Here is a 70782-nt window from a genome sequence, read left to right as displayed (position 1 = left end):
ACTTTACTACCAAATTAGAACTTTTCGATGATAATCTAAATTATTTAGACCCTAATAAACGAATACCGAACACCGAGAAAACAAAAACAATTACTAAAGAACCAATAACTATATGTATGGATAATCTAGATGTATATATATAGAGAATGAAATTAAATAACAAGAATCATCACAAAAGGGATTAATTAAAGCCTAATTACAACTTAGCAAGAGTTTCCTCCAACCACATTCTTGAAATGTCCATTAAATCAGGACTTAAACGTACCATTAATACACAAAACTCCATTTCATTCAAACAACCATCACCATCCAAATCACCTTCACTCAACATGCACATCACCTCATCATCACTCATATTGTCCTTTAATCCCAACAACTCTGAATTCTTCTTCAAGCTCTCAAATGTTATGACTTCCTTCTCCTCATCCATTAGAACCCTAAATCCATTGCTTAGCTCCTTCAAGAATCCCTCAGCTCCAAGTTTCTCCACCATAGAAGGGAAAAAATCCTCAAACACCACGTCGTGCCCCAATGCATGAGCCATTGATATCAGATCAGACTAGTGGTGGAGTCAGAAATTTTGTCAAAATGTCACCCCTAGGATGTGAACACGAGGCTCTCTTTCACTAGTATAATTTTTCAACGAAAGATATTCAATTGAATAAATCCCCTTCTTGCCCTTTAACAAGTATTATATTGATATTGGACTAGAAATTAGGAATTTTAACTGGGGATTTCGAAAAAAAATGTAACAATGCAAGTTGCAACCACTAGGATTTGAACTTGATACCTTCTTTACACGATATAATTTTTCAACGAAAGGCATTCAGTTGAACCACTTTCTGCCCCTATTGAAGCAATAAGTATTATTGGATAGATGTAGTACACTCAAGATGGATGAATTATGATGAGTTCAAAGGGATATTTATATATATAGATAAGAGAGGAATGTAGAGGAAGTTTTGGTGGAAAGAGTCCAAGAAAATGCAAATTGCAAAGGAAGGAAGCTGAGGGAGAATGAGGTTAGAATTATGGTTGATGGCAAATAACATTTCCTGGAAGTTGCATGGAAGGGTACCACCACACTAAATTTTTTAAATTTTTTTGGGAGGATCTATATGTCATGGAGAGCATTTTCCTTAAAGAAATAAATAAAGTTTTAGATAATGAAAGGGAGTTTCCTATATATGTGTAGGTAAGTACTCATTTGGTATTTATTTATTTTTTCTAAAAAAAAGAAGGGGAGTAGGGGATGGGGAAATGAAGTGCGGCGATAAAGTTGGGAAATCGAATCATCACCATTAAGATTAAAGTTCAGATAGTCAATTGAGATAAAAAGATTCATCACTCATTTGGTATGGTCACCACCCATTGCCAAATATTCTTATTTGTTTTATTTGAGCAGAATACTTTGAGGCCTATATTTGAACTATTTTTTAGCCTAATACTAGAGCTAATGTTTCAAATCCACATATAATTAAATAATATTTGTGAGATTGTGCAAAACTACTAGACTTTTCTCACTTTTGTTGTCCTTATATTTTTTCTTATATATATATACCATGAAAAAATCTACTAATTATGAATCAACAAGAAATGCCAGCTAATGAAAATTCTTCACTATAATTAAATAGCTAGCTAATGATTAGCCTTAATTAGTATAGTATTCTTTTTTATTCCGTTTCAACTAATCTCATAAAATCTCGAATCTTAATGTTGTTTAGTGGCCTGCTGATATTTCAAATCAATTTCAAATATATATATATATATATATATATATATATATATATATGATATAATTCCATAAGTTTAAGGGTTGAACGATTGTTTGTACGCAAATTTTACCTCTATCTTAGAAGGTAAAGAGAGGCTATTTCGGATAAATCCTCGACTCAAGGATAAGTATATCAAAACAGTTTGAGAAAAGAATGACAGAAGTGAAGAAACCAAGATAGAGAATAACATAAATCAAAGAACAAGAAAATACGAAAGACCAATAGTATTACGACTATTAGTATGAAAGGATAAGCTGTGAGATAATGTTCAACTATTACTAGCCTTCGATCATAACATATGTCCTCTATAGTCTCCTATCTAAGGTCATGTCATTGATAAACTGATCTTTTGTCTAATCACCTCTCCTCAATACTTCGTTATCCTACCTCTATCTCTCTTGAAACCATCCATACCCAAACTTTCACTCCTCAACATTGACCGATGATCAAGACATCCGTACATCTCTTCACATGTCAAAACCATCTCAGTGTCATTTTTCGCATCTTATCGTGGCCATTCCCAACAAAATAATATATATATATTCCTTTTTAGATGAATTTTCTTTGTCATGATTGATCATTTTAAATGGATATTAAGACATTTCTTCCGCTTCTTATATTGCCAATCACCAGGAAACTTACAATTACGAAGTCAAAAGGTTAACATTCTAAGAAAAAGTATTTTTTAAACCATATATTGGACTTTGATATATTTATAATTAAAAGGAAGATCAAATAATGATGTGATGCACAACATATTCATAAACAAGATTATATTTTAAGATTTCAAGCGTTTTTTTTAAGTATGTTAGTTCACTAACTTAGTTGTCCCGACTCTATTGGCTAACCCGAGCCTCACAGGCCTGGAGACTAGTACTCGTTATATTTTCATTAATGACATTTCTTTTTTCAGTTTTTCGATGTCACAAAATAGGAATTTAAGATTTTAAGTACTAGTTCATTGATTTTGCAGAAATTAGGAGACCAACTCTGCTTGTCCCCAAACTTGGCTAGGCTCGGCCTGGTTACCAATACTCGTTGCATTTTTATTATTGGTGTCTCTTTTAGCGTTTCAGTGTTATGAAATAAAAATTTAAAATTTTAAGGGTTTTGATGTGTGTTAGTCAACTGATTTTTTGAAAACTAGTTAACCGACTCGGTTGACCCCCAAACTTATCCAAGCCGGTCCTCACAGTTTTTGTGATCGATCAGTATTCATTGCATTTTCACTGACGATATTTTTTCCAGTGTTTTGATATCACGAAATAGGAATTCAAAATTCTAAATAATTTTCGTGTGTGTTAATCCATTAATTTTCTAGAAATCTGTCATCCGACTCTGTTAACCCCCAAACTTGGCAAGACCAGTCCTTACAAGTTTGGTGACCAGTTCTCTTTGCATATTCATTAATATCGTGTCTTTCTTTTTTCCAATGTCACGAAATAAGAATTCAAGATCTTAAACATTTTTTAAGTGTGTTAGTCCACCAATTTGGCAGAAATTAATCAACTGACTCCGTTGGCCCCCAAACTTAGCCAAGGTAGGACTCATAATCCTAGTGGCCAGTACTCATTATATTTTCTATAATGACATTTCTATTTTCAGCGTTTCTGTGTCACATAATAAGGATATAACATTTATATTAAAGATATATTTTTATGTATATATATGTATCATATATTATATACAAAAAAAATATTTACTGGATATTATTAAGATATAATATTTATATTAAAAATATATTTTAATGTATATCATATAAAAATAATATACAAAAGAAAAATTACTAGATATTATTTTAGTGGACCACTCTAATATGTATGTAAGTTTTGAAGAATTAACCTAATACCCGCCGACCCTACGAATTTAAACTAAAATACCCCCTCAAATGTATAAAATGTGTATGCACATGTATAATAAATGTATATACGGTTAGAGAAAGTATATATTTACATTTCAATCTCTGTTTAATTGTAATTTGGAGAGAAAAAGTATAATATGTTGTTGCATTCTTTTGTTTTTGAGGCCCAATTAATTCTTGAAAGATTGAATCTTTGCATTTTAGATGGTGTGAGATCAGCATTGATTAACAACCAACCATCAAGTTGGGTTTTTTCGATCGATAATTAGAGATGTCGGGTTCAAATCATGAGAAAAGAGAATCTTTCAGTGGGGACACTTTACCCTTTGGAGTGGGATACTTGTAGTGAATATAGATTAGTTGAGCGGTGGGTTTTGGGTACCAAGATATATAGTTAAGCTGGAGAAACACCCTTAATTAGAAATGTCTAATTCGAACCGTGAGGATAAAGAATCTTCCAGTGGGGACATTTTACCCTTTAAGTGGGATATTGGTGTGAATTTGGATTAGTCGATCGTGGGTTTTGGTGTTAAATGATTAAATAAGAAAAACACCCTTAATTAGAAATGTTGGGTTCGAACAGTGAAAATTAAGAATCTTTCAGTTGGGACACTTTACCCTTTGGAGTGGGATACATTGTGCGAATCTGGATTAGTCTAAGCGGTGTGTTTTGGGTACCAGATGGTTAAGTTGGAGAAACACCCTTAATCAGAAATGTTGGGTTTGATCACTGAAAATTAAGAATCTTTCAGTGGGGGCACTTTCCCCCCGAGCAGGCATATATGGTGCGAATTTGGATTAGTCAAGGATTTTTAGTACTGTATGTTAAACACCCTTAATCAGAAATGTTAGGTTCGAGCAATGAGAATAGATAATCTTTTAGTAGGGGACTTTACCCCCTGAGTGGCCATACCTGGTGCGAATCCAGATCAGTCGAATAGTGTATTTTGAGTACCAGAAGGTTAAACGGGAGAAAATAAAAAGCTTTAACGAATGGTATGCTCTCTACTTTGCGATTAAATTAGTAGATAATCAAATTCAGTTGACTTTGATATTTAATATGATAGTGCCTTTGTGATTGAGCCACATATAAATTGTTTGTTTCTTTTAGCTTAGAATAATGTCTGATGTGACCCCATGCATTTGGATAGTTTTTAATATCTTTCTTCATGTCCTGGAAGTGAGCTTATTGGTTCAGGTTGTCATGGAACATGTTGTCTTGTGTTATTATTTACCCTCATATAAAACACTAGCTAGAGCGTTTAAAGTCAAGTGAAATATGTCATTTTTATTAGTATCCTGAATCAATAATAATGAAGTGAATGATAAATAAGCACCAAGGCTAAGAATTCATGTTATAAGCAACAAGTTCTCTGATCAAAAAAGAAATGAAAATGGCATGGCCAAGATGGGATTTTTTTTTTGTTTCTGATGTTTAGAATTAGGCTTTTACCACTAGTCTGTGCTGAAAATGATACCTTAACTCAATCGCAACAATTGTCGCTAGGCTTTTTTAGTCCAAGTAACTCGAGCAGACTATATCTCGGTATATGGTTCAAGGATATTCCTGGTCAGAGAATTATGCTGTCGAGTCTAGTAGTACAATTGCCGTGCTTACAGATGAAGGGCAATTCATTCTTAAAGATAATGTCTCGGGATCATCTTTATGGGATAGTTTTAACTATCCTTGTGATACCTTGTTATCGGGATTGGTTATTGGATACAATACCAGGACTGGGGTGAAACTTGCCTTATCATCCTGGCAGGCTGAAGATGACCCGTCGCGTGGGAAGTTTATTGCTGGACTTTCAGTAGATATGCCACCTCAAGGCATTATTTGGACTAGTTACTCAAGGCCTTACTGGAGAGGTGGACCATGGGATGGTGGGAGTTTCACAGGCATACGTGATCCCGACAAGGGGTATGCTAGTGGTATAAATATAGTATCAGATAAGCATCAGGGATCTGCCATTCTCAGTTTCAATACATTCAACAATTCCTATGTTACAATTGTGGTACTAAAACCATCAGGGCTATTGCAGATTATGTATTGGGAAGAGGAACTGAATGTGTGGAAAGTCACTTGGGAGGACTGGATAATCCATGCGATGTTTATGGAACTTGTGGTCCATACAGTGTTTGCGACAAGAATAACTCTCCAGTTTGTGATTGCTTGAGAGGATTTGTACCAAAGTCAACTGATGAATGGATCAGAGGAAATTGGACTGGTGGCTACGTGAGGCGAACTAAGTTTCTATGTGAAATCAGTACAAGAGACAAAACCCCAAAGGGATCGAAAAATGACAAGTTCTTGCAACTGAGTGAGTGGAAAGCTTCTATGTGAAATCAAAATATCATTTGGGCATCCTTGGATGCATTTTCTGCAAGTGGAAAGCAAATAAAAAAGGTAAACCATTCTCCTGATTTGAAGATTCTATTGCAAATAAAGTAATTATATATACCAGTAGTCTCGAGCTTCAAAATTACATTTTTTACTTTTCTATTCTCCAAATCTTTAGTCAAGTATTTCAACACAAATGTGGAAATACTCTATGATTCATGAATGAATTTCACAAGTAATGAAGCTTGGAATCGGCATGATCTTGTAGTTTCACATTAATTTACATATTTTGGATTTCTTCTATGAATGACCTTATCATTTTGCTAGTTTTTCCACATGACATATCTGGGACTTGTTAATATATGTTTGACTCTCTTAATGTATACATATATGTGTGAAGATAAGCCTAATATTATCATTGACAATAGGAAGTGAATCTTCAGACTATTTGTGGGAAGAACAAGCATTGCTAAAAGATTCATCAGAACTACACCTTGACTTTTCAAAATTGGCAGTTGCAACTGATAACTTCAATGAAATAAATAAAATTGGAGCAGGAGGATTTGGCCCAGTCTACAAGGTAATGCCAGTCTCTGAAGTGATTCACACACAGAAAATAACCCTGCTAATGCGAAAACTCTTGCTATGATACAGGGAAAACTAGAAGATGGACAAGTGATAGCTGTCAAAATAATTATCTAGTTTCTCTGGACAAGGAATTGAAGAGTTCAAGAATGAAGTCTTGCTGATCTCCAAAGGAATCTCGTCAGAATCTTGGCCTATTGCGTTCACAGGAAAGAGAAGTTACTGGTTTATGAGTACATGGCTAACAGAAGCTTAGACGCTTTGCTTTTTGGTAAGTGATTCCAACTATAGTCTCTGCAATGGCGTATTTCTTGATCAACACAATTCACTTTAAGTAACATTTAATACTTAAACACCAATGTATATATATTATGCTGCGAAGCTTCATTGTTTTCTTCAATTGTATAACTATCTTTGATGTGTTGTTAATCACACTGTTAGATCCAAAAAAAAGTCATCAGCTTCCTTGGCCAAAACATTTCTACATGATTCATGGCATTGCTAGAGGGCTTCTTTACCTTCACCGTGATTCTTGTTTAAGGGTCATTCACAGGTATCTGAAGGCAAGCAATGTTCTCTTGGATGGTGATATGAATCCGAAAATATCAGATTTTGGCTTGGCCAGAACCTTTCAAGTGACTCAAGAGCTAGCAAACACTCATCGGATAGTGGGAACATTGTAAATACCTCTACTTTTGCAAGCAAAATATTTTCTTTGATTTCAAAGTAGCAAGTCTGACTCATTCTTATACAAATACATTGCAGCGGCTACATGTCGCCTGAGTATGCAATGGGTGGACTGTTCTCTGATCTGATGTCTACAGCTTCATCGTGTAAACTTTTCCCAACATCAAAGTTTCCAAGAAATTATGATGGTGTACACTGCAATCAACCTAAATTTTTAGTCAAATCTCCTTGAAAAGATATGAGTTGGAATAACATTTGAGGCTCCAAGTAATACCTTGAAGGATTAAATGGAGTGATCAGCAGTGACAACACAATGATGAGTAGATAAACAAATTATGTTGACTTTGATATTTAAATACAACTATGCTTTTCTAATTGAGACACATACAAGATGTGTGCTTATTTAGTTCAGAATTACCCTACCTGAATAGTTTTAAATCTCATAATTTACTCTTTGCAAGCGAACTTATTGGTTACTGTAACATGTTGTGTTGTTTTGGTGTTTACTCTGAGAAGGAAAAGTACTTTTTTTTAATCTGCAGATAATATACTATAGAGTGAAGTCAAGGGAAAAAAATGTCCCTTTCATTAAAGAATCTTGAATAGACAATAATGAAGTAAAAAATTGATGGGAGGTTCTGTGACAACTGAAACAAGGACAATGTCAAAAAACTAGTTGGTATACTGTTAAACAGAAATACTAAACTATTTCCCACAATAGAATTTGTCAAAGTATTCATCCTCCTGAATAAAAATAAAGGGAGTGAAATCCCTAAAGGGTTGTTCAGAGGGATGCTTTTGGAAAGTTTTAATTGTTTGAATTTCTAGAGTAGCTCAGGCTGGGAATGAACAAAAACGGAAAGAAAATGGCATGGCCAAGATGGGATTTTTTTCTGTTTCTGATGCTCGGAAGGATGTTTTTAGCGCAAGTCTCTGCTGCAAGTGATACCTTAACTCAATCCCAACAACTGTCACTAAATCAGACACTTGTCTCTGCTGGAAAAATATGTGAGCTGGGCTTCTTCAGTCCACATAGCTCGAGGAGTCTATGTCTCGGAATTTGGTTCAAGAATATTCCTCGTCAGAGGATATTATGGGTAGCAAATAGAGAAAATCCACTCCCAGCTTCTGACTCAACTGCAATCTTGAAGATTGGAGGTGATGGGAACCTCATAATTATGGATGGCAATCAAAATATCATTTGGTCAACAAATATCTCTGTTCAGTCTAATAAGACAACTGCTGTACTTACAGACAAAGGGGAATTCATTCTTAAAGACGATGTCACGGGATCATCTTTATGGGATAGTTTTAACTATCCTTGTGATACTTTGTTATCAGGAATGAATATTGGATACAACACCAGTTCTGGGGTAAAACTTGTTTTATCGTCCTGGCAGGCTGAAAATGATCCATCTCCTGGAAAGTTTACTGCCGGACTATCGGTGGAGATGCCACTTCAAGGCTTCACTTGGACTAATTACTCAAAGCCTTACTGGAGAGGTGGACCATGGGACGGAGCGAACTTCATAGGCATACCTGCTGTTGACAAGGGGTATGCAAGTAATATAAATGTAATAGTAAACAAGCAACAGGAATCTGCCTTTCTCAGTTTCAATGATTTCAACAATTCTGATGTTATAATCATGGTCCTAAAACCATCAGGGCTATTGCAGATGATTGTATGGGTGGGAGAACTGAATGCATGGCAAGTCACATGGGAGGCACCAGGCAATCCATGTGATGTTTATGGAACTTGTGGTCCTTACAGTGTTTGTGACATGGGTAAGTCTCCAGTCTGTGATTGCTTGAGAGGATTTGTACCAAGGTCGACTGATGAATGGATCAGAGGAAATTGGACTGGTGGCTGTGTGAGGCGAACTAAACTTCTATGTGAAATCAGTACAAGTGGCAATGCTACAAAGGGATCCGAAAGTGACAACTTCTTGCAGCTGACAGAGATGAAACTGCCAGATCACTACACATATTTTTATGTCTATGATGCTCAGAGCTGCAAAGAGTGGTGCCTGAATAACTGTTCCTGTGCAGCATATGCATATCCAGATAGAATTAACTGTATGGTTTGGACTTCAGAACTTGTTGATGTTCAGCAGTTTCCATATGATGGTGTGGATTTGTTTCTTCGTCTTGCGTATTCTGAACTAGGTAAATTCAATTCTCATCATTATGCTTAGAGGATTAAAAAATTGTTTTATGTTGTTACCTTTCTGCATTATAACAGATCATAGTTTAGATGAAGATAAAAGGAAGAAAAAACTTTTCATCGGCTTCACAACCGTTTCAAGCATTCTCGTATTGGGCATCTTCGGATACATCTTCTGTTGGTGGAAAACAAATCAAAGAGGTAAACTATTCTCTTGATATCAATATTTTATAGCCAACATAGTAATTATTTACACTAGTTTTGTCGAGCTTCACCATAATATTCTTTTCATTGTTATAACTGGAAATGCCTTTTTCCTTGCTTTTCTTCTATGAAGTGAGTTTGTCATTAACCGTTCAACCTTCATGGCCATTCTCTAATTTTGATGCTGAGTTTGTATTTCAAAACATGGTGTGACTTGTTCACATCTCTCTCCATTCCTATCAAGCTTTCTGTTAAAATCATGTTAGGCTTCTGTATGTATCTTGGCATGAAGTATTAGGATTTCTTTTGATAAGTAATACCAAAATGCAACCTTTCTATCTGTACGATTCTTTAGTCTGATATATCTACTCAAATCGAAAATAGTATATGATTCAAGGATGAATTTCAAGTAATAAAGTTAGGAATTGGAAAGATCATGCAGTTTTACACAAGTAAAACATTTTGGATGTCTTCTTTGACATTACCAGTTTTCATTGTAAACTTTTATGTCTACTCATGTGGATCCGGAAAAAATCAGGAAATAGAAGAAATAGGGTTGAGGACCACATTTCGGCTGATACGTGTCAGAATTCAAGCGAAATGTCTACAGACAATTTGTGGGAAGAGCAAGCATTGCCAAAAGATTCATCAGATCTACCACTTCTTGACTTTGCTAAACTGGCTACTGCAACTGATAACTTCAGTGAAATAAATAAGATTGGAGCAGGAGGATTTGGCCCCGTTTACAAGGTAATACCAGTCTGCTGAGTGTTTTACACACAAATAACTGCTGCTGATGTGAAAATTAAAGCCATCATAACGGATATCATACAGGGAAAACTGGAAGATGGACAAGTAATAGCTGTCAAAAGACTATCTAGTCACTCTGGACAAGGAATTGAAGAGTTCAAGAATGAAGTCTTGCTAATCTCCAAACTGCAGCACAGGAATCTCGTCAGAGTATTGGCCTATTGCGTTCATGGGAAAGAGAAGTTACTAGTTTATGAGTACATGGCTAACAAGAGTTTAGATACTTTGTTGTTTGGTAAGTGGTTCCAATTATAGTTTGATCATCATATTTTTATAGTTAGTGATCCTTCATGTCATATTCTGGAAATGGAAATTATGACATGGTTCAGAAGTATATATTATTGGGCCCTTAGTTAGGAGCTTACACAATTCTTCTCTATGATCTCGGACCGATACTTAAGAAAAAGAAGCATGCGAAAGGCACTGACCAGTGGCTTAGTGTTCCGAGAATTTGGTGTTTTAACATTCTGGTTTCTTCATAGGTGTGCATCTTACAATCATAGTGACATTTGACATTTAACAATGCTATAAATGACTGTCAGATTCAAAAAAGAGTCATCAGCTTCCCTGGCCAAAACGTTTCAACATGATTCAAGGCATTGCTCGTGGCCTTCTTTACCTTCACCGAGATTCTTGTTTAAGGGTCATTCACCGAGATCTGAAGGCAAGCAATATTCTGTTGGACGATGATATGAATCCAAAAATTTCAGATTTTGGATTGGCCAGAATTTTTCAAGTGACTCAAGAGCTAGCAAACACTAACAGGATAGCGGGAACATTGTAAATATCTCTACAGCTCTACTTCTTGTAACAGAATATTTTTCTATGTTCCGGCATTTCTTCCGTCAAACAAGTTCATCGTAATAGCAAAATACCAACATGTTCTTATATTAAATGTGTTGCAGCGGTTATATGTCACCAGAGTATGCAATGGGAGGACTATTTTCTGAGAAATCTGATGTCTACAGCTTTGGCGTATTACTACTAGAGATTGTCAGTGGAAAGAGAAACAGCGGATATTATGACCACGAAAGGCATCTCAACCTTCTCAGTTATGTAAGTGCAAAATCAGCAGGATCTCTTGCCACAAGTTATTCACACAAACATATAGTATTCATTTCAAAATGATTTCAGGCGTGGCAGCTGCGGACTGAAAGCAACGGACTAGACTTAATGGATAAATCAGTTTTGGACTCAGATTCCTCTGCAACAGTGCTGAGATGCATACATATTGGCCTGCTTTGTGTCCAGGATCATGCTGTTGATAGGCCATCAGTGCCGTCTATCGTTCTTATGCTAAGTAGTGAGATGGATCTTCCTCAACCAAAGGAACCTACATTTATATTTCAAAGATGGTTGAATTCTGATACCCAATCGCAAATCAGCAAAACTCAGTCTGTTAATGATATTACTGTCTCTGTGGCAGAAGGACGATAACCAATTAAATATGTTGCATGTACCATTTTAATATGTGTACACAGCTTGTCTAAGCTACTATATCATCTGATCATTTCTTTGTTTACTTACTCTAAGTCTTCACTGCATTCAATAATAAAGGAAATTTCCTCCAGTACATGTTCTTGTGCAACAGGCCGCCAACTTGCAGAAGCCACTTGGGAAGATATGGCAATTGGCCAAACTCTACCATCAAAGACATCTTATGAGGGTAGGATTTCCCAATGTCATATAAGGAGACCACTAAACTATAGTGTGGATTACATCTTACCAGTTTCAAAAAAAAATAAATTATAGTGTGGATTACATAGGCCTAACATTGAAAAACACAATGACAGTGATTGAATTGTGAAGATATAGCTCTTGGGAATGTGGGACTTAAAATACTTGTAGCTTGTGAAGTTTTACATGTACTTAATTGCCATAGTTAGAGGAAGATTCCTTGTTAAATGACCATATTGGATCAGTTGTAAAATTTAGTTTTGTTATTGAAATCAAAGTTCAGTTTGAGTTCTTTCCTTGTCTGTAATCTGTGTTTCCTTCCTTGCCATAGTTTGATGTTTGTTTATATTGGCACACTCGGTATAGGTTATACTGTTCTTGGTCTAAGCTCTTATCTGAATATTATAAATGACTTTTTTTCTTCTTGGTTTCTATCACCAATTATTTTTATCAAGTCTTCCTTTGAGTTTTTGTCTAAGTATACCCTTGAAAGAGACAGGTTGTACAAATTTGACAATTCAAGTAATCTCTTAAATTAGCTTTGCAAACATGATGACATGCTTTTGATGTTCAAGAGTTTCTGTATGATGGTGTGGATTTTTTTCTTCATCTTTCTTATTCTGTACTAGGTAAGTTCAGTTCTCACTATTATGCTTAGATGATTAAAATTGTATTATGCTGTCACCTTTCTGTATTATAACATAACATAGTTCCGTAAACTATTCTCCTGATTTCCAGATTTCTATCGCTGACCATAGTAGTCAGGCATACCGGTTTTCAGGCTCTACCATAAAATCCTTTTGATTGTTACAACTGGAAATGCATTTTCCTTTCTTTATGCTCTGCGAGCGAACTTATTGGTTACCTGTTACTGTAACATGTTGTGTTGTTTTGGTTCTTACTGTGAGAATGAAAAGTATTTACTTTTTATCTTGTCAAAGCTACAATTGATTTAGATAATATATACTATAGAGTTTGAAGTCAAAGGGAAAAAATGTCATTTTCTTTGGTGGATCTTGAATAGACAATTATGTAGTAAACAATAAATGGGAGGTTCTGTGACAACTGAAACAAGGACAATGTCAAAATACTTGGTTTACTTTTTAACAGAAATCTTAAACTATTTCCCACTATAGATTTGTCAAAGGATTCAGAGGGATGCTTGTAGAAAGCCTAATTGTTTGAATTTCTAGAGCATCTCAGGCTGGGAATGAACCAAAAAAGGAAAGAAAATGGCATGGCCAAGATGGGATTTTTTTCTGTTTCTGATGCTCGGTAGGATGCTTTTAGCGCAAGTCTCTGCTGAAAGTGATACCTTAACACAATCCCAACAACTGTCACTAAATCAGACACTTGTCTCTGCTGGAAAAATATTTGAGCTGGGCTTCTTCAGTCCACGTAGCTCGAGGAGTCTATATCTTGGTATGTGGTTCAAGAATATTCCAGGTCAGAGGATTGTATGGGTAGCAAATAGAGAAGATCCACTCCAAGCTTCTGATTCTGATGCAAGCTTGAAGATTGGAGGTGATGGGAACCTCATAATTATTGATGGCAATCAAAATATCATTTGGTCAACAAATATCTCTGTTCAGTCTAATAAGACTACTGTTGTACTAACAGACGAAGGGGACTTAAAGATAGTGTCTCACGGACATCTTTATGGGATAGTTTTAATTATCCTTGTGATACCTTGTTACTAGGAATGAATATTGGATACAACACCAGGTCTGGGCTAAAACTTGTTTTATCGTCCTGGCAGGCTGAAAATGATCCATCGCCTGGAAAGTTTACTATTGGACTTTCGGTAGAAATGCCACCTCAAATCTTCACTTGGACTAATTACTCGAGGCCTTACTGGAGAGGTGGCCCATGGGATGGAGGGAACTTCTTAGGTGTACCTGATGACGAAAAGGGGTATGCAAGTGATATAAAAGTAATAGTAAACAAGCAACAGGAATCTGCCTTCTTCAGTTTCAATAATTTCAACGTTTCTAATATTATAATCATGGTCCTAAAACCATCAGGGCTATTGAATATGATGGAATGGCTAGAAGACCTGAATGAATGGCACGTCTTTTGGGAGGCACCAGTGAATCCATGTGATGTTTATGGAACTTGTGGTCCTTACAGTGTTTGTGACATGGGTAAGTCTCCAGTCTGTGATTGCTTGAGAGGATTTGTACCAAGGTCGACTGATGAATGGATCAGAGGAAATTGGACTGGTGGCTGTGTGAGGCGAACTAAACTTCTATGTGAAATCAGTGCAAGTGGCAATGCTACAAAGGGGTCCGAAAGTGACAACTTCTTGCAGCTGAGAGAGATGAAACTGCCAGATCACTACACATATTTTTATGACTTTGAGGCTCAGATCTGCAAGGAGTGGTGCCTGAATAACTGTTCCTGTGCAGCCTATGCATATCCAGACGGAATTAAGTGCATGGTTTGGACTTCAGAACTTATGGATGTTCAGCAGTTTCCATATGATGGTGTGGATTTGTTTCTTCGTGTTGCTTATTCTGAACTAGGTATTGATCAGTTCTTCCCATTATGTTTAGAAGATTATAGTTGATTTCTGTTGACCTTTCTTTTGGATTTGAATTGTGACATAACATAGCTTTAGATGAAGATACAACGAATGCTAAACTTATCATCATCTTCACAACCGTTTCAAGCATTCTCATATTGGCCATTTTCGGATGCATTTTCTACAGGTGGAAAGCAAATCAAAGAGGTAAACTATATTCCTGATTTCAGGATTCTATCACAGACCATAGTAATTATGTAGATCAGTAGTCTCAAGCTTCGCCATGAAAAAATGTATTTTGCCTTTCTTTTCTTCTTTGATGTTGGTTTGTCATTTAACTTTGAAATCACGTGTTCCTAATGTTATAAACTCACTCAAAGGTGGGTATTGTCCTTGTGTGTTAGAATCATTTCAAAAAAAGTGAAAATGTTTAGGCTGGCTTCTGTATAGTTATTCAGACTTTCTGTCAAATCACTTATTTTAACCTTTCTATCTCTACAACTCTTTGATCTAACATATCTTCACAAATTGTTTGATCTCTATGATTCATGCACGAAACTCAGAATTAAAGCTTAAAATTCACAAGATCATGCACTTTTACTTGATTTGCACGTTCTGGATTTCTTCGGTGGCTTTGACCTTTTTTTTGTACCCTCCCCTAAGAGCTCTCCATTTTGCTCTCTTGGTGACGCAAATCCATAACTTCAAGGTTGGATGCAATGCTTAACACTTGAGCAACCCTCCCTTATATCTGCGGCTTTGACTGGTTATTGTTTTGCTAACCGGAGACTTTTTCATCTTGATATTTTGGACTATATCAGGAAATAGAAGAAATAGGGTTAATGACCTCACTCCAGCTGTTAGGTCTCAGAATTCAGAGTATACATCTACAGACAATTTGTTGGAAGAGCAACCATTGCCAACTCTTCTTGACTTTGCTAAATTGGCAATTGCAACTGACAACATCAGTGAAATAAATAAGATTGGAGCGGGAGGAATCGGTCCTGTTTATAAGGTAATTCCAGTCTCTGGAGTGATTCACAAACAAAAACTAGCACTGCTAATGTGAAAAACTATTGCAAATCATACAGGGAAAACTAGAAGATGGACAATTGGTAGCTGTCAAAAGATTATCTAGTCACTCTGGACAAGGAATTGAAGAGTTCAAGAATGAAATTTTGCTAATCTCCAAACTGCAGCACAGGAATCTCGTCCGAGTATTGGCCTATTGCATTCACGGGCAAGAAAAGTTACTAGTTTATGAGTACATGGCTAATGGAAGCTTAGATACTTTGTTGTTCGGTAAGTGGTTCCAATCATAGGTGTGCATCATACAAACATAGTGACATTAACAATGGTAAATGATACTGTCAGATTCAAAAAAGAGTTATCAGCTTCCCTGGACGAAACGTTTCAACATGATTCAAGGCATTGCTCGAGGGATTCTTTACCTTCACCGTGATTCATGTTTAAGGGTCATTCACCGAGATCTGAAGGCAAGCAATGTTCTCTTGGATGATGAAATGAATCCAAAAATTTCAGATTTTGGATTGGCTAGAACTTTTCAAGTAACTCAAGAGTTAGCAAACACTAACCGGATAGCAGGAACATTGTAAGTACCTCTACTCATTCTAACAAAATATTTTCAAAGTTCCTGCATTTTCTTTCGTCAAACAAGTTCATCATAATAGAAAATACCAACACGTTCTTGCAGCGGTTATATGTCACCAGAGTATGCAATGGGAGGACTATTTTCTGAGAAATCTGATGTCTACAGCTTTGGTGTATTGCTACTAGAGATTGTCAGTGGAAAGAAAAACAGCAGATTTTATGACGATGAAAATCATCTCAACCTTCTCAGTTATGTAAGTGCAAAATCAGCAGGATCTCTTTTCCACTAGTTATTCACACAAACTTATAGTATAAATGATTTCAGGCATGGAAGCTACAGACCGAAAGCAAAGAGTTAGACTTAATGGATAAATCAATTTTGGACTCAGATTCATCTGCAACAGTGCTGAGATGCATACATATTGGCCTGCTTTGTGTCCAGGATCATGCTGTTGATAGGCCATCAATGCCGTCTGTTGTTCTTATGCTAAGTAGTGAGACGGATCTGCCTCTACCGAAGCAACCTACATTTATATTTCAAAGATGGTTGAATTCTGATACTCAATCGCAAATCAGCAAAGCTCAGTCTGTTAATGATATTACTGTCTCTGTGGCCAAAGGCCGATAATCAATTTAATGTTGCTGATCATGTGAAAACTGATGCAATAACTTTACTTACCGAATCTGTATAATAATGTGTACAGATAATAAAGCTGATTCTTAGTGTCTGAATATGTAGTTACCATAGTTAGCTCATTCTCTTTATGGAATATATGAAAAGACATTTTTTATGGTGCTTGATGAACTTCTTGTTTGGATTTGTTGTAACTCATTCTTTGTCTTGTTTGGTTTGCTAATGAATTTCTGATGATTTTTGTCAGAAAGTGAACCTTACAAAGTTACCATGTTTTGAATACCTAATCATTTTTCCAGAAGACTTTGGTCTTATTTGTTAAAAATGCCATAAAACAAGCACCAGACTCATTCATCATCTTTGCTAGAGTGGGTTTAAAGTCCCACATTAGCTTTAGGGGTTGAGTTAGGCCCAGGTGTCATATCATTACATGGTAATTGAGGTGGAGCCGAGCTAAAATGGAGTCTAACCGAGCTCTGCCTAGACCTACAAGTGCATAATTGAAGGAAAACTGGAGAAACATTGTTATTGCAATGTGAAAATATACAGTACTTACCAGGGGAGGGAGGTAAGTTAATATTCCCTCCGTCCCAATTTATGTTTCATCCCCTTTTTTTATCTGTCCCAAAAATAATGTCATACTTCCTTATTTAGAAACAATTTTACTTTAAAATTCCTATGACTTGTTTTCGATCACATGTTTTACTACTCCCTTCGTCCCATATTATATGTCACCCCTTTCTAAAAATAGTTGGACCACAATATATGTCATTTTATAAAATTTATGCATAAATTACCATTTTTTCCCATTTTACCCTTGATAGATTAATTAATTAATCTTGAAAATGTATTTACTTTGACTAACCTAGGAAATCTACAAGTAATTAATTTTATTGGGAGAGTACTTCATTCATTAATTAACTACTTTCTTTATTCACTACTTATTCTATAAAATTTGATTTTTTAAAAAAATATCAACAAATAAATTAAAAATAACAGATGAAAAAATAATCTTGAAAGTTGAAGCTTCAACAAATTTTATCAAGGAAGATGACATTTTAAAAAGTTCAAAGAAAAATTTAAATCAATTTGAAGTAATGAAATTTGAATATTTTATGATGTTGTCATGTTTGCTTTAAGAATTTATATATAAAAATATAAAAAATAACATTTTACACAAAATATATAGGAAAATTGAGGTGGGAAAAACTTGATTTTTAAAATTTTTTCGATCAATTGGTGAAAAAATTTGCCTCCAAAAATAAACTCTAAAATTTAAATAGTCATCCAAATGCATTTATATTTTTGAAATTTAACATTTCATCATTTATTACAAAATTATCATAAGCAAACATTAAATAAGGGCATAAGGGTAAAATTACCTTATTTCTGAATGCAAATACAAATGGAAAATGTGACATATAATATGAAATGATGGAAGTAATTTCTTTCTTAAACTCCGAACTAGTGCCACGTAAATGTTGACAGCTAGTATGTCTCTTTCATTTTGTCCAGTATAAAGTTGACTCACCAACTACTTAATAAAAGTCTTTGCTGGATAACAAAGTTCATCCACTACCCTTTCTGGATACTTAGCAGTTTCAAAATTTTCTCTTTACACAGTATTTTAGCTTTCTCTAATTTCAATCTGAATAAGGTAATCATGGTTTGGTGGGAGGCAGTGTTATCTCCAGCTCTGCAGGTTCTTTTTGACAAATTAGCTTCAGGGGATATCTTAAACATACTTAAAGTATGGAATGTTAATGAACTGTTACTTGACAAACTTAAGATTTCTTATTTCATCAATACAGCTGTTCTTGATGATGCAGAAGAGAAACAGTACCTCAATCCAGCGGTTGAGACTTGGATTGATATGCTCAGAGATGCTGTCTTTGAAGCTGAGGATACTCTTGATGAGCTAGCTACTGAAGCCTTGAGATGCAAACTAGAGACAGATTATCAGAAATTTTCTCAGCAGGTGCGTAATAGTTGGAACTTTATCAGTATGAAATCAAGAATAGAAGAGCTTATAACTAGACTAGAATATATTGCAAAACAAAAAGATGTTCTTGGTTTAGAAAGTAACAAAAAGAATTGTTATGGAAAGATGTACAGGGGTACTCCAAGTACTCCTTTGTTACTTGGATCACATGTTTATGGAAGGTATACTGAAAAAGAGGAACTAATCGAGTTATTGGTTTCGGATTGTGATGATACAAATAGAGTTGCTCCATTTTGTGTTATTCCTCTTATTGGTATGGGAGGGATTGGGAAGACAACTCTTGCTCAGATTGTCTATAATGACAAGAGAATTTGTGAGGAGTTTGACGTAAAAGCGTGGGCTTGGGTGTCTGATGATTTCAGTGTAACAAGTATAACCAAGTCACTGCTTGAATCTGCTACTGCAAAACCCTTCGACACGAATAGTTTGGAAATTATTCAGAATGGTCTGAAGAATCTGTTCAGCAAAAAGAGATTTTTGATTGTTTTGGATGATGTATGGAGTGAGAGCAGTGATGACTGGAATGAGCTTTTAATTCCTTTCTTCGAGGGAGATAAAAGAAGTAAAATAATCGTGACAACACGAAATGAAGGAGTTACATCAATCACTGGAATGCTTGCACCTTACCGATTGCAGGAAATGTCACATGATGATTGTTGGTCTTTGTTCTTGCATCATGCTTTTGGTGTTCGAGGCATGGAGATGAATCCGAGACTGAAAGAAATTGGAGAAGAGATCGTGAAGAGGTGTAAAGGCTTGCCTTTAGCTATCAAGACTCTAGGAGGTATGTTGTCTTCGAAATTGGACATTACTTATTGGACTGAAGTCTTGAATAGCAATTTATGGGATTTGCCTTCCAAGAAATATTCTGTTCTACCATCTTTAAGATTGAGCTACCATCATCTTCCGCCAAATTTAAGGAGATGCTTTGCATACTGTTCAATATTCCCGAAAGGGTATGAGTTCAACAAGAAAGAGCTAATCTTGCTGTGGATGGCAGAAGGGTTCGTGCAGCCAATGGCGCAGATAACTATGGAGGAAGTGGGAAATGGAAATTTTACTGAACTGCAATCTAGGTGTTTTTTCCAAGAATCCTCGCAAAATAGATCTCTCTTTGTGATGCATGATCTAGTACATGATTTGGCACTTAGTGTTTCCAGGAAAACATGTATTCAGCTGGAGGAAAATTGGAAATGCAGATTTTATGAGAATTGCGAGAAGGCTCGCTATTTCTCATGCATTCGTAGTAAATACGATGTCTTCAGAAAATTTGAAATGCTTAGTGAAATGAAGCGTTTACGCACATTCTTACCTTTAGCATCATCAGAAGGAGCTGAATTTTGCTATTTAACAAAGAAGGTACTGTCTGATATTTTGCCTAAGCTAAGCTGCCTTCGGGTGTTATCTCTGAGCTGTTATTGTGTCACTGAGATTCCGGAATCCATTGGATTCTTGAAACATCTTCGCTTCCTCAATTTTTCCTACACAGAAATTAAATACCTTCCTCAGTCAATCAGTGATCTTTACAATCTACAAACGTTGCTACTACGCAACTGTTATTATCTCATTGAGTTGCCTGCTGACATGGGGAAACTGCTCAATCTTCGCTACCTTGATGTTAGCGGAAGTGGTTTACAAAAGATCTCGCTTGGTCTGGACAAATTGGTGTGCCTCAGGACATTACCAGAGTTTGTTGTGGGTAGTAATGTTTCTAGTAATAGGACATTACCAGAGTTCACAGTAGATACTAATACCGGTGGTACATTCGATCAAAAAAGTAAAGGTTCTGGTATAGGTGCATTGGGTAACTTGTTGCACCTTGAGGGTTCACTTTCAATACTGAATTTGGAAAATGTGGATAACATTTGGGATGCGCACGGAGCTAGTTTGATCACTAAGAAGCACCTTCGCGAGTTATTGCTTCAATGGAGTGATAGTTTTGAGGACTCAGAGAAGGCTAGAATGGAAACTGATGTTCTTGAGCTGTTAAGACCCCATCAAAATATAGAGAAGGTTACCATCAAGGGATACAGTGGTACAAAACTCCCTACTTGGACTGCGAATCCTTCATTCCACAAGCTGGTTTCTTTGAGTTTAATCAATTGCAAAGGCTGTCGATTCCTACCATCACTTGGCCAGCTTCCTTCACTCAAAAATCTCATGGTTAAAGGATTAAGTGAGATAAAAAGCATCGGTGATGAGTTTTTCGGCTATACTTCAACCATATTGACCCCTTTTGCATCTTTACAGACTCTATCCTTTACGGATATGTTGGAATGGGAAGATTGGTTACTTGGTTATGATGGAGATAGAAAAGCATTCTGTAATCTCTTGGAGCTTCATTTGGAGGAGTGTCCTAAACTGCGGGGAGAATTACCTGACGTCCTTCCTTGCCTAGTAAAGCTTGTGATTTGTGAGTGTAAGCAGTTGGATTCTTATCTTCCGCGACTTCCACAGCTAAATGAGTTGGAACTAAGGAGTTGTCATGTTAGGTTGATTAGCAGCCCGCGTGAGGTGACAAAACTCACTTCATTACAACTGTCTAATCTTTCAAATGAATATCTACCTGAATGTTTCCTAGTATCTCTTCGGCATCTGGTAATTAGGCATTGTGACTTACTGGTGTCCCTTTTCGAGGAAGGGCAGAATCTGCCTCGCAGGTTGGAGTATGTAGAACTGGAGAATTGTCATAATCTGCAGAAGTTACCGTCGTTACTTCATACTTTAATGTCCCTTGAAGTAGTTATAATCACAAATTGTCCAAGGCTGGAATCTTTTGCAGGGAAGATATTTCCTTCTAACTTAAAAGCCCTTGCCATTCAAGGATGCAGTGTGGAGTCTTTACCTGAAGCTATGATGAACAGTATCTCATCTCTCGAGTATTTCTCCATCCACGGGTGTTTAATGCTAGCTTCTTTTCCAAGAGGTAGTGAGTTGCTTCCAACCACATTTCAGCAGCTGAAAATCGAGAAATGCCCGAATCTGGAGTTTCTGCCTGAAGGGATGATGCACATCAGCAATACCTCTCTCCAAGTATTGGAGATTTTCGATTGTTCTTCTATATCATCGTTCCCGGTAGGCCAACTGCCAGACACTTTGAAAACACTCACAGTTTGGAACTGCTTCAATCTCGAGGCATTACCTGATATCAGAACCTCAACAATGCTTCTTGAATCTTTACGAGTTGGGAATTGTACAAGTCTGAAGCACTTACCTCATGGCTTGAACAAGCTGTTGAATCTTAGTTATTTTGAAGTTGATGGTTGCCATGGTATCGAATGCTTTCCTCTAGAAGGCCTTCCACAAAACCTTACAAAAGTACTAATCCTCGACTGTGAGAATCTGACGTTCCTTCCAAAGTGGATGCAGAATCTTACATCTCTTCAAGAACTTCAGCTCTCGAATTGTCCACTAATCACATCTTTCACGGAGGGCAGTTTTCCCACTAGCCTTGTGTCTTTGGATGTCAAAGATTGTAAGAATCTTATGCCAATGTCTGAATGGGGATTGCACAGGCTTGCCTCTCTTAGAAGGCTGACAATTCATGGGATCAGTTCAAATCTTTCTTATTTTCCTCAATGGTTGCTTCCATCAACTCTAGAAACACTCAATATAGTTCAGTTATCCAATCTTGAATCTCTTTCTCCCTGGCTGCAAAATCTCACTTCACTCGAAAATCTCAAGGTCAAAGATTGTCGAAAGCTTCTTTCGTTACCAAAGGAAGACATGCCACCAATGCTTTCCTATCTTGAGATAAGTGAATGTCCCTTGAGTGAACAAAAGTGTGACTTGTCCAAGATTGATCATATCCCTTGCACTGTGATGTAGGATACAAGATGGATTCTGATATTTGGTTCCGTTTTATCTAGTTCACTTATACTAGATCTTATGGAGCCTGCTCATGTACAACATGATTCAGACCTGATTATAGAAAAGATTCTCTTTAAGCGAACCAACCTATCCTCTGTATAGGGCTCAAAAATTCAGTTTTTTGTTTACTGAAATCAAAGTTCAGCTTGAGTTCTTTCCTTATTTTTGTGTTCAGTTTTGGTGTATACTGGAAGGGGATCCAGAGTATGGTATGTGGGTTCACGGAAAATTAATAGCTTTAGTCTAGATCCTATATATATATGGTAAGAAATCTACTAAATATTTGACTGTGGGCCGAATTTTATTGTATATTTACTTGAGGCCGTTCCAAATATTCATAAACTTCAAATTTTGGAATTGCCGCTGGCTATACTAGTCTTTCTCTAAGCTCAATATTGAGTTAAATCACATAAATAGAAGATATCTTGAGTTGCATTTTGTGTTTATCATCCATCTCATCATGAACACACCATCGCCCTCTCCCTCATCATCATCGCCATGATGGCTTCAAATTGTTTTCAATGTGGCTATCTTTGCAGGCATTTTCTGTCTGGATTGCAACTCATTTACAGAAACTAGTATCTGGACACGTGCTTTGCATATGTATCCCATGACTTCAAATGTTTTGAAACAAATACAATTTTTTATCTACTTGTTTTCATGTTACACTTTTGAAACAAATTGCAGGCATGACATCTTTTGACTGAGAATAAGACACTGGATTTAATGTATAAAGCACTTTCGCGCTCATTTTCCCCTGCAACGGTGGAGATGCATACATATTGGCCTGCTTTCTGTCCAGGACCACGCGGCATATAGGCCATCAATGTCAGTTGTTGTTCTTATGCTTAGCAGATGTTACTGTTTCGATAGCAGAAGGGAGATAACTGAAGCAGAAGCGCGATATATATATCTGAAGTCTCAAAATACTATGAGTAGTAATTATGTAATGAGTTTCAAGCTTGTGTAAGCTATTCTATTCATCTAATAAGCTTCATAATACACAGATAAACACCTTAACTTGGTCTCAACTAGCAACTAATTAATGCTCCAACTTTGAGAATGCATATCCTAGACACCTCAACTCGTTCACATTGTGTTTCATGGACATCTGATGCTGACGTGACAAATAAATTTTAGAGGTGTCTTAGATGAACATTTTGTAAGTTGATTTGTCTTTGTTGTATCTATTAATAATGTGATTCAGTGTGAAAGAATTAATACCTGTATTGTTCAAAAAATGACTTTTGATTGACATGATACTAAATAGATTTTGACAGCAGAGATTTAGTTGAAGTCAAAAGAAATTGACAAGGACATTAGTCACTTTACAATTAATCTTCTTGAATTAAATGTTCATGTGTATCTCATTTCAATTTTCAAGAAAGTCTATGAGGTAGGTACTCTTTTTACTCATTCTGTTTCAATTTGTTTGTCGTATTTTAATTTTACACGAATTTTGAATCTTGTGATCTTAAGCATGTTATATGAAAAGTTAAAATTAAAGAGTACGTTGTTAAAAACTGGGCGGACTTTTGAAAAACAAGGCCACACAAACCTCACCAAATCAATGGATAATGAGTTGATGACCTCACTAAAAGAAAACATTTTTTGATAAATTAAGTGAAATAATTCATACCAAATATGAGAGTCTAAAATGTGGACTTGGTTCTTGGAATCAAACTCATAAAAAAGAAACACTACCCCTTAAAATGAAATATTTTGTGTTTCTAAAAGAAAAATCTAATGGAATAGACATATTCATGATTTGAAGTTTATGAGTTCTTATCGCGATCTCAAGTTAATATAAAATAATAAATTAGGTTCATAATAACTTTTTTTCATAGATTTACTATTTTTCTTAATTTATATATACAAAATCTTAAACAAAACTATTAAATTTGCGTGAACTTCTTTAAAAGGTGTTTGAGGTATGTACCTATACAACGTAGTTCTATTGGTTCATTTTAGTAAAGTTATTGTAGGTTAAAAAGAAGAAAATAATTTTATAATTTTAATTATAAAAATATTTATCTAAACTACCCTTTGATAATTCACTAGCCAAAAGTGAGAGTAAATTCAATAAAATTAAAATAATTAACAAATGACTCTTTTTTTTTTCATTAATAAAACATCAAATATGTCAAACAAATTCAGTTGATCAAAAAACACTGCAGATATAATATCTAATTGTGAAATATTATTGTCAAAAGTAGCAACGGTCGGCTCACACTAATTTAATTTTCGACTCTTTTTATAATATAGTCTATGCTCAATATATATTATAGTTAAATAAATAGTCAATGATAAACATATTTTTTGCCCCTCCACTTTAAGTTAAACTTATGTCAAACAACTACTCTCTACCCTATCTCGATTTATTTGATATTTTTATTTTTTAAAATTTAAATTATGTAAATTTTAACTGATATTTTATATTATATAATTTTTTATAAAAAAAACATAAGTTATAATTTTTGAATGTTTAAATTCAAATTTGAAATATTTAGTTGATTGTAATCAATTTAATTAACTTCAAAATTAGTTAAATTAACCTTTGGTTAAAGTGTTAGAAATAGTAATGGGGATTAGATCATAGGATTAAGAAGAAAAAGAGGAAAAGAAAATGCAGAATATATATGCTACTAACTATCTTCTCAGAATATGTTCATTTTTAAACTTCTCGTTCAATGATACATTGGGTTTTTCTATCTTCATTTTCTAGAATATTGCTTTAATCTCGTTAAAAATAGAGTTGGCTAGCTATCGTTATATCTTTTATAGCCTCTGTAGAGTCCCAACTTAATATATAACAAACACATGAAATTCAGTCATTTCATTTTGAAATTTTATTAATGGAAAGAATAAACACAAGATAATTTGTTTAAGTGTAAGAATATTGGTGGTCCAAATGTTATAATCAGAGATGAACCTATAATACTAGATATGGATACTAATGTATTTCAATAATTCTATATTTGTATCAAAAAATATATGAGATATATATAAATCTTTAATTACATGACACTCCATAACTAAACTGACTTATAAATTTAATTAGAAATTTAGAATAATAAACTTCAAATTCCAGCTGACTCTTGCCACACATATAATACCACTATGACACGCCTTGGAAAAAGAGTAATCGGATTGCATATGGTCTAATATCAAAGCAAAAAAAAAAAAAAAAACAGATCAATGAAGAAGACTAAGTCATGTTTGGCCCACAAGATTATTTTTTAAAATAAAAAAAAATTGTTTGGTTACCAAAACATTAATTTTCTGCATAAATTAAAATAATTCCAAGAATTTTAAAAGAATAGAGATTATTTTCTATTTCCATATCTAACGATACCAAACCAATATTTTATAGGCATAATAAGCTACAAATTTTTTAATATTAAATTTATTTTAGTTTATCTTATTAAAATATCTCCATTTTTTAAATTTAAAATGTTCAATATATTCATCCTCCAACCACTATTAATATATAAGAATTCGCATTAGATAAATTGTATAGCTAAATATTAAAATTTCTCGCATACTAATTTTATTTGGTGACAGATTTGCGGTGAAATATCTAAAAATTATGTTAATTGAATTATTTAGCGACAAATTTTTCGATGAACTTCATAGCTCTACATATATACTTGTGTATACATGTGAACTATAATTCTCTTGGATTAATTTCTGGAAAAAAATTAATATATATGTAAAATTACTAATTATTACTCCAATGTATATTCTGCACAAAAAAAAAAACAATTCAAATGGTTTAGTTTATTAAATGATTTATTTAGTAGAAAATTTAAAATGGTCATGTATTTGGACCAAATTTCACGACACTTTAAAAATGAGAAAAGGAGAATTAATGTGAAAACTAGCACAGCCTGACACGGCATAGGAAAAAAAAAACTTATTTAGGATCGGATATTCATATTAAAATTTGAGTTCGAGTAATTTGACACAAACAAGAAAGTGATTCATTTTGATAAAATAAAAGTGGATTGATTTAATAATTAATCAAAATAAATATATAGCTTTTAATATTTTGTAAAAAAATTAACTATAGCAATATTGATAAAAGAAAATACTGCGTAAAATTAATTGATTGACTTTTCTGCTATAAAATAAAACTGATTGATTTTTTAATATAATTATCATTAATTAAGTGATCACGAACAAGCCACTAAAATGATGGTTTTAGGCCCCCAATGTTTTTTTTTATTCGGTGTGTATTCAACTTGAATGTTTTTTACGAGAAAAATACTTTTTGGTAAGATTCTTTTCTTTATTCAAAGACTTTTAATTTAAAAAATTAATAAATTATAAAATATTTAAAAAATATATTAAATAATCCGTGAAGGACGTGGGAATTATTTTTTCTATATTATATTTATATATATGCTTACTCTCGTTGACCTTTAAATTTTAATTAGTTTGGTCATAAACTTTTGGACTACTTGATTTATTTATTTTTCCCATGCACTAAATTACTTTCTTGTTTTTTTAATTTCCCATTTGGGTTCATATTTATTTTGGGGTTTAATTAATTTAGTCATTTAAATTCGTTTTGAGAAGTTTATTTTGAAGGTAAAGCGCTTCATATTAAAGAACTTTATATATATGACTCGAACTTAAAACATTTAATTAAGGATAAATGAATGTTTATTTATATCTACACGTTAATAGTTTCATCTCCTTTTTTTCGTTTTAGAAAATTAATGTATATAATTTAGATAGTATATGATTATAGTGTTGTTAAATATCAACTCTTCTTTCGAGATATCAGTAAGGGTGATCAAGTTAATTGAGCAGATGATCTTTCAAATTGGGAGTTTTAGATTCAAAATCATTTTACATGCATGCTTTTTCAATCAAGGTCGTTCAGAGAGCTACCTTATATGCACACTTGAATAATAGCGAATACAAATTTTCTTCTAAAATAAATAAATAAATATCAATTCTTCTTAACTGATTTGATCTAACTTAACCTACCCACTAAAAATTGCAATGAGCCAATTTGACTTTGAAAAGTGGGGTCTAATATAAACCCCTCTCCTCCAAGTGGAGTTTAATTAAGTTAATCATAGACATATATTGCCTAAAAAGTTTTTAAAGAAAATATATTTTAATTAACTAATTGTTATAATGATTTTGCACACAATGATTCATAAGCACCTTTATAATTTTAAAGATTATACTAACATCAATCGGCAAATTAAAATAAGTGATGTGGTCAGAATTATAATTTATAAAGGGTTAGTTAATTCATATCTAATGCAAATTTGGAGATTTATTTCTAAACAGTTTTTGAGATAAAATTTGAAATTTTTGACTTTATAACAAAGTGGACAAGTCACTTTTTTTTTTCTAATATACATATCTAGACACCTCAAATTTGGCATCGACGGAAAAGTTAACACTTCAATTTGAATATGCACATCTAGATACTTCAAATTTGATTTCAACTGACAAGTAAATCCTCCAATTTTATATATACACATTTAGACACTTCAATTCATCTCGATTGTGTCAGTTGAACACTTCAACTTACAAATAATCATCTAAACACCTCGAAAATTCACGTGTCTTGTCACCGCACCTTATGTCCACAAGACACAGTAAAAATAAGTTGAAGTGTTTAACCATCAATTAAAATCAAATTAAAATATCTAAATATATATGTATTACGCCTAATTAAAATAACGATATATATATATACATAGAAAGAATCAAAACGTGGAGGCTTGTGGATTAGGTGTCAAAAAAAAAAAAAACTTATCTCCGTTTCCATTTTCCTAACAAACAATTTTTTTAAAAAATAAATCTTTATAGATAACAAGAAGTACTACTACATAAGCTAAGAAATACCCCCATTTTTTTGAAGTCAACAATGACTAACATTAACACCAAAAAACACATTTTTCATCTATGTTCTTGCTTCTACTTTTTTCTAATTTCACAAATCCTCGCAACAGCAGCAACAACAGATAATACGATCACAATTACAAATCCCCTTACGATATCGAAAACTTTAGTCTCTCAACAAAAAAAATTCGAATTAGGATTTTTCACTCCTGGTGGTCCGAATTCAGACAAATGGTACGTCGGAATATGGTACAAAGAAATCAAAGAAACGACGATAGTTTGGGTCGCGAACAGAGAAAACCCCGTCATCAATTCATCGTCTTCCCCTGTGTTAAAAATAACACAAGATGGACGTCTTGTTATTGGTGACGGAGATGGAAATTATACGTGGTCATTGAATTTCGCTAATAATAATACTACATTTATCGCTAAGTTATTGGATTCAGGTAATTTCGTCGTTCTAACAGAGAAAGACGAAATTATGGTGTGGCAGAGTTTTGATTATCCAACGGATACTCTGTTACCCGGGATGAAACTTGGGTGGGACTCGAAAACGGGGTTTAATCGGAATATAACGTCATGGAAATCGCCATTTGATCCTTCTCCGGGGAATTATACGTTTAAACTTGATGTTAATGGTTTGCCTGAAGCTTATTTGACAAATAGAGATACAATTTTCTATAGAAGTGGACCTTGGAATGGTGTTGGATTTAGTGGTGTACCAGAAATGAAACCAACAGATATTATAGTTTTCGAGTTTCAGATGAATAAGGATGAAGTTTACTACACTTTTGAGGTATGTACGTCTCTTCACTCACGTGTGAGTCTGATTCTTTTTTAGTAATGACGGGTAGCGTTATGTTGAGTCTCATGTTAGTGGTGGGATGGAGGCAATCTTCACTTCATGAACAAGTTATTGCTGTTGAGTGTCTATTTTTTATTATGGTATCAGAGTTAAACTTGTTATCAATTCTTTGTTTATCTGATGTTGGATTTCCATATTATATTTTTAGGATAGTGGGGCTAGGGGACTTTTTTGTCTTCTTATACAATCTACTTTTGGGGTTAGTTAGGTCTAACATTTATTTCTACGTGACTAATATATATATATGCTCTGATACAATGTTAAATTTTGTAAAAACGTGTTTTTACTTAATTATATTTTTGTTAGGTGCTTGACAAGAAAATATGTTCGAGATTGTTAGTGAAGCATAACGGTTTTTTAGAGAGGTATACTTGGATTCCGACTAGTAACATTTGGAACAAATTTTGGTACGCCCCGAAGGACCAATGTGATTTATACGAAGAGTGTGGTGTTTCGGGAATTTGTAACGCGAATTTATCGCCAGTATGCAAATGTCTAGTAGGGTACAAGCCTAAAAATCAAGTGGCATGGGATTTAAGAGATGGATCAGATGGATGTGTTAGATATCATGATTTGGATTGTGAAACTGATGTTTTTAACATATTAAAGAACATGAAATTGCCACAAAGTTCAAGTTCATTTGTTGATACTAAGATGAATTTGGAAGAATGTGAGAAAATGTGTAGGTACAACTGTTCATGCATGGCGTACACCACCGCGAACGTTACGGGTTCGGGTTCGGGTTGTGTCATTTGGACAAAGGAATTAGTCGATATGCGCCAATATTCGGCAGCAGAAGGTGGACAATTTCTCTACGTTAGAGCTGCTTCTTCTGACGCAGGTATATTTTTTATTTCAATCTGATGTTCGATATATGTTTGAATTGTTATAGAAAATACGTTTTTTGTGGTAAAATAGTACTCCATATCAAAATAATGAAAAGGTAATTTAATCTTCTTCTATAAAACTTGAATCTGAAACCTCTAGTTATTATGAAAAGAGTACTTAATATCCTACCGCTATTCTTAATTTAGTAGGAGAGAGTTGAGTCGAACTCAATTTAATGGAGTGGTTGGGTGTTGGTAGAGATATATATGGAATTTTAATGTATTTGTTGGGTTGAATAATAATAATAATCCGTCTCATTTTTCATGAAGTTTGAACTATATATTTTTAAATGATAAAAAAAATGGTTGTCTAGGCGATTTTTTACCCCTTTATTTTAGAAATTTGAAGTAATATCATGGGTTGGACACGTGGAGATTCGCCACGTCACACTAGGTTGTTAGCACGCCCTTGTTGAGATTTTACGAGATTTTGGAACGATTGTGTAGATGATGAAGTTTAATATTTTATTTTAGGAGATTCTGGAACGATTTTGTAGATGATAGAGTTTGATATTTCATTTTTAGGAGATTCTAGAACGATTGTATAGATAATGGATCAGAGTTCAATAATTTTTTTTGAAAATTCTAAAATAATTGTATAAATAATAGACTTCGATATTTCGTAATGAAAAAAAGATGCTTGTTTAAAATATCTTGTTAGTGTATATTTAATGAGAGTAATTAAGTAGAAAAGTAGTTGGTGCTATACTTTGAAAAAAACAAGAAGTTAGTACATATTATCATTACAATAAGCAAATTATAATTAATTAAAGTCCATTGACTATTGACAAAGACTTGAAAACAGCCAACTATATATTCAAATATATTACTATCTTGCTATATATTTTATTTGATATTGAGTGAGACAAAACATATTCTTTGTGGTAGGCACGTTTTAATTTTCACTTAATTTTCCTTTTTCTTTTTTGAATTATTATGCATTGAAAAATTAAAGAAAAAAATGTAAACCAAAACATATGAAAAATACCTTCAAAAGTCCTAAATTAGTTAATTATATGGTTTATCTACTATTAGGTGTTTGAATTTTTTTGTTCCTTTTTGATTAGATTGGGATGGTTAATTAGTTAGAAAATAATGCACCTATATCTCAAGCTTCTAGAATTAATTATTTTCCATTCAAAAGAAAATTCTACTAATACAAAGTTTTTATTCCCCCCTTTGGTAAGCCAACTAAACGTGAGTTTCCTTTTTCTTTGTTATCTTATTTTCTTCCTATGAATAAGCATGATATCATATTTCAACTAGAATTTAAGTTACATATACAAATAATATGGAAAAAAATTATAATAGTAATATACACACGTATAAAAGGATAAATACTTATTAGCACTCGATGTACATTAATAAAACTAAGTGAGTATAAAAGGTACATTTCTAGCTTTATTAATTAGTTTGATGTGAACACTTACAGGTTACAGTCTTACAGATTCACGTGAATTCAATAGCTTTTATTTAGACCATCGTTTTCTTTCAGGTGAAGCTATATTAAGTATGTAGGCAGATTTGATAGAACTTAGTAGCTTTGATCTATACTCTATATTTTTGCTTAAAAATACACTAATCATGTATAAATTATTTATCAAGAACTCAGCAAGCTATTTTTTCTAGAATTTATAATTTATAAACTTAAAATTTTAGCTCAGACTCTTATTATAAATATTCGTAAACTTCAAATCTTAAATCCGGCTCGTTATAAGTTAATGCTTACCTAAAAAAAAGAAGGTGAGAAAGGGGTTTAAAATTAAAACATGGTCATAAAGTGAACAAAGCGTGTGTTACATTTTTTTATTTTGTATTTTGTATTGCCAACGCAAATTGTTGCGTGACATAATGAAAAATACATTAATTTTTTGCTGCTTTTATTGTTATATTTTCATGAGGATATCATATCTTTTTTTAATTATTATTTATTTTAAAATTTTTGACAATAAATGGAAAAACTAAAATTAGTGGACAATTGGTCCTAAAAAGTTAGGTGTAAGTTCACACAAAAGATTCTTTTTGAAATGGATGAGAAGAAATCATTTTTTTGGACCCACTTTATATTCCAAAAATAGTCACTTGGCCGATTATTTTGACTTTGATTAATTGCAAATTTACATATAGTATGAGTTCTATTTTTAATTTTATTTTGACTTTGATTAATTTCAAATTTACATATAGTATGAGTTCTACTTTTAATTTTTCATAAGGTTTACTTTCATATTATAAACATAAAAAATAAATACTTTTTGACAAGGACAGTCTTTGGGTCATTTGAATGGTGTACAAGTTACATTAAAATTATAATATTAAAAAATAAATAATGTATAATATTATTTAATATATATGCACTTGACTTTACATTGGATAAATTAGTATTAACTATTATATTTTCAATTTTAACCTTAGATTTAATCTAAAGGACCTTGGAAGAAGAGTCTCAAGAAATGCCATTTTGGTATTTTTTGTATTTTATCTAGAGATTATTATCCGCATTAAAGGTTGTATAAAAATAATATCACAATTACGGTGTAACGACCAGCCCCAATATCAAACATCCAATCACACGGAATAATATAATCTCACATTTCATCTCGGGATTGTTATCCGTTATTCCAAAAATCAAACGACTATAGTAATTACTAAGTTATGTAATGTGCATTAATGTTTTTGAATTCATGACAAAGGAAACTTGACCTTCCGTTCATTTGTATTTTTCGAGCAATCCACACCTAGTTCAAGTTATTCAATCGCGATAAAAAATGATTTTGTGACTTTACTGTTATAAAAAATACAACCATTGATGGAATACTCATTTTTATGTGTTAATTTTCAGCAAAAAGTGGAAATGTTGGATCTGAAGATGGTTCTGGCAAAACAAAAAGAATTGCTATGGCTACTGGAATTACAGCTGGTGTTGTTCTTGTTCTAATTGGAGTTGTAAGCATTTTCTTTTTATCAAAGAGAAAAAAAATATTGGAAGATCCAATAAGAAAGAAAACAGAACAAAGAGGTATGTTATATTATAAGCCTATAATTTCGATTTCAGTATGGTATTCGATATTTACTTTAAGGCATAATACATAAAGAATGCACATCTATAGACACCTCGACTCGTCTTCACTGTGTCTCATGGACACCTAATACGTTATTGTGACACATAAATTTTGGAAATGTCTAAATGATCATTTTGTAAATTGGAATGTACATTCACTAGACATGATGGAGACGAGTTGAGGTGTCTAACTATACATTACTCAAAGTTAGAGCATTCAGTTAACAGTTGAGGTCAAGTTAAAGTGTCTATCTATATATTATACAGTAACCATCTCATATTTCATATTTCATATTTCTTACACTATTTTTGAACCAGGCTCTATTGAAAGAAGTCAAGATCTTCTAGTGAACACAGCCATTATTCCAAGTAAGAGAGAAATTTCTGGGGAAATCGCGGACGAGTTTGAATTGCCATTATATGATCTCAGTACCTTAGCTGTGGCTACTGAAGACTTTTCTGATGCAAACAAGTTAGGCCAGGGAGGTTTTGGTTGCGTTTACAAGGTAAGACGTTAAGAAAACAAAGTTGCTCGTATTGGTCAAAAATGTCGTTATATCCATGTCAGATCCTCCAAAATTGCATTACTTTGGAGGATGTAACACGGGTGCAGTGACATTTTTCGAGGAAATACATCAAAAAACCAGTCCTTTTTGCATTTGCAAGTTAAAACTGATTATATATCAGTAAAAAGAACATATGCTGCTCAGACAGGACAAAATTGTCGTTGCAAGCACCCGTGTCAGATCCTCCAAAAATGCATCACTTTGGAGGATTGATCTAACACGGGTGTAGTGACATTTTTCGAGGATCTGAGCAATACATGAAAAACTAGTCCTTTTTTGCATTTACAATGTAAAGCTCAACTAGATGTGAAAAAACCTATGTTGTTTGGATTCTACAAAAATGTCATTGCACCCCTGTCGGATCTGACACGAGTGTAACAACATTTTTCAAGGATATGAGCAACATATGAAAAACTAGTCCTTTTTGCCTTTACAAGGTAGACGTGAAACCAACCTATGTTGTTCGTATCCTACAAAAATATCATTGCACCCTTGTCGGATCTTCCAAAAAATACTTCATTTTTGGAGGATGTAACACGAGTGCAGTGACATTTTTCAAGATTCGAGCAACATTGAGAAAGACGGACTCTGTTTTATTGGAAAATATGAAGACATTCAACAAAAGAACATCTTTTTTTTTTTATTATCAGGGAATAATAGATGAAGGTCAAGAAATAGCAGTGAAAAGGCTGTCAAAGAATTCAGGCCAAGGAGTAGAGGAATTCAAGAATGAGCTAAGATTGATTGCAAGACTTCAACACAGAAACCTCGTTCGCCTTCTTGGATGTTGCGTTGAGATGGAAGAGAAAATGTTGATATACGAATACATGGAAAATAAAAGCTTGGATTCAATCTTATTCAGTAAGTCGTTTTTCGTTCAATATATTCTTATGTTTATGTGTGCTATTGGACTTCAAAATTAACAAATATACGCGTCTCAGATAAGCAGAAAAGCTCGTTGCTAGATTGGCAAAGACGATTCAGCATTATCTGTGGGATTGCTCGGGGGCTTCTGTATCTTCATCAAGATTCAAGATTTCGGATTATCCACCGAGACCTCAAAGCAAGCAACATTCTCCTTGACGAGGAAATGATCCCGAAAATATCAGATTTTGGCATGGCACGGATTTTTGGAGGCGATGAGACCGAAGGAAATACAAAGAGAGTTGTTGGAACCTAGTAAGTAGAATCACATTATTCCTTATAAATCATTCATAAAAAACACTTCGAAAAGTGTTGGTAAATCCACTTTTTTTCTCTCTTAATGTAGCGGTTACATGTCTCCTGAATACGCGATGGATGGTCTATTCTCTGTTAAATCAGACGTTTTCAGCTTCGGAGTTTTAGTGTTGGAAATAGTAACAGGGAAGAAGAACAGAGGATTTTATTTTCAGAACAATGAAAGAAACCTTCTTGGCCATGTAAGTACACCTAAATTATCACAACTTAGTCATCATTTCTAACTAAGTCGGAACAGAATTTTGAGTTTATGCGTTCTGAATTCTAAAAATATATAGATAATTAGTAGGTTCTCGATAAATTACTTATGCATATTAAGTAGATTTCATAACATAAATACAAGGTTTTTACTAAAGTTGCTACTGAGTTCTTCGAACCTGTAACTTTCTCTCTAGTTCCACCCCTAAATGTGTAATCACTCTGCAGGCGTGGAAACTATGGAGAGAAGGAGGAGCCTCAGAACTACTCGATTCATCAGTTGGTGAATCATTTTCTCCGTGTGAAGTAATCAGATGCATACAGGTCGGGTTATTGTGTGTTCAGGAACAAGCAGAAGATAGACCGAACATGGCAACCGTTGTATTGATGTTAGGAAGTGAAACCGCAACAATGCCTCAGCCTAAACACCCTGGTTTTTGCCTCGGAAGAAGACCTGTTGATGAACACTCGGAAACTATTTACGAAGAAACTTTCACTGTGAATCAAGTAACGATTACCATGCTTGATCCCCGGTAGAGTTAAACGTTCAGACAGATCATAGGCTAGCCCGCTTCTACGTGACAGAATAGAAATCAAGGCAAATTCCACTGATGGGAGTGTGAACATAGAGATTCCACGACGAATGAATGCAATACATGGATGATGGATCCCTGCTGGCAAAAATGTATAGGTAGTACATTAGTGTTTTTTCTCCACCCGACCATATCAGGAGGACCAATAGTGTTTTAACTTACCCTCGTATAGTACATTAGTACTACGAGTGGTTAACAATTTTCTCTTTGTACACTTACATTGATTTTTTTTACAAAAATAATGTTTTTTTTTGGGTAGTTAATTATAGAAATAATCTTCTTTCTCATTTTATGAAATTGTGAAGTTCCAATATAGATAAGTCTTTTTTTAAAAAAAAAAAAATGATCTTTTGCTATGTACATAATATAAACCTTGTTATATGAATAAAAAGATTGAAATGTTCCTTTAATATTTCTTGATCATAGATTTCAAAATTACATGTATATATAATGTCAACTTTTAACTACTTTTATGATTCAAATTATTGATATTGAGTACTTTTTTGTTGCATACTGAATATGTATTATAACATTAGTAATTTAATACTTGCACTTTTTTTTTAAGAATCTTGGCGATTTTTAAAGTAATATCTGATTGAAGAGACATTAATTCGGAAGAAGAAAAACAAGAAGTTTAAAATAAAATAGAATACTGCAGCAAAGTGAGAGGTAAAACAAAACACAATAAATTTTAACTAAGGAAGACTCGATGAAGTCGCCCTACTCTATTTGTTATCCCGTAATTTTCTAGTGTTTACTTCTTTATATTTTAAACGCCTTTGATGAAAAAAATCCTCCCTCCGCCACGAATAAAAGTATAGACGGACCCGTTTGGCCATAGATTTTCCAAGTAATATTTGGAGAAAAATTTGGCAAATAGTGTTTGTCCATACAATTTGTCATTATTGGCAAATATCCCAAATTTCCAAATACTAGTTTTTTCTAATATTTGGGTCAAATCTCATTATTTGGGATCTTTTAAAAATTGAAATTTTACACCAAACTATTATCTTTTACAAAAACACCCTCTATAGTAGTTGTTTGCGTTGTATTACATAGTGTTTTACGTGAACACCAAAGTAGTGATGAAATATTCAATGAATATGAAAGTGATGATATGGTTGTTGATGAAAATGATGAACAATCGGCTCAAGGTAACAAAGTCATGTGCTTTGTCTACTTCACGATGTATGGAATGATGCTTGTTGCACTCACTCCAAACTATCACATTGCTCCAGTGTCACGGACACTACTTGTTATTTGTTGCAACGAAAATCTAATTGACTTGTAATACAAACTTATGGTTAGTTTTGATAGTTTTTAAAACTTATGGGTATAAATCATATTTTTCTAAAAAAGTGAAATGTGTTTCCCAAATACTATGGCCAAACACATGATGAAATTTCACCCAAATAATATTTGCCAAGAATATTTGGAAATCTATGGCAAAACTCTAGCTAAATTTTACATACACCATTATCAGCCCCATTAATATTGATTGTGATGTACTTCAAACTTGCCTCTCCATTTGATAACACGAACATTGATTTTCATCCACATTAGTTTGCTTGGGTAAAAAATGGACAAACAACAAACAAGGCTGACCTTTCTACTTCATAAAGATATGACACCTGAGTCTAACTCTTCAAAAACTAGCTCATGAGGGGAGGTTTGTCCAAATCCTTATGAGGAAACCAATTTTTCAATTCTCTATTGGTATGGGACTTCTTAACACTCCCCGCACGCCCACGCCTGAGGAGGAACACTTATTTTTTGGCGTTGACAAGTAACTACAAAGAAAATATTATCTCTCAAATATTTATATATAACACAGAGTCATCTTCATTCTTACATCTCGATCAACCAAACACACATTGAAAGCTTTAGGACCCCACGAGTCTCCTGCGTTTAACAATTAATTACACACAGAAAACAGACATAAGGTACAAAAAAACACTTAATTCACTATGTTGGGGGTAGTTGTGCTTCATTAATTACAACAAACTTTTTACCTTTGTAGTACTACTTCAACTAGCTAGCTCAAAAGGTTATAATCATGAATTTCATGTAAACTCTATTTACAAAAATATATATATACTAAAGCTAGTTGCTGATTCAAGATTTGAATTCTACGAGTCTGAGTACGAGATTATCCATACTTTTTTAGTGGATTTTTTATTCATATATATATATAGTATTCGAGCTAAAGCTATTGGGGTTTGATCGATCTAACCATTACTTGTTTTAAACATCATGTCCAAGAAAAAATTGTTCATGATAGTTTTACTAGTAGTATTCATCTTATTTTATGTCCAATTTTGCACTTCCAATGATACAATTTCCTTTAACAAATCTCTAAAAGATGGAGATTTGTTAGTTTCTTCTGGAAAATTATTTGCTCTTGGTTTCTTCAGCCCTGGAAATTATTCCAACAATCGATACGTCGGAATTTGGTACAATAACATCCCTGAACTAACTGTCGTTTGGGTCGCTAATAGAGAGAACCCTGTAAATGACACGTACGGGGTTCTCTCTATCGACCCAACAGGTAGTCTTGTTAAACTAAATCGAAATACCAAAATATTCTCCTGGAAAACAGTTATTTCCTCTGCTCAGCTATTGGATTCAGGGAATTTTGTGTTTTTTCGTGACACGAAAAAGGAAATTATTGTATGGCAAAGCTTTGATCATCCTACAAATACTATACTTCCTGATATGAAATTTGGTATTGACAAGAATACCGGTTTGAACCGGTCTCTAACGTCGTGGAAATCGATGAATGATCCTGGTTCAGGGGAGTATGTATACAAGATTGAGATAAATGGAATAGTACCTCAAGTTTTCCTGTATAAAAATTCTAACAGGATATGGCGAACCGGACCCTGGACCGGTCTAGGTTGGAGTGGTGTACCTGGAATGAGGCCTGGATTTATATTTAACAGCAAATATGTTGACAATGAAAGTGAAGTCTCTGTGATATTCACTATGAATGATCCTGTTATCTCGAGATTAGTACTGAACGAATCAGGGATGATGAGTATATTGAACTGGCAAGAAGGCGCGAAGAAATGGGTACAATTTTGGTCCGCGCCTGAGGACTCGTGTGATGACTATGTACATTGTGGAAAATTTAGTAATTGCAACCTGTACAACTTGGGTGAATTTGAATGCAAGTGTCTTATTGGATACGAGCCAAGGGAAAACCGATCGTGGTATTTGAGAGATGGTTCACAAGGGTGTTTGAGGAAGGAGGACGAGAATGTGTGCAAAAATGGCGAGGGGTTTGCTAAATTGAGTAATGTGAAGGTCCCAGACACTTACAACGCGCGATTGAATAGAAGCATCGGGTTGCAAGAATGTGAGAAATTGTGTTTGAATAATTGTTCTTGCTCTGCTTATGCAAGTGCTAATGTTAGTATTGGGGGAATTGGATGCATCACTTGGTATGGTGACTTGATAGACACAAGGGAGTTTACAGATGGAGGACAAGATTTGTATATCAGAGTATCTGCATCTACTTTGGGTAAAATTTAGATTGTTTTAATAGCGTGTGATCATCTTGTCTAAGAAGTACATAAGTGGTTAGAAAGATTAAAACTTTTATTTACTTATTTATGTTCTTGTATCTTCTTGAGCCGAGTGTCTATCAGAAACAATCTCTCTACCCTCACAAGATATGTAGAGGTAAGGTCTACGTACACTCTACCCCTTAGATTCCACCTGTGGGATTATACAGGGTGTTTTTTTTTTGTTGTAATACGTCCTTTTGTGTGTGGGAATGACTTTGTCTGCTCTGATACTAAGTTGAATTGTTTAAGAGTTTTAAGTACATAATAGTGTAAGTTTTCTCTAACAGGTAAAGTTTTTAGATAAGCTGGTCACATACATTAAACAGTTGTTAATGTTTTACGGTATTGTGTTACAAAAAGTTTTACATTTTTGTTCTTTCAGCTCAATTCTCGAAGAACAACAATGGCTATCTCATGAAAAGAACCATAGCAATTGTGACAATCTGCATTGGTGCAATACTCATCGCGCTCTCATTTGTTTGTTGTTTGGTAATAAGGAAAAGGAGAAGAGGTAAAGGTACCCCTTAATTTCTTCGTGTGTTTACTTCTTTATTGAATCCCCTTAGTGAAATCTGGCTCCGCGACTTACAATAGTACTAAGTTACTTCATGTACAGATAAGGAGGACCAATTCACCAGTTTGAACACTTTGACAAGGAATTTAGCATCCTATGAGAACTCTTCAAGAGGCAATGAGATGGATGGAAGTGAACACGTCGATGTGTTAATCTTCGATCTAAACACTATCATTTCTTCCACTGATGATTTCTCTGATGCTAACAAACTCGGAGAAGGAGGCTTTGGTAGCGTTTACAAGGTACCTCCCGATATTTTACCAACTTCTTACTCATTTGTTGAGACAATTTTACTTGACAACAAGCTTACATTTTGATCTCAGGGCCAGCTAAACAACGGCCAAGAGATAGCGGTCAAAAGACTTTCGAAAAATTCAGGGCAAGGAATGGAGGAATTCAAGAATGAAGTAACGTTAATCGCGAGAGTACAACACAGGAATCTTGTGAGGCTTTTAGGATGTTGCATACAAAGAGGAGAGAAAATGTTGATCTATGAATACTTGCCAAACAAAGGCTTAGACAGTTTCATCTTTGGTACATATATACATGTCCAGATTGTGTAAAAAATATAAATAGGCATGTTACTGATCCTTTCGAATCGTGTATTGCAGATAAAACTAAAGGGTTGCAGTTAGATTGGAGAAAACGATTTGAAATCATCATTGGAATAGCACGAGGATTGTCATACCTACACCATGACTCACGAGTACGAATCATACACAGGGATCTAAAAGCCAGCAATGTTTTACTAGATGCCTCAATGCACCCGAAAATATCAGATTTCGGAACTGCTAGGATATTTGGTGGTGACCAAGTTGAAGCTAACACGAATCGAGTCGTTGGAACATAGTAAGCATCACTTTTATGTATGAACATATGTGTATTTTTCTCAAAGGCACTTAAACTTGTATAAAGTTGAACAAGTAGACACACTTGTCCTACATGATAATTCGCATAAGATACACTCGAACTGATTTGTATTATGCCATGTAAGACGCATATTATGTCATGTAGAACGTGTGTGTCTATTTGTTCAACTTTATATAAGTTTAAGTGTCTATTTATTCACACCTCATAGATATCAGTTGAGGCTAAGTTAAATGACACGTTTATGTATTATGTCATATTAAAATTGTGGATGTTGACATAGCTATTGGTTCATTTCAGTGGTTATATGTCACCAGAATATGCAATGGAAGGGCATTTTTCAGTGAAATCTGATGTTTTCAGTTTTGGTGTTCTGTTGTTGGAGATCATTACTGGCAGGAAGAACACTACACATTATCAGGATCATTCATTAAATTTAGTTGGAAATGTAAGACATCTCTTCATCAAGAACTCACCTTTAGTTAAGAAGATGTATCTTGTTTTGCTCTAGCCCTTATACCATTGCTCTAGAGAAGGATATGTGGAAATGTTCATCTCTTCTTTTTTTTCTTATACGGTGGAGTCGGGGCTAGCTTGTGCATACTTTGACTATTACACTGTACTTGCTACCCTCCACCAGCATAGGGATGGAAACAATGGTGGAGCTACATGCATTGGAAGGGTATTCAAATTGAATCCCCTTCTCTAGGAAGCTATGATAGAAACTATTGGGTGTGTCTGAACAAAGTCCCACAAGAAAAGTAAAAAAAAAAAATACTCCTTTAAGATGTCAGATAATCTTAATGTTATGAAGTCTTCTGAAAAAACTATGCGGGTTTGGTCCAAGGGGACAATATCAATTATTTTAGCCCAACAACTAATATCAGAGCCAATGGTTTGATGGGACAATTATAGAGATGGTAGAGTGATGGAGTGGGGTCCGACTTGGTGCCTTTTACCATCTATGGGCCGGTTTACTATCTTTACCTGTAGCCTTAGAGATGCTTACACAAAAAGAAGCTAGTGGCCGTTCTTGACCATAAATACTCTATTGATATGGTGGCACGCAGTGAAATCTCCAGATAAGCCTATAAAGTGATAGGTCATGTGGAACTTAGTTTAAGGAGAAAACTGTTGAGTGTACGTAAACAAAGTTTCACATGAAAAAATAGAAAAAAGATAACTTATAAGGTATTGGATACTCTTAATATTGTGAGGCCTTTTGAGAAAACCGTTGCGCAAACTGACAATGTCACATCATGTTAAAAGTATCTTTGAGTTATTTTAGCTCAATAGAAACACATTCTTTCTTCAAACATATATGAAATTTTGGACCCCCTTAACCCCAGACACAACATTTTTGTATTTTCCTTGAATCTCCTAATCGAAAATCTTGATTCCGCCACTGACCAGAAATGTTGACTTTGCTCTCCCTTTTTTCAGGTATGGGATTCATGGAATGATGACAAAGCTATAGATGTTGTTGATCCCTTATTGGGGGATTGGTATGAAAGTAGTGAAGTTTTGAGATGCATCCAAATTGGACTATTATGTGTACAATCATATGCAAATGAAAGACCAATGATGTCTCAAGTTGTCTTCATGCTTTGCAATGAAACAAAATTGTCTAATCCTGGACAACCTGGTTTTGTGTTCAGATCAAGAAATTCTTCTTCACTTCCTTATTCATCATCAGCTAGTATTGGAAATTCTGTAAATGACATTTCTATTACTGCACAACATGCTCGCTAAGTGTGTGTCGGATCCTTCAAAAGTAGTACCATATATTTTTGTGAATCTGACATGGGTGCATCAACATTTTTGAAGAGCACTGAGCCATATGGTCATTAGGTAATTTATACTTGATCTATTTATTGATTTAGTTTAAGATTTTTTACATTTATCAATACTGTATTTTAACGTGTTATAACAGGTAGCGTATCTTTTTTTTTGGTTAATTACTAATCCTACTTTTTATTAATAATTAGTTATTATTAATGACTTAATAATGTGTGTGTCGGATTCTTCAAAAATANGACATTTCTATTACTGCACAACATGCTCGCTAAGTGTGTGTCGGATCCTTCAAAAGTAGTACCATATATTTTTGTGGATCTGACATGGGTGCATCAACATTTTTGAAGAGCACTGAGCCATATGGTCATTAGGTAATTTATACTTGATCTATTTATTGATTTAGTTTAATATTTTTTACATTTATCAATACTGTATTTTACGTGTTATAACAAGTAGCGTATCTTTTTTTTTTTTGGTTAATTACTAATCCTACTTGTTATTAATAATTAGTTATTATTAATGACTTAATAATGTGTGTGTCGGATTCTTCAAAAGTAGTACCATACATTTTTGTGGATTTGACATGAGTGCATGTTAATGTTTTTGAAGAGCGTTGAGCCATATGGTCATTAGGTAATTTATACTTGATCTATTTATTGATTTAGTTTAAGAATTTGACATTATCAATGTATTTTATTATGTTATAACATGTATCTTTTCTTAGTCATACTTTTTTATGAATAATTACTTATAATTAATGACTTAATAGTGTAAATATTCTTTTATATTGTAAGTATATATATAAGTAATTATTACCTAACATATTTCCTATGAATAAAAAGGTATAATATGACACCTATCAACCAATCAAATTCAAATGTCACATAAAGATCATAAAAAAGTGATAGCAAGAGATGCTAATAATCAATAAAAGTTTTCAACTGTTTTTGTTTTCTTCCATACCTAGTGACTTGTTTGGTATGTACTTATTTTGGTTCACTTCAATTAATCAATAGCCACTTGTTTTCCTTTCACTTTTTCCGTTGACTTCCTTTTCTCCACTTAGGTAGTTTGTTCGGTATCCACATTGAGGTTTAATTAAATTTGAAATTCATATAGGAATTTAACTAAATTCAGATCCAAGCATTGTAGGGCCCAATTTTGAAAATGGTGCTTTCAACAAGATTTTTTTAATTCTCAAAGACTCAAAATTGAGACCTTTGATTAAAAGTGAAGGAATTTTAATCATTCAATCACAATCCATATCGATAATATTGCGATGTTTATTCCTTATTCTTATCCACAAGATCACTTAATTAGTTAAAATAACTTTGTTTGATCAATTAATTATACGTAATTTTTTAAGCCTCTCCTCGTTCGTGTTTATATGATCAAAATGGAGGTAGGGTACGTGGTACATGTTCAACAGAATCCAATAACAACGTCGGTCTAAACTTTGTATTTGACTTAATTAAGATATTCATTTAATATGTACACAGATCGAAACTCATTGATTTCAAATTCTAAATCTGCCTCGAAGTCTATCTGAATGTTCTTCCCAATGTTGGTGTCCAAAATTCCATAGTAGTCTCAGCTGCTAATGGGAAAGTACTTGATATTGGTACTAAACATAGTCCTTTGCTCCTTAATCCTTGTTTTAATCCTTCTTGTAATTCCTTAACCTATCATAGTTTAATTTTAAAAAATGAGAGTTCAACAATCTATATTCTCAAACAATATAAAAAATATTAATATAATCACGTCATTTAAAAAGTAATTTCATTTGTAATAAATATATCGTAACATGCTATAACATGGTGATATAAAAATAACAGGACGTACGTTCAAAAAAATTATTAGTATAAAAAAGAATTATATTGATCCCCTACCTGTTGAAGTTGAGTGGGTGGTCCATTTTTCATATATCGATTGCTAAATACCTGAAAAAATCAAATATTAATTCATCATATTTAATTTTTATAGGTAAGTTTTATATTAATTTTGTGGAGTTGTAATTAAAAAAAAACATACATTGACTTGACCATGAAGAAAATTGATGTATTCGATTGCTTCTTGGAGAACCGAAGCTGTATCAGTCTGAGACAATAAATTGTGAATTCAATTAATAAAACTATAAAAGATTTATTAAAATCTTGAAGAATTAGTAAAGTGATATAGTTAAAGAAAATGACTTTCTGAAATAATAACTATTTCGATTCGTTTCTATTTACATATCATCCTTACTAAAAAATGATGTTTCTTAATATTTGACATTACACCAAAATCAATACATAAATGTCATTATTCTTCCTATTTTGCCCTTAAGAAAGTATGTATTTGACCAACATGAGAAAACTAAGTAAGTAATGAATTTATGTTCACTGTCACTAGTCAAATTAATTAATCAAAATAAATTAATTTATGCTTATTTATTAAAAAATTAACTTCAAGAGAGCACTAAATAATGATATAATAGTAAACTTATCTAGTTTTTAAGGGGTGAAACCTAAAATGATGACAACTACTAACTAAATAGAAATGGAGGAGTATTAATTTAGTGACCATCTAAAAATTAAAGTTTTTTTTATACACTAAGAAAAGCATGATATTTTAATATGATTTAACCAACTGATTTACATATAAAAATAATATAAATCAAAGTATAAAAACTATCGAGAAAAAATCTTTTCCTAATCAAAACTCTCTAAAATAATTTTAAAAAAGTAATTTTAAAAAAATAAGTATTTACCTTTCCAAAAGGTGAAACCAATTGCTGGAGGGCAGTTATCCGGTCACCCATTTTCTCTTTTCTCACCTAATAATAATAATAATAAAATAATTAATAAACAAAGCTCAAAATTCATTTTATATGACATTATTTTCTTAGTTCATTCAGAAAAAAATATCCCAATATAATTCTTTTATAGACATATAAAAATTATGAAATATATAAAATTAGAAATCATCTTTTTATGTTGGAATCAATGGTGGAGCTAGATTTTTTTCATTAAAAGGATTTAGAATATAAAAAGGTATAAACACTGAGAAGTCAAGAGAATTGAACATTTAGTATATATATAAATAAAAAACAATTTTCATTTTGTATATATGTATATATAATTTTTTAAATAAAAGTGTAATTAATTTAATTGGCAGTGAAGAGGGTTTAGATTAACCCTTAATGCTCCTCGAGCTCCACGCTCGTTTAAGACCATAAGTTTCATGATTTTATAGCCACACAATTAAGTTATGATATATTTAAGGTTACAAATTTTGAACTTCTTTAAAAATATCATGCCAAGTCAATCAAACTATATCGTATAAATTAAAACGAATGAATTATATTTGCATACCTTAAAAGTTGGCAAAGGTGATGGTGTCTCAATTCTCTGCCGTTTGAATGTTTGTTCATTTGTGTTATTCTTGGTAATTGAGCTTAATTTGGACTCTCCAATTTTTTCAATATCAGACTGAAAAAAATTGTACCAATAGATTAAAATAAAATAAAAGGAAAAATCCTATTGAATTTTGAAAAAAAAAAAGGCTTATTTATGTCTGCATTTAAAAGTTTGACTCATCTATGTTATTTTCGTTTGAGAATAGGCTCATCCAATATGCCATTATGAGTTAACTGAAAACTAATTTATCCATGTGGCAAACGATGATTTGATCACATCATCAAAGTTCGATGACATATTTAAATCGGTCAAAAGTATATATATGTGATGTACTTACCTTAGGCAAAGAAGGTACAAAATCATTCAATTTTTGTCTATCATTTATTGATGATGATGGATAATTGAATGGTTGTTCTTCATGAAGATCAGTACTAGCAAACAATGTTTGAAGCAAATCTGAATAGTAATTAGTGAAATCTTGATTCATAATTGGTTTAATTAAGGAATTGTCTTCACTAATTATGCTGCAAATGTTCCTCTTCAATTCATTATGATGAGGACAATTCTGTCTTGAATTGAGATTTTCTTGTAGCATGGAATCATTGCTGCAAAATTCCAAGGAAAAAAAAGGATGGAATATATAAGAAAACTTTACCAATAATATACTCACTACTATACGTTGTTATTGTATTAAAAATAGACGTACATTTTTATTTGTTCAAATTGGAAAATTAAGAAATACGCAATGAAAAAGGAAACTATTCTCTCTCGTTCCATTTTAAGTGGTCTTGTTTGACTAGGTACGAGTTTAAAGAAAGAATCAAAGACTTTTGAAATAAGTGATTAAAATAAGTCATAAATATTTGTGAAACTGTATATAAATGATCTCATTAGTGATAAAATGAAAATTTCAAAGTCAAATTATACTTAAATATAGAAAAGTTATTCTTTTTTGAAAAAGTCAAAATGAAAAATGTGTCATGTAAATTAGAACATGTTAGTGATAACTTCTAAACTACCATTAATCCACCCCCAATTTAATTTTAAATTTTCATTTTTTGTCCTTAATAATAAGATGATTTAGACTACAACTATCTATTGCTTAATTTATAGACCACAAACTTCAAAACTCGTTCTGTCTTTCTTAAACCTCGAACTCAATCAAACACTGACACGTAAATCGAGATGAAGAGAATAACCCAAAAATTGATGAAAAACAGGATTTACTTACAGTGAGTGATTCCAATCTGGTGAAGAAGAATTTCCATTAATACCCAAGTTATGATTTTTGGGTAATTCTTGAAAAACCATAGAGTCATCAGAACTAGAATAATAATCATCATTATTGGACCTATTTTTCATGTCCAAAAATTGATCATCATTTGGCCATGCAAAATTATATTGTCCAATAATTGGATCAAGAATTGAAGATCCACAATTAGTTGATGATGATAAACTAAAAATATTTTTTGTTGAATTAATCCACAAGCTTTCTCCATAGACTCCATCTTGAAAAAATTCATCAGCCATAATTAATCAACTTTATAATTGCTATTAATACCTTCTCTATTCTTCTTGATAATTTCTAAGATTCTTTTTGGTTTGATTTGGTTTTACTTGAAATTCTCAAGTCATAGTTGTATTTATATACACATATAGATATATGTTTGGGGTGGGGTGGGTGGGTGGATGGGTGAGTGATGGGAGGGGGTGGGGGAAAGTATTGGAATTTGGTTGACATTATTCAAAGAAAAATGATTAGACAAAGCAATTAAAGGAGTTAGGAGATAAGCATACTTAATTATGCTAAATAAAAATTAAAAGGTATTTTGGATTGAATTCTCTTACTATTATTTTATATTATTATTGTTTGACCTGTTATTTTAGATATGTATGTACCCTTTGTTCTTCTTTTTTCTAGTTAAGTGTTATTGTAACAGCCCAGTCTGCTAGTGATATTATCATCTTTAGTTCTAGGCTTGTACCGTCTTAAAATGTGTTACTAATGTGTAAGACTTGCTTATTTATATATCTGATATCTCTCTAGTGTTTTATCGATATGAGACTTGTTATTTTAAGTTGGAGCATCACGGTTATCGCTCTATCTAATTTGATTTGATTTGATATAGTAGTTTCTTTTTAAATTTGTTTTTAAAGATAATAGTAATATATATTTTTTAGATATGTGTATGATTCAACTTTTGATTTCTGATTTTATTTTTGACAACGCTATTGTTAATTATATGTTTATCGTCCGTTTTGAAATTAACAATTTTAAAATTCATTTTTTTTTCTTTTGAATTTTGTATGTGGTTATAAGTTTATGTGACAAAGGGCAGTTTGTGTACTTACTATTTTTATACCATAATTATAGGGCTCGAAATGTTATTATTTATGATTGAGTTGCGAAAATTTCTGAATAGGTGAAATTATGAATTTTATTCGATATTGCAGATAAGAAAGTTAAAGTCAAAATCTTGACGACTTGTAATCTGATAATTAAAGTATTTTTTTTCTTTCTTTTTTTGTATTAATTAATCTATTTGAATTGATGGAGTAGTAAAGGATTTGAATGAAGCAGTTGACCAACTGATACATGCAAACAAAAGTCAACACAGCTGAAGTTTTAGTTGAGTCACCACAATTTTTTGGAACTAGTATGATCAGCTTAGATTCGGAATTTAATTTGTATGAGTTCAATCTTTAAGATTTTTAGCGTTGGATTCGTTATATTTTGAAAGTTATAGATATATATTTACGATATATTACAAAATTTCATAAATTGTACTTCATAGCGATAGTACTGAGTTCAGATGAACCTGATACCATTACTCTGCATCCGCCTCTAGTGACTAGTACTATTGTCAATTTGTTGAGTTCAACAATTTATATCTTACTAACATTGGTAGTAGGGTGTGATATTTGAGACACCTTAATCTTTAATCATATGTCTCTCGTGTGAGTTTCTGAAAATGAAAAAAATCATGTTGAGAGTGTCATTCTTAGAAAATTCGAGCCTTTGGAAATGATAAAAATCATGTTGAGCGTGCCGCCACCAAAAAGTGAGCCTTGGAATATTTCGAATTCAAATATGATAATTGAATGATTTAATACTTAATAATTTAATAGATTTGAAAAAATTCACATTCAAAGAGATTAAAAGTGTAAATACAAGTTGATTGGAATGTTAAAATATGTACAATGACCTAAATTAATTTAATAATTTCCCTAAGTTCTTTCTTTCTTGCCGCCTATTAATAAGTTATTAATTCTAATAGGATTAAGTCCAAGTTGTGTCAACCATAAATTAGATTAAATATTCCATTGTCCTCTATGGTATAATTAATTATTAATTACTGCTAATACCTTTTGTAGGTTAGGTCAGTTCCATGGATTACATTTTTTTCTACTAAAAATGGAAGGCATTGACCACTAAGTAATACTCGTTCGTTCATCAANTCTTGCCGCCTATTAATAAGTTATTAATTCTAATAGGATTAAGTCCAAGTTGTGTCAACCATAAATTAGATTAAATATTCCATTGTCCTCTATGGTATAATTAATTATTAATTACTGCTAATACCTTTTGTAGGTTAGGTCAGTTCCATGGATTACATTTTTTTCTACTAAAAATGGAAGGGCATTGACCACTAAGTAATACTCGTTCGTTCACCAACATGGGTTGTGGTACACTGGTGGGAGTGCTTCACCCTTAATCAGAGGTCTCGGGTTTGAGCCCTGGTGTAGAGAAAATCCTGTTGGGGGCGTCACCCCAGAATGGGCCCTGCAGAGCGCTATCCGAATTTAGTCGGAGCTCCAATATGGTCTCCGAACACCGAATGGGAAACCAAAAAAAAAAAATACTCGTCCGTTCCATATTAGTTCTTCACGTTAAATAATCATTCTAAGTTATTTGTTAATTTATTAAATCAAGATAAAATTAATTACATTACCTGTTTTATCATTACAAGTTATTCATTTTGAGAGTTTAAACAAGTTAACAAAGAAATTTCTTAAAGGATAAATTAGTAAAATTAGTCTTTTTGTTTAAGATTTCTTAAAAAAACGTATAAAGGAGAAAGTGGACAATCAATATAAAACAAAGAGAATAATCAAGAGCCACCACCACCAGTCAGGCGACCACGAATCAAAACGCAGTCTACACATCACCTACCTCCAATATTATTATTGTAAATCACCCGATGAAGGCAACTCTTAATATCACACCCTACAAAGTATGATAGAATGAATAAGATTACGATACTATCAAAACTTTCAAATGTAAACTCTTAAAATGGATAAATTCTTAAAAAGGAAACGCTTACTCTTTAAATGAATATTCATATATCAACAAATTTATATTAATCAGATAAATAAATTTTAAATATCAGATAATTATATTATTTTTTATAAAAATATATCAAAGTTAGGGAAAAAAGTCAAAAGAGTTGGTCGTGTTGACTTGATGACAATATTCAATTTCAACTCCACTTTGCCATTCGTCAATGAACCATATTTTCACGTTTCTAATTTCTTTATTTACTTTCTCCGTTTTAATTTATTTATCTAATTTAACGATATAATCTTTTATTTTTTATTCTCTTAAAAAAAATTTAGATTTTTATACTCTTAAATAAAAAATACGCAGAATATATTAAAAAATTTCGTTTTTTAATCTTAAATATATCACATAGTATATTATGCATTAAAAAAATTCATAAAAATAAGATAAATAAATTAAAATAATAATCTCTCCGTCTCTAAAGTAAGAAGTGTTTCATTAAATTAATTTTAATTAAATATTACCTCTTAAAATGATTTCTCAATTATGTGAAAACTCACTGATCTAAATTATATATAGCTTACAAAATTATTTATGTTTAAATATTTCTATTAAAGGGAATTAGTTGACTCCTGTCCATTACTCCTTGGATTTTCTTATTGTCATTCTTATTGCCATTTTGTGCATTGTGAATTATTCTACCCAAATAAGATTTTGAAATAAGTCCAATTAAAAAAATTAAATTAAGAAATATAAGAAAAAAATAGGAATTTGTTATTATCTTAATAATAAATTTTAAGTCAAATGTTGGACAAACTATTTCAGACAAAATGACTTTTTCTTCCAATTATGAAACAGAATCGGCACTCTAAAAATATAATAGAATATAAAATAAATTACGATTTCAATATATCAAATATAAATCTAAAAGAGTATATGGAAAAAAAAAAAAGTATCAATAGTGCATGCTAGCCACTCTTTGGATATGTAATTAAAAAATAATCAATATTATTTGGAGTTTCACTAGTGAAAATTAAACCTTCACGATCATAACTATTTTTCAATTATCGAAATTGAAAAGTGACAATTGATAAGTTTTTTTTCATGGAATAGGACATAAAAATACACATAAACTATGATAAGATTGTTAATTTCACAATTAAATTAGGCAAGAATTGTATTATTCCAAAACTTTTTTTTTATAATATATATTATTTATCTCCCTGTATTATACGAGAATCTTATCACCTCACGGAAGTGAACAAAAAGTCCATCTTTAAGGTCAACTTAAAATCGTGATAGTGCTTATGTCATGATTTAAGACTAGTTTTATTTCAACACACCTAATTTGTTTGCGTAAAGAATGCCATTAAATATTAATGGCCCCAAAGCCCTATAATTAAATTTTAAAATATTAGAAAAGCACAATTGTAGACCAGACATTTACCAAAAACATCAACTTATGCATAAACCCCTATTCTTGTCTCAACTCTCTTATACTTTAAAATTATTGGATAATGTTTATCCTTAATTAAAAATATCAATAAGCAATTTGATTAATCCCATAATCAATTTTTAAATCAATTCTTCTCATATTAGAAATATATTATTATTGTACTGTTTTTCAGTTGTGACAAATAAGATAAGAGCATGGTGTTTTCCAATGTACAATACATTAATTGGTTTATTGCATATGATAATAATGCTCCATATATATATATATTTTTTTTGTATTTAGGTATGCTATAAAAAATATATATTTGCAGTTTAAAATTTTACTCCTTTATTTTGTTTATGTTGGAATACTAGTGATGTATAGTCCAAAAAAAAAGGGAATACGATCTAGCACAATTAAAAAGTTATTATTTTTTAGTTAAATTTTTTCAAGAAAAATATATTTAGTAGCTATTTCTACATATATTTTAATTGAACCAGTGAGAAAAGAAATACTAATAATAATATTTTCACGTGTAAAAATTAGGAAGCTTTCTGGTATTTCAGTAAAAATATGTTTCTCACCATGTGTTTTCCTATTGAGTTGGTGACTTGGTTCTATGAAAAATGGGCGGAAATTATATTTTATAACACAAATTTTCATTGATTCGTGATGGAAAAAATCTTTATTTCTAGTAGTGTGGTGACACTGAGTCTGTGCTGAGCGATCAACTATTTTTTTTTTTCAAAACACAAGTTCCAAATATGAACAAGTGGGTTTGAGCCATTTTTTTCAAGTGAAAAATCTTTTTCATTCACAAAATTACGTTTTTTTAAAACAAAATCAAATATATGTCTTAAAATATATATTTTAAATTTATTTACTTTAAATATTATTTTTTAAAAATATATATTTTATGTCCAAACGGCTACCTAGTGTCTTACAATACTTTTGGTGGTTAAAGATTGTTGTTTTGAGCATAGTCCTAAAATTAATATATTTGGATGCTACTTATTTGGATTATTGCTTTAGTCAAACAATAAGATGATTTTTTTCTTGGTGAAAAGATTTATATATATATATATATATTGTTTGGATTAATGCACTCAGGGGCAGAGCTACTGTAGGGGAAGGGGGTTCGGCCGAACTCACTGACTTTTCCGTAAAATATTTGTATTAAAATATGAAGTACAATGTGTGTATATATATATTTCCTGCGAACCCATAAACACCCTGAAGCGTTTGGCCCAGTGATCGATGTGCACCCAGCGAGATCGTTTAACCCCGCGGAATGTGGGTTCGAATCTCGGTAGGCACAAATTTTTTTTGGATTATTTCTAAACGCATGTTTATATAAAAAATAATTTAAAAAATAGAATATTGGTAAGGAAATAGTATGTGTTGTAATTATTTTTTTAAAAAAATAAAAATCGGTAAGAATTAATTAAAAATGTAGCTGGGTTTATATAAAAAAATTAAAATACAAAAAATTGTTAAATGAAAAAAAAATGGAAAATAGTATTTGTATCGTACTATGAAACTACTATTGATTTCTACTCACATTCAAAATGTTAACTCAATTTTTTTCTCCAAAAGTTAGGGTTCTAACTTTTATTGTTGATCTAATTGCTGCTATCCAACATCTGACCTCCGGTGTGTGCTGTTGTCTCTCCCTTTTCATTTTTTCCCTTATTTGTTTCCTTATTCGTTTTTAGTGAATTAAATACTTGTATTTGTTCGTTAATTTGATGATTGTTACTTTAGGTTAAGATCGTTGTTTCTTTTTAAAAATTTAAAACTCACAGACATGAAATCCTGGCTTTGCCTCTTAATGCACTAATTAGTCAAATAATAAGGTGATCAAATCCCTTAATAAGAAACAGGTCAACGTTATTACCTCCAAGAAGTACATGCCAAATAATTAACTTCCAAAATGGAAGTTAGAACTGCTCTTTCTAATAGTTTTTATTCAATATTTCTAGATGACCACAAAAGAAAATAAAAATAACAAAGAATATGGGATAATTAGTAAGGAAAAAAAAAATCCTACAATACCATGTCATATTTTTGTAACCAAGGCCTGCCCATAAAGACTTTATATGAAGGCCTAATTTTTTATTCGATGTCTGATATTTATATTAAAAGTTGAATAAATTTAAATTTGCGTATTGAATTTGGAGACGTTTGATTAATGGTTAACGGTGCATGAATAGATATGACAATTAAGTGGAGCTTTTGTAGTTATGTTTCCCCTTCCTGGAATTTTTTTTTCCATGCGTTTCATATGATTTGGTTGAATTCTTTTTTAAAAATATTTGAAGTTGAAGTTACAAAAGGATATTCGAAAGTTGAGCAATTATGTTTGAACATAAATTTAAGTTACTTCCTTTGTCTCAGTTTGGATGACACAATTCGAAGTATCAAAATCAAATTATTTAATTTTTCACAGAAGTTAAAATATAAAATCTTTAAATTTCTTAAAATAAAATTTGTGCTAGTATGAGAAAATTCATTGTCAATGCATGACGTTATTGAGTTCTCAAGTGAACCAACTTCTTTTTTATTTTTGGCCAAAATTTCAACTCTTAATTTATTCAGTACTACTCACATAAGTGGAATAGATATGGAAATTAAGTTGACTTGTTGCAGTTATGTTCCCTTCTTTAACAAACTTTTCCGTTGTAGTTTTTTTTTAGTTTTCCGTTCCATCTTTTAGGTTAGATATTTCAATATTGAAGTTCGATTATTTTGAACTTGTGTCATATATAGGGATGTCAATGGAATGGGGCGGATACGATGTTGGGCGGGTTTAGGGCTACGTGGGGCGAGGCGGATTGAAGTGGGGTTTTCTCAAACTAATGCACGGGGCGGGGCGGGTTGCGGTATATGTAATTTTATGTGGGTTCAAACTTAATTTTAATGTTTTACATGTTATAAGAGTGATAGGGCATTATTTATTAAGATAATTTCTTCAAAGCTACTAAAATATTCAACATAGTAAATAAAAATAGTCCAATAAAAAATAATACAATTTCTTATATGTTTCCCAATTGACCTCTAAAAAATAAAATTTTAAGTCACTTTCCTATTAAATTAATACAACTTAATGAAAAAATGAATTTATTTTTATGAATTTTATTTTTAGTAACTAAATTAACTAGAAAAATAAATATTAAAAAAATTATGCGGGGCGATTTCATGCAACTGGGTCTATGCGGAGCGGGGTGGGGCGGGTTGAAAATGAAAAAAATGTTATGCGGGACAAGGCAGATTAAAATTTCTGCGGGTTGAGCTCAATCCGCCCCACGCCATCGCCATCCCTACCCACATAGGGTTATGTTCAAGGAAAGCGCTCCCTACCAAAAAGTTGTCTTATACCATGTAAAAGAATTATGTTAAAGAATGTCTAGTTACTAGTATCGTTACTGGGGGTCTTTATAAAATTATATATTTTTAAAGTTTGTAATCACAAAGATTTACTTATAAAATGAACATAGAGATATGTGATTTATCAATGCAGTGCCTTAAGATAAATCGATATGTTATTATGAACTATGATTTGTGATCTTTTGGTAGAACTCTACAAGAATTGGAGAAAATTTTGTAGTTTTCATAACTTGTGGGGTTTTCACTTTTCATATTAATGAGAAAAAAATCGCTTAAAAAATTCAAATTGCATGTTCAAATAATATTTTCAATATGCTATTACATTTTATTTACACACTTAAACCATCATTTGTCCCAATTGCGAATATAAAGCACTTCACCTCGCTTTTATAGTATTCTTCTTATAATCAGATATAGTGAAACCTGAAAGAAACGTTAAAAATTGAAGAAAAAAAAAGAACAAGAAGTGCAATTCTCTTCTCCTCACAACATCAATTCACCTCAAAATATCATTGACTTCGTCAAACTCTCAACTACATGAACACTAATATTCATATTAGATAGTTTCAATTTAAAGTTTGAAATTTTTTAATAAGCATTTACTAGGTAGTTAGGTTAAACACACAAAATATATATCTCCTTTAATTATACATACTTATCTATTTCAATTGGAGCCTGAGCCAAGGGTCTTTTTGAAATAACATTTCTATCTCCACGAAGTAGGGGTACGATCTACGTACACTCTATCCTCTCTAAATCCCACTTATGAGCAATATACTAGGTATGTTGTATTTAAATTGGAATGATGCTAATGTGAACGAGTTAAACAAGTGACATATTTTAAGTGATTAACTTATATATATGACAACAACAACAACAACATACCCAGTGAAATCCCACAAAGTGGGGTCTAGGGAGGGTAAAGTGTACGCAGACCTTACCACTACCTCGTGAAGGTAGAGAGGTTGTTTCCGGTGGACCCTCGGCTCAAGTACATCCAAACCAAGCAAGAGAGGAGGAAACATTATATATGACACATTTGAAAATATCCTCAGATTAACAACAACATACAAGTGTAATCCTACCACTGGGGTTTGAAGAGAGCATAGTGTACATAGTCTTACCTTTATCACGTAAAGATAGGGGACTCTTAGCTTAGAAAAACTTATCAAACAATTTGCAAAAAGGAATACAAATATAAGGGCAATCACAACAAGAGTCCGACCCCAAAACAAATACCTTTTTGAACGTCACATATCAAAAAAGACACTCCCTAAAAATACATATCAAAAAGTGGATCCCTTTTGGTCTATAACGTCCAAAAAGTATTAATTTTGAGGTCGGATTCATCACAACAACACATTAACACGAAATGGAAAGTTACACAACAAATCGGGCAAAGAAGTCACAAAAATGAAATAATACAATGATCGACACACAAAAACACCAATTAAAGCCGAAATCGAAGACCAAGTGAAAGTAAAAAAAATGTATTTTAGATTTACCAACATGGGTTGTGGTGCACTGGTGGGAGTGTTTCACCCTTAATCAGCAGTCTCGGGTTCGAGCCATAGGTATGGAGAAAATCGCGATCCGAATTTAGTCGGAGCTCCAATGTGACACCGGGTGGGGAACCAAAAAAGAAAGTATTTTAGATCACAAGTTTTAATTATTTCATTTGTCTTTTTATTTTTTTAATTCATCATTTTACACTTTAGACATCTATTTGCATTAAAACCCTCCATAAACCCTACTCACTACACTCTACCCTTTTCTCACTAAATGGCCTCTTTTAGCAGAGTGATCCGCCGGACTTTCTCGACGGCTGAAGCCTCAGTATCTCCGATCAGATCAATCTCCGACGACTTATACCAAGAGAGGAACCTCAAGAGACTCGTTGAGAAATTCAAACAGTATTCAGATGTCACAAGATTTCGTACAAAAACCGGCATTTACGAATCTACAGTTCATCGATTAGCCTCTGCAAAACGGTACAAATGGATCGAAGAAATCCTCGAACACCAAAAACAATACCGACCCGACATCTCCAAAGAGAGTTTCGCGGCAAGGCTGGTGAGTTTGTATGGAAAATCTGGGTTATTTGAGAATGCCCAGAAAGTGTTTGATGAAATGCCTGAGAGAAATTGTAAGCAGAGTGTGAAATCTGTTAATGCCCTTTTAGGGGCTTGTGTGAATTCGCAGAAATATGATAAACTTGAAGGTTTGTTTGAGGAATTGCTGGAGAAGTTGAAGGTGAAGCCGGATGTTGTCACGTATAATATAATGATTAAGGGGTTGTGTGACAAAGGGGAGTTGGATAAAGCAGCTGCCTTTGTTGATGAGATTGAGAAGAATGGGTTAAAGCCTGATTTGGTTACGTTTAATACGATTCTTGGGGTGTTTTACTCGAATGGTAAGTTTGATGATGGCGAAAAGATGTGGAAGCTAATGGTTAGCAAGAATGTTGTTCCGGATATTAGAAGTTACAATGCTAAGCTTGTTGGACTGATGAATGAGAACAAGGTTTCAGAGGCTGCCAAGCTTGTTGGCGAATTGGGAAGTTTTGAGTTAAAGCCTGATGTGTTTACTTATGGTGCGTTGATTAGAGGATTTTGTAAAATGAGTAATTTGGAGGAGGCTAAAAAGTGGTATGAAGAACTTGTGAAGAGCGGTTCTGCTCCAAACAAGGTGATATTTGCTAGTGTCATTTCATCTGCGTGCGAAAAGGGTGATTTTGATTGGGCTCTTGAGTTGTGCAAAGAGGTTTTTAAAAGAAAGTGTAATGTTGATGCAAAGTTGTTGCAAAGAGTGGTCGATGGGTTGGTGAGCTCGTCTAGGATTCGAGAAGCTAAGGAGGTTGTGCATTTGGGCAAGTCAAATGACTACCATCTTTATAAGCTCAATCTACCTTCAGATGATTAATGACTACCAGCCGATTTGCTTAGCATTTTAGATGCTGAATTTGGTACGTTAACCTTGTGTACGAACTTAATTTGATGCTAGTTTCAACTTTCATGACTGTTAGCAATAAGATGTATTCTTGTTTTGGATGTTAAATGAATTTATACTTTGCTCAGCCTTTTGTGCGTGAGTTTTCGGTCGACTTAATGACTTCACTTGATGTTGGTTTAATGGTCTTGTGGTATAAGGTTCCCAACTAAAACATACCCTCTCTAGTACTTTTTAGGCTTTTGTATAGAAATCTTAGTTCTATTTCAACAAGTTGAGTGAAAGATAACTCCAATCGCAAAACCAAATTTCAGATTTAATAGCATTATCATTTGTTTTAATAACATACTAGAAAAGGAGAAAAATAATCTGTAATAGAGAAGAAGAGATCAATAAGTAGCAGAAAGGAGCAACAACACGACCGGAAAAGATATATCTACAGTCCCTAGGAAGTAGGAAAGAGAAGTGTCTCCAGTCTCCCTATGAATTCCCTCATTTGCACATGACTTCTAAGTATGGCCTTTAAGGAATATGAACAAGGAAGACAGAGAGCATAAAGGCTGGCACTCAACGTCAGAACTTTTTTAATATGAAGGAAAACAGAATTCAGTTCTAAGCATGGGTATGCATATGTGTTCGAGTACAAAGCTTCGACAATAAAGCTATTTCTTGATGATAGAACACCAAAATAGAGTTATTTTATTTATTAAATGTTGCTTCTTCTGTATTACATTAAATCTTGTTTATTCAAAACAGATATTGACAGAAAAGTGCTGCTCTTTGCCACAAAGATTCATCAGTAAACTGTTTAGATCTTCAATAACCCCTTATCTTTAAAACAAGCAACACACTGATCATAGATCTCTTCAATCCCATACTTAAAACTGAATCCCTCTTTGATGAGTTTTTGTGACGAGATGATCAACTTGGCTTTAGATGGGAATTCTCCGAAACTGCAATTCATCAATCAGATACAAAGATATATATATATGTCAGTAACCAAAGGGAACAGTTGGATAGTTGAGGTGTTTATTCAATATTTCTAGTTTCACACCCAACTATCAGTTGTTTAGGTAGGAAAAAGGAACAGTTCGATAGTTGAGGTGTGTTTAAATACATATATGGTGATAGTTCAGGTAGGAAAATGGAACAACTGATGGTTAGGATGTGAAACTCGAGAAAAGACGATACTTCAGGTGTGAGTTTGACCATTTACTCTATTTGATATCTGTGACATTACTTACTCAGTAGGAACATATAGAGTTGGATATCTTTTCTTCAAGAAACTTGCAAGCTCTATCACACTGGTGTTGACTGCAGAGCAAATGTACCTCCCAGAAGCTGATTCTTTCTCAGCAACAAAAATATGGGCTCGACAAACATCCTCTACATGTGTAATAGAAATTGAACCTGATAACATCTGCATCCCCTTCAAGTTACTTATAAGATATTCATCCCCTGTCAAAATATTTGCAAAGATAAGATTAAATTCTTTCAATTTCTCCCTCAGTACCAATTTATGCGATTTTTTTTTTGATTGGGCGTTGTGTTTAAGAAAGAAAGAAGACTTTTGAAACTTGTAGTATTAAACAAGCCTTAATAGCACCTCAGGCTGTGTCTGTTTGAGAGCCATGCGGTCTTAGGTTCAGTCAGCCTTGACAAAATACTAGTTGATTTCTTTTCCCATCTGTCAACCTAGGACAAGGTCACTTGATACTGGTGATAGTTGGAGTTAGCGCTTAACAAGTATCATGTGGTATTAGTCGAGGTCTGCATAAACTGACCTGAACTCTACGGTTATAACAAAAAGAACAAGTCTTAAACATGTGTTTGACTATAAGTCATTTTCTATAGGTAAAATGAGAATTTTAAAATTGAATAGTTTCTAAATATAAAAGGTACAGTAATATTTATTTTTACACAAATGAAAAAAGGGGAGCGTCACATAAATTGGGACAGACCGAATACAATATTCATGTGCAAGTTTTTAATGATATTTTTAGTCAGACCTATGATTAAGGACATGGCAAGATCAACACTGCTTGGAGTTTCTGGAGTAAAGTAAGGACCAGCCATGAGAGATGGAATTATAGTGATAAGTTTAATGTTGTTTTCCTCAGCAAATTTCCAAGCTTCTTTTTCAGCTAATGTTTTTGAGACAGGGTACCCCTGCATAGTATTAAAAAACATTTTTTAGAATTGTAAACCATATTGTTAAAAGAAGAAGAAATAATTAAGTAAATAAAGATATGTTCTTTTAACAACTTTAACCTTTTAGTTATGGTAACACAATTGAATATGGTACAAAGTGTCTATTTATTATCACGACTCAGACAGTGTCAATCTATTCTCTTTTTTCAAAAAATAAAGCGATATTTTGTTCCACTCCTTTCATTTATACTTTAAATGTGTCCACTCGTCCAGCCTTCTTCACGATTTTTTTTTCTTTTTTTGACAAAGGTAACAAGTTTGTATATGAATCTTCAGCACTAAGGCTAGGATCTCAAAAATTTACATCATAGAGCTACGTACAACTGAGTAGGCTCAGCAATCCAAAAAAAGAAAACCTATCTCTAGGTCCTATCTCATCTTACAAGAATCCTAATATGTCTACAATTGTCATAGGATCATCTATATATTCCGAACTACACCAATAGCAAAAAGTGATAATACAGTTCATTTTAATCCTATGCAAAGGACTACTGATACTTTCATAACATCTAGAATTTCTCTCCTTCCAAACGGTCCACCATATCACTGCGAGACAATTTTCTATCTGTTTTTGTTTGTGCTACCATTCCCTTCATAGTTCTAGCTTACTGGAGCCTGACCTGCCCTTTTAGGCATAGTCCACCTTATGCTTTTGAAACTAGTAAACGGGTTCCATAATTGGCTAACCACTTTACAGTGTAAAAACACATGGTTAATTTTGCAAAGTTAACCACTTCTAGAAGGGTGTCTGCTACTATCTTGAGCTTAAATTTTGTTCATTCATTATCAAAAAGACTTTTTTATATTATCGACCAATACTAAATCTATGTNTTGGGACAGACCGAATACAATATTCATGTGCAAGTTTTTAATGATATTTTTAGTCAGACCTATGATTAAGGACATGGCAAGATCAACACTGCTTGGAGTTTCTGGAGTAAAGTAAGGACCAGCCATGAGAGATGGAATTATAGTGATAAGTTTAATATTGTTTTCCTCAGCAAATTTCCAAGCTTCCTTTTCAGCTAATGTTTTTGAGACAGGGTACCCCTGCATTTTAGAATTGTAAACCATATTCTTAAAAAAATATGAATAGATATAATGAGAAATTACCCAAGTAGGTGGTTTTGTTGAAGTCAAGAACTCAACATCTGTCCACTTAGACTCATCCATGACTATGCCTGTGCCACTAAGTTGGCTGATTGTCACAGCTGCAGCTGATGAAGTCAATACAACACTTTTAACTGTTTTTGATTTGACACATGCTTTTAGGACATTCACAACTCCTTGTATTGCTGGATTTATCATATCATTCTGCAAATAAAGAGAATATAATCGAGGCGGATTCAGGATTTAAAGTCAATAAATTTAAAGTGAGAATTATGATATATGTGTGCACCCAAATGATAGCGATTGATTTTCCTTGTCATCAAAAGAAAAAAAAGATTTCATTATGTGTACATTCTATCTGATCTAATTTATGTAACATAGTTTGAGTTAAGATAATAAAGGCGGACATAGAAGTTCAGATAAGAGTTTGGTTGAGCCAACAAGTTTTGTTCAAATAGTATACTTTTCGTTGGATATTCACTGAATATGTCGAACATATTATTAAATTTAGAACTCAATTATTAGCAAATGAAATCCTGACTCTGCCTGCCTCTGTTCGAAGGATCTTAAGAAAGAAATGGAAAATTTTGAAACTTAAGGTCTTAAAGATGCAATATCGATTTTGTGTGGTTATAAAATTTGTGACTTTACACATGCCGTAACAATTGTATAATTATTAAAGCTGATTATTAAAAGTAAAATGAGAAGTGTAAAGTTAATTATATATATACCTCTGCATCTTGAGAAGCAAAATTAATTGGTGTTGCAACATGGAAGACAATGTCACATCCATTTATAGGGATATCAAAACTTGTTTCATCTGTTAAGTCAGCTTGAAATATTCTCAATTTTCCCAACTCATGTAATGCTAATAGGTGAGAAATCTTCTTATGATTCCCTAATAAAAAAAATCAAAAAGCAAACATTAGAATTCTCCGATTTAATAGAGTCATCCTATGAGGTACCCACTATTCGGAGTACCCTCCCAAAAGAACAAAATGTGTCTGTCAGGTTCGGTTCTTCTTAGTTGGGTTGGGTCGGATATACCTTGCCTCAAGTAATGCTACAAACACTTCTTTGTCAAAAAAAATTTAAAAAGATAAAAGATAGATAAGAACCAATATGAAAATATAATGTCATGAATACCCCTTGTCATTAATAGTAATTTTTTATTTTTTTTTTATATCAAATATCAATATCGCTTACGAAAAATTCTGTATACCAGGATCCCGGACAGTTGTATTAACAGTGTAGCCTTTCTCAAGCAAAAGCTTAACAAGCAAAGACGCCATAAATCCAGTGCCACCAATTACACAAGCTGATTTCAATCCAATTTTTGGAGTTCCTTCCATGGAATAATCTTTTAAGAATCTAAAAAATTATAAGACAAATGAAACCTTTTAGAGAAAAATAATGTGAATATTCAAAACATTAATATAGTTTAGTGTCAAATGAAAGTATGTTTGTGTCTTTATATTTGGATTTATATCACTAAGACCATTAGGTTATACATGAAGTAGATAGGCACATGGAGTTACCAAATTGTCAAACTTCCAAGTTCAAAAGCAAAGTCTATAGAACCAAAAAAAGGGAAGTTATAAATTTGACCGCTCTATCAAAAATATTTATAGTTGCTATCAATATATAGTTAAATTATTTCATTTTTCAACTTAAATGATAGTGATATTTTAGGTAGAAAACGAAACAACCGATAGTTAAAGTGTGTTGATTTACAAATGTATGAAACAAGAAATAAACCTAAGAAATGGAATTAACTTTCGAGATCTAAGTAAAAGATTAATATTAGAGTAAAAGATTGCAAAGCACAAGAGTAAAAGATTGCAAAGCACACTTAATAAGAAAACAAAGGGACAATATGCCCAAACTTGACCTAAGCTCAATATATAGGCCTAAAAAAGACACAACTCAGCCAAGATTTTAACTCATATAGACAAAGAAATTAATCATGGTAAGTCATAAAACATAACTAAAGTATATTATGATACAGAGGAAAATGATTAGAAAGTATAAAAAATCCTAAAATTCATAAGAGTGGTTTCCATAAATAAACTACATTAAACAACAACCAAAACAAAATCAAATTAGAAAAGTGGGATGGACAAATCTAGAAAAGGGAGACCAAGAGAAATCGAAGCTACCAACTAATTCTTATTTTTTGAGATACCAGTTTCATCATACATATTTCTAGTGAGTTGGTTCAATGAAAAATTCATCATATTCTATAACATAAATTTTCCATATTTCATTGAATCACGATCAGAAAAAACCTTTATTAAGTGCTATTTATTTTATTTTATTTCTTTTTTGCAGCTCCAATTGCTAATATTTTAAGTGGGTCTTGTGGAACAATTAATTAGTCACATGCAAAGGGTTTTTTCTTTTTTTGAAAATTTTATTCATTTCTTTAGAAAGCCTTTACGATTTCATCGTTCCTCTCACTATCATTATTAGAGATTGTCGATCGCCTACTTGTAATTAAATGATCAAATAAATATTATTCTCTTAATAATACACATGTTTATTAATTTTAAGTCATTGGTATATTTTGAAAAGAAAATAATGAAGAGAGAGAGCCAAATCTATACCCACCATATAATAATAATTTAATTATTATTTGTTTTGAATATATGTAACATATAAAAACTAAAATGTGGAAAGGAAACTTTGCTATTACTCACACAAATACTATTTTGAAGTTTAGAGCAACTAATAAAGTTGTTCCCTTGGATACATACAAGTTTTATCTCTCTAATTTATACATAATTAATCATATTGTTATAACATAAAATATATAAATCAGAATAATCTCTTATCAGTTGGAGATAACAAGCTTATATCACACATCTCATATGTCGTGTAATTAGATGGTCTTATCCCTCCTTATATTAAATAGACAATCAGATTATCAATCATCATTTTATCTACCTTTTTAGTTGGCTTTAAGTATAGATTAACGTTGAATACAATACTCATGTTCCCTCCATTCATACCTCCACAACCACTCATCGATACATTTAACTTATATCTTTGGCTAAATAATTACCTATTTAATAAAAGAAGGAATAAGACCATCCAATTACACAAGATGCGTGATATAAGACTTGCTATTTCTAAATTGGTAGGAGATTATACTAATGTGCATATCTCATGTTATAACATTATGACTAACTATATACATATTAAAAAGATAAAACTTTGTTAGTTGTATTATACTTGTTTTGTGGGAGTAATACCAAANAATAAATACGTATATGAAGTGTATTTATATTTTAGGCCGCAAATTGAAATTTCGCTTTAGGCCCCCAATTACGTTGAGCCGCCCCTGTATAAGAGTTGCTATTTCTAAATTGGTAGGAGATTATACTAATGTATATATCTCATGTTATAACAATATGACTAACTATATACATATTAAAGAGATAAAACTTTGTTAGTTGTCTTATACTTATTTTGTGGGAGTAATACCAAAATCTTCCTCCTCACATTTTAGTTTTATTTAGTTTTTATATATATCAAAAGAAATAATAATAAAATTATTATTATTATATGGTGTGTATAGATTTTGGTTGTCTCTTTTTTCATTATTCTTCTTTTCTAGGTATACTAATGGTTTAAAATTAGTAAACATGCGTATTGTTAAGAAAATGATATTTATTTGATCATTTAATTAAAAGTAGATAATCGATAATATCTAATGAAAGAGGAAATCGTAAACTGAGATGCAAAAAAATAAAATAAAATAGATAGCACATACATTAGCTATCAAAAATAAAAGTTTTTTCTAATCGTGACTTAAAGAAAATTTTATGTTATACCTTGTCAAACCTATATTAAATTTAAGAACTCTTATGGAATACTTTTTAATCACATTTTTCTATGTATCATTGTGTCTTATGACTTACATGATTAAATTTATTTTTCGTTTCATACATTTAAAATTCATGTTTTATATGTTCTAAACATTCAACTAGAATTAATTCATTCTTCTATTCCATTTCTTAAAAAACGTAGTGTATATTACTATTTTGGTTAGCTTTTTAAAGCAAACTATTTGCATTGATACTTATTCTAACATATTATAAATTGCAACTTTTTGCATATATATATATATATATATATATATATAACACGAGATACACATAGACAGATTTGAGAAAATTGTGAAAAAGATGAGAATATAATATATACCGTCTTAAGCAGCCCAAAATCTCCAACCTTTGTGTCCAAATGTTCATCATTGCCCACATGCAGGCGCTAGCTGGAGAGAAGAAAATCACAACTTAACAAATAACGACAAAACAAATATTATAATCTTATTATGAGCGTAATGAAAGTAATTTGGAATTAAATAGAGAAGAAAAATAGAGTGAAGGAAATTGTAGGTGAGATGTGATTTGGGTGTGTTGTGACTTGTCATCAAATAAGTGTGAATAAAAGTAGGTGAGATATTACAACTTCATGATTCACATAAAAGTTCATAAAAATAAATACAATAATATCAGTTCATATTGATTCAAATATTATATTTATGAGATCTATAAGACTTAAAGAAATTATATTTAAAAAAAAAGAAAAACATTTATATGAAAAAAATATGAAGTAGAAGAACTCGGAATCAAATTCCAAACGAAACAAATTCAAATGGGTTTGGTTTAGGTGAAATGAAGAAGAGGTTTATGAGATGAGATTTGGGTCAGGTTACAATTGAAATAAAAAATTGAATAGAAAAGGCTAGAATTGAAATAAATTTGATAGAAGAGGGTTACAATTGAAATAAAAAATTGAATAGTAAAAGCTAGAATTCAAATAAATTTGATAGAAGAGTTCACTAATTATTGTTTTAATCAAGGCTATATTAACTTTATAATTTTTATAACTTTATATTTGAGATTATTATTGAAAGGAGCAACTTCATTTGAAAACTTGCTGACATGTGAAACATTCAACACAATCGATTTTTGGGCCTATTTTTGGTCTCACTTCTTTGGTAAAACTAATTAATTAGACATATTTAATTACTATATATACATACTTTATCTATAGTTTAAAAATATTAGTCATAATATCATTTTTTAAATAATTATACCATATATTTTAAAAAATTAAATCAGATACACAAATTTCTTAAATATGATATTGAATAATTATCTCTCTTAATTAAAGGTACTTCAACAATTTAACTTCCCTCAATCTCCTCCCCCAACAATATCTCTCCAGGTTCTCCACCATTTTTTCTCTCTTCATCCTTTTGAACACACAGTTTCTTCAGAATATCTATCAAAAATGATTTTCATTCATTCTCTCAACACATAAATGAGAATTACTCCTATTCAAACATCAGTTGTTCTGTTATGTATTTTTATGTAATATTGTATGTGATGTAATATTTTTATGTATTTGATCTTTATGTTAATGTATCTAAGCTTTCGATGTCTTGTATCTTCTTTCTGTTAATGTATTTAAGTGATTAATGTCTTGAATCTGATTTTTTTGTTTATGTATCAGATATGTATATGAATCTGGCTAGTGTAAAAACAACTTCACAATCACAGTTTTGAAATGAAATAAAAATGGCTATTGTGAAAAATAGATATCAAGATTCTCAAAAGTTATTAACATTGTTGAATTACTCTATTGATTGAGCAAATCAGTTATAATCATTTAATTCAAACACTTTAATATATGTAGCTAAATTGAGTAATTAGGATCTAAACTAGTAAAATTTAAGGCAAACTACATAAATCCCACTAGATTAGGTCTTAGTTACTAAGATTCTCGATAGTTTCAAATATTACTTCCTCTACCATATTTCATGTTTAGGATACATGAGTCTGAATCCGTGAGATACATGTATTTGCCGAATTTAGAATTGTTATATTGATTTATGGTCATTGAGGTTTTAGCAAAGTAGTTTCTAGTGAGGTTGTCGGTGAAGTCATTGTTGCAATTCTCATGTGCGTGTGAGATGTGACACAAAATTATCAAGAGCCCTACTTTTATTAGCGAACACTTCAATTATCATCGTAACAAGGCTCATAAATCTTGGTTTATGACCACAATGCCCTTGACGATTCCCCTGATCTCATTACTCTGATTTAAGAGGAAGGGATACTTGAAATTGCTTTGCACTTAATCAAATAAAATATTTACGATAAATTTTATCAATTCTTGATGAACAAGCAGCAAAAATTAAAATTAAAATTTTAAAGAAAATAATTTAGATAATTAATAAAGTTTGAGAATGAGAGAGGCTTAAATTTTTAAGTTAAAAAAACAAATATACTTTATATTTTCTGCTGCTTGAAATTTCAAATATGGCCAAATAGTATGAAGATGATTTTGGGTTGCTATTTATCTTTGCAAACTATAACAAATTACAATTGTGATTTTCAACCCTATAATAAAGTATTAACTTACTAAAATTAAATAATAACTGAAAAAATAAAAATAAAATGATTTTGTCTAAAGCGAACTCTTTTAATAAAGAGTAAAAAGTTCAAACAACATTATTTAGGACCTTCGTGCTTTTAATATAATATAGCAGCAATGAGGAGTTTGGTGAGGTTGAAGTCCCAGATTTTGGGCGGTCCCCTATGTATTTGTATCTGATACTTCATGACGAGTCGATTGCCCTAATGACCAGAAAAAGCATTGACTATAATTATTACAAGATCTGCCTTCAAATGCTTGGATAATTATCCATCCATCGGACGCGCCGAGATCTGGGTGATACACACCGATCAGTGAATGCTGGTACGGTCACTCAGCAATCGATCGGCTCTAATCTAGAGCACCGCAGCCCTCCTCTCTCTTTCTCTCCGTCGACGCCGGCGAAACTGAGAGACACCAGCGCTGCTCCGACCAGGCGGCAGCTCCGACGGGATTGCTCCGCTCCCCTCTTTCTCTTTCCCTCTCCTTCGTTCTTCTTCTCCGTCTCCTCTTTCTCTTCGTCTGTCCAGCAGCCGACGAGGACCACCAGCAACCACCGGACAGCAGCAGCTGCCGGCGACAACCCACGACAGCAATAGCTCCGGTCAACAGCAACCAGCGAGAGCCAGCTCTGACTCCGGCGAGCTACCAGCCAAACAACAGCGCGCACCAGCAGTGCTACTGTTTGTCGCCGGAGGGCAACCGGATCTGGCCGGAAAATTGCCCAAAGACCACCGAAGCCCTCCATCTTCACCGACCAGGTTGTAGCGGCATTTGGGAATGGCGAACAGCAAGTATGAATACGTGAAATGTTTTGAGGTGGAAGACGAAGTAATGCACCCAAATATCATTGTTGTTCAAATTGATGGCCGTGACTTTGGCAGTTTCTCGGAGAAGCATGGATTTGAGAAGCCGAATGATGACAAAGCCTTGAACTTGATGAATGCTTGTGCTATTAAGGTATTAGAAAACTTCTCTGATGTTATATTTGCGTATGGATTTACTGATGAGTACAGTTTCGTTTTGAAGAAGGAAACCACATTTTACCAGAGGCGAGCAAGCAAAATACTATCCATTATTGTGTCTTTCTTCTCATCTACATATGTAACCAAATGGAAAGAGTTCTTTTCTCAAAAAGAGTTAAGTGTGCCTCCATCATTCCATTCACGAGTTATCAGCTGTGCATCAATGGAGGTTCTTCAGGCATATCTTCTATGGAGACAAACAGAATGTCATATAAGCAATCAATACAATACTTGTTTGTGGAAGTTGGTGTTTTCTGGAAAGTCAGAAAAGGAGGCGAAAGAGATTCTTAAGGGAAGACAAAAGCAGGAGCAAAATGAATTACTCTTTCAGCAGTTTGGTATCAACTACAAGGACCTTCCGCAGATTTTTCGTCAAGGGTCTTGTGCCATCAAGATAAAGGTGGACGATATTGTGAAATACCGTGAAGATGGCACTCCTGTTAAAAGACCAAGGAAGAAAGCAATCATAGTTCACTCAGAAAATGTAGCAACAAAAAGGTTTTGGAATAACTACACATGCCTTACCGAGGAACTTGGTTCGCTCGCTGAAGGGATTAACAAGATTAAACCCGAGTATTTGAGGTCTTTCCAATTTGAAAGCAGGTTGATGATATCTACTTGGATTGTAGTCCGGGTAGATGGTTGTCATTTCCACAGGTTTTGTGAAGATAATGGCTTTCAGAAGCCAAATGATGAACAGGCACTGAAACTTATGAACTCTTGTGCGGTTTCTTTGCTGGAGATGTTTAAGGATATTATATTTGCATATGGGATGAGTGATGAATACAGCTTTGTTTTGAAGAAAGATTCTCTATTGTATCAGAGGTGGTCAAGTGAAATCGTCTCAGCTGTTGTATCTCTTTTCTCTTCCATGTATGTGATGAAGTGGAAAGAGTATTTTCCTGAGAAAGAGTTTAAAGAACCACCTTATTTTGATGGACGATCTGTTTGCTATCCATCATCTGAGATTCTTCGAGATTACTTGGCTTGGAGACAAGTTGATTGTCACATAAACAATCAGTACAATACTTGTTTCTGGCTGCTTGTTAAGTCTGGAAAGAGCAGAACTGAAGCACAAAGCTCTCTGAAGGGTACTCAAACTCAAGAAAAAAATGAATTACTTGCCAAGTTTGGCATTGATTACAATGCGTTGCCAATTATCTTTCGGATGGGGTCCTCTGTTTTCCGGGACAGAGATGAACCAACAGGAAATGACAGAGTAGTTGTTGAACACTGTAACATAATTGAGACAAGCTTTTGGAAAGAACATCCAAGAATACTCGATGAGGAGGAATCATTGCTAACAATTTTACGGCCCCATAGCAATAAAATGCTTCGATTGTCTTGAAGTTGAGGAGCTGCTACCTAAGTTATTAACCATATCCAGTTTTAATCACATTAGAAAAATAGTTCCAAACTTTGTCAAATGTGTAGATTGATTTTGATTTTTTCCCTTCACTCTTTTTCTTCTTTTAGAGATTTGTCTAACAGAACTCTCCTGTATATTGCAGTTCACTCAAGTTCATTTAGTAAACAAGATTTTTGTGTTGTATCACATTCTATATTATTCTATTATGTGAGAATTTTAGATATAACATATAAATTCATATTTCAACTTTGCCTTATTTCATATTTATGTCTTTCAATTGTGGATGTGCAGAAGCATGTAATTAAACTTGTTCAAAATTTAATAAGCAAACATATGA

General features: G+C 32.8%; 10 protein-coding genes and 1 pseudogene across 11 annotated transcripts; 8 read left to right on the top strand and 3 right to left on the bottom strand.

Annotated features, from left to right (window-relative positions):
* Positions 1-192: 192 nt before the first annotated feature.
* Positions 193-671, bottom strand: LOC125860535 (calcium-binding protein KRP1-like). The gene has a single exon (XM_049540519.1). It carries the CDS (start codon positions 542-544, stop codon positions 197-199), a length of 348 nt encoding a protein of 115 aa, XP_049396476.1. The 5' UTR covers positions 545-671; the 3' UTR covers positions 193-196.
* A 4515-nt stretch (positions 672-5186) lies between these two features.
* On the top strand, positions 5187-7481 carry LOC125859162 (G-type lectin S-receptor-like serine/threonine-protein kinase At1g61370; annotated as a pseudogene).
* A 634-nt stretch (positions 7482-8115) lies between these two features.
* LOC125859161 (G-type lectin S-receptor-like serine/threonine-protein kinase SD1-29) lies at positions 8116-9444 on the top strand. The gene has a single exon (XM_049538870.1). It carries the CDS (start codon positions 8116-8118, stop codon positions 9442-9444), a length of 1329 nt encoding a protein of 442 aa, XP_049394827.1.
* Positions 9445-10164: 720 nt separating this feature from the next.
* Positions 10165-11913, top strand: LOC125860514 (G-type lectin S-receptor-like serine/threonine-protein kinase At1g61370). The gene is made up of 5 exons (XM_049540494.1): positions 10165-10367; positions 10452-10662; positions 10970-11207; positions 11333-11483; positions 11562-11913. The coding sequence occupies exons 1-5, from the start codon at positions 10218-10220 to the stop codon at positions 11862-11864; spliced, it is 1053 nt and encodes a 350-aa protein (XP_049396451.1). The 5' UTR covers positions 10165-10217; the 3' UTR covers positions 11865-11913.
* A 1423-nt stretch (positions 11914-13336) lies between these two features.
* LOC125859160 (G-type lectin S-receptor-like serine/threonine-protein kinase At1g61390) lies at positions 13337-17098 on the top strand. Its single transcript, XM_049538869.1, has 8 exons — positions 13337-13628; positions 13805-14629; positions 14719-14835; positions 15450-15643; positions 15720-15930; positions 16003-16240; positions 16343-16493; positions 16565-17098. Exons 1-8 carry the CDS (start codon positions 13337-13339, stop codon positions 16865-16867), a joined length of 2331 nt encoding a protein of 776 aa, XP_049394826.1. The 3' UTR covers positions 16868-17098.
* A 1438-nt stretch (positions 17099-18536) lies between these two features.
* LOC125859159 (putative disease resistance RPP13-like protein 1) lies at positions 18537-22703 on the top strand. Its single transcript, XM_049538868.1, has one exon. It carries the CDS (start codon positions 18537-18539, stop codon positions 22701-22703), a length of 4167 nt encoding a protein of 1388 aa, XP_049394825.1.
* Positions 22704-28641: 5938 nt separating this feature from the next.
* On the top strand, positions 28642-42878 carry LOC125859158 (uncharacterized). Its single transcript, XM_049538867.1, has 16 exons — positions 28642-29412; positions 29788-30322; positions 33208-33384; positions 33745-33932; positions 34643-34853; positions 34934-35171; positions 35263-35413; positions 35658-35962; positions 38218-38239; positions 38285-39545; positions 39974-40102; positions 40208-40407; positions 40489-40699; positions 40777-41014; positions 41333-41480; positions 42476-42878. The coding sequence occupies exons 1-16, from the start codon at positions 28642-28644 to the stop codon at positions 42782-42784; spliced, it is 5094 nt and encodes a 1697-aa protein (XP_049394824.1). The 3' UTR covers positions 42785-42878.
* Positions 42879-44215: 1337 nt separating this feature from the next.
* Positions 44216-47820, bottom strand: LOC125860516 (transcription factor bHLH112-like). Its single transcript, XM_049540496.1, has 7 exons — positions 47459-47820; positions 46565-46832; positions 46183-46299; positions 45579-45644; positions 44861-44926; positions 44719-44769; positions 44216-44511 (listed from the first exon to the last, which is right to left on the bottom strand). The coding sequence occupies exons 1-7, from the start codon at positions 47755-47757 to the stop codon at positions 44371-44373; spliced, it is 1008 nt and encodes a 335-aa protein (XP_049396453.1). The 5' UTR covers positions 47758-47820; the 3' UTR covers positions 44216-44370.
* Positions 47821-57078: 9258 nt separating this feature from the next.
* On the top strand, positions 57079-58407 carry LOC125860511 (pentatricopeptide repeat-containing protein At1g55890, mitochondrial-like). Its single transcript, XM_049540490.1, has one exon. The coding sequence runs from the start codon at positions 57114-57116 to the stop codon at positions 58251-58253; it is 1140 nt and encodes a 379-aa protein (XP_049396447.1). The 5' UTR covers positions 57079-57113; the 3' UTR covers positions 58254-58407.
* Positions 58408-58900: 493 nt separating this feature from the next.
* LOC125860515 (anthocyanidin reductase ((2S)-flavan-3-ol-forming)) lies at positions 58901-62979 on the bottom strand. The gene is made up of 6 exons (XM_049540495.1): positions 62824-62979; positions 62333-62499; positions 61605-61805; positions 61382-61541; positions 59525-59738; positions 58901-59233 (listed from the first exon to the last, which is right to left on the bottom strand). Exons 1-6 carry the CDS (start codon positions 62951-62953, stop codon positions 59089-59091), a joined length of 1017 nt encoding a protein of 338 aa, XP_049396452.1. The 5' UTR covers positions 62954-62979; the 3' UTR covers positions 58901-59088.
* Positions 62980-68468: 5489 nt separating this feature from the next.
* Positions 68469-70507, top strand: LOC125860497 (tRNA(His) guanylyltransferase 1-like). Of its 2 annotated transcripts, XM_049540466.1 has the most exons (2): positions 68858-69011; positions 69068-70507. In XM_049540466.1, exons 1-2 carry the CDS (start codon positions 68995-68997, stop codon positions 70422-70424), a joined length of 1374 nt encoding a protein of 457 aa, XP_049396423.1. In that variant the 5' UTR covers positions 68858-68994; the 3' UTR covers positions 70425-70507. The 2 variants fall into 2 exon arrangements, with proteins under 2 accessions (XP_049396422.1, XP_049396423.1); XM_049540465.1 differs by having other exon boundaries at positions 68469-70507.
* The last annotated feature ends 275 nt before the right edge of the window (positions 70508-70782 follow it).

Source organism: Solanum stenotomum, chromosome 3, assembly GCF_019186545.1.
Source record: "Solanum stenotomum isolate F172 chromosome 3, ASM1918654v1, whole genome shotgun sequence".
NCBI classification, from domain to species: Eukaryota; Viridiplantae; Streptophyta; class Magnoliopsida; order Solanales; family Solanaceae; genus Solanum; species Solanum stenotomum.
Note: the sequence above shows the minus strand (reverse complement) of the source record. Positions and strands in the feature narration are given on the sequence as shown.

Bases quoted from the DNA above. Each gene is read 5' to 3' on its own strand.
- LOC125860535 (XM_049540519.1), bottom strand. From the start codon at position 544: ATGGCTCATGCATTGGGGCACGACGTGGTGTTTGAGGATTTTTTCCCT.
- LOC125859161 (XM_049538870.1), top strand. From the start codon at position 8,116: ATGGCATGGCCAAGATGGGATTTTTTTCTGTTTCTGATGCTCGGAAGG.
- LOC125860514 (XM_049540494.1), top strand. From the start codon at position 10,218: ATGTCTACAGACAATTTGTGGGAAGAGCAAGCATTGCCAAAAGATTCA. The intron at 11,208-11,332 runs GTAAATATCTCT...AATGTGTTGCAG, and splicing joins AACAGGATAGCGGGAACATT to CGGTTATATGTCACCAGAGT. The intron at 11,484-11,561 runs GTAAGTGCAAAA...AAATGATTTCAG, and splicing joins ATCTCAACCTTCTCAGTTAT to GCGTGGCAGCTGCGGACTGA.
- LOC125859160 (XM_049538869.1), top strand. From the start codon at position 13,337: ATGGCATGGCCAAGATGGGATTTTTTTCTGTTTCTGATGCTCGGTAGG. The intron at 13,629-13,804 runs GTGATGGGAACC...CCTTGTTACTAG, and splicing joins TGCAAGCTTGAAGATTGGAG to GAATGAATATTGGATACAAC. The intron at 14,836-15,449 runs GTAAACTATATT...GGACTATATCAG, and splicing joins GTGGAAAGCAAATCAAAGAG to GAAATAGAAGAAATAGGGTT.
- LOC125859159 (XM_049538868.1), top strand. From the start codon at position 18,537: ATGGTTTGGTGGGAGGCAGTGTTATCTCCAGCTCTGCAGGTTCTTTTT.
- LOC125859158 (XM_049538867.1), top strand. From the start codon at position 28,642: ATGACTAACATTAACACCAAAAAACACATTTTTCATCTATGTTCTTGC. The intron at 40,103-40,207 runs GTAAAGGTACCC...CTTCATGTACAG, and splicing joins AATAAGGAAAAGGAGAAGAG to ATAAGGAGGACCAATTCACC. The intron at 41,015-41,332 runs GTAAGCATCACT...GGTTCATTTCAG, and splicing joins AATCGAGTCGTTGGAACATA to TGGTTATATGTCACCAGAAT.
- LOC125860516 (XM_049540496.1), bottom strand. From the start codon at position 47,757: ATGGCTGATGAATTTTTTCAAGATGGAGTCTATGGAGAAAGCTTGTGG. The intron at 46,300-46,564 runs GTAAGTACATCA...AATTTTTTTCAG, and splicing joins TTGTACCTTCTTTGCCTAAG to TCTGATATTGAAAAAATTGG. The intron at 44,512-44,718 runs GTAGGGGATCAA...AAACTATGATAG, and splicing joins CACCCACTCAACTTCAACAG to GTTAAGGAATTACAAGAAGG.
- LOC125860511 (XM_049540490.1), top strand. From the start codon at position 57,114: ATGGCCTCTTTTAGCAGAGTGATCCGCCGGACTTTCTCGACGGCTGAA.
- LOC125860515 (XM_049540495.1), bottom strand. From the start codon at position 62,953: ATGGAAGGAACTCCAAAAATTGGATTGAAATCAGCTTGTGTAATTGGT. The intron at 61,542-61,604 runs GTAATTTCTCAT...TCTAAAATGCAG, and splicing joins CAACAAAACCACCTACTTGG to GGGTACCCTGTCTCAAAAAC. The intron at 59,739-61,381 runs GTCTGACTAAAA...ATATTTTGACAG, and splicing joins TGCCATGTCCTTAATCATAG to GGGATGAATATCTTATAAGT.
- LOC125860497 (XM_049540465.1), top strand. From the start codon at position 68,832: ATGGCGAACAGCAAGTATGAATACGTGAAATGTTTTGAGGTGGAAGAC.